Raw genomic sequence first — 52,542 nt, 5'->3', positions numbered from 1 at the left:
CATATGGTTATTGTGGCACTATTCACAATAGCAAAGACTTGGAACCAACTCCAAATGTCCAACAATGATAGACTGGATTAAGAAAATGTGACACATATACACCATGGAATACTATGCAGCCATAAAAAATGATGAGTTCATGTCCTTTGTAGGGACATGGATGAAGCTGGAAACCATCATTCTCAGCAAACTATCCCAAGGACAAAAAACCAAACACCGCATGTTCTCACTCATAGGTGGGAATTGAACAATGAGAACACATGGACACAGGACAGGGAACATCACACACCGGGGCCTGTTGTGGGGTGGGGGGAGTGGGGAGGTATAGCATTTGGAGATATACCTAATGTTAAATGACAAGTTTCTGGGTGCAGCACACCAACATGGCACATGTATACATATGTAACTAACCTGCACGTTGTGCACATGTACTCTAAAATTTAAAGTATAATAAAAAAAATTAAATAAATAAATAATAAATAAAATAAAATAGGTCATTTGTGTTTTCTTCATAGCATTTACCATATTCATAATGGCTACTCTTTCCTCCTGTTTGACCCACTAGGAATGGAAGCTACATGAGGGCAGGAAGCATGACTGATTTTTTTTTTTTTTTTTTTTGGACAGAGGGTACAGAGTTTCACTCTTGTTGCCCAGGCTGGAGTGCAATGGCAGAATCTCAGCTCACTGCAACCTCCACCTCCCGGGTGCAAGCAATTCTCCTGCCTCAGCCTCCCAAGTAGCTGGGATTATAGGAGCATACCACCACGCCCAGCTAATTTCTGTATTTTTAGTAGAGATGGGGTTTCTCCATGTTGGTCAGGCTGGTCTCAAACTCCTGACCTCACGTGATCTGTCCTCCTGGGCTTCCCAAAGTGCTGGGATTTTACAGGCATGAGCCACCGCACCCAGCCCTGATTTAACTACTGTTTCCCTAGAACTCAGCACAACACAGAGACTTGTTGAGTAAGTGACTTTTCATTTAATCCTCATCTCTAGTTAATACTCCCCTTTACAGATAAAAAACTAAGGCTTGGAGAAGTTAGAAACTTATTCCAGATGACAGAATCACAGATTCAGATCCAGGTCTGACTATTTCAAAGCTGTGTCCCTTGCACCTTGATCACTTTTTATCTGTTAAACTGGTATTGAAACACCAGACTAAGTACAAAGAGCGGCATGACTGTTGACTCTCTGGGTAACTCTGGAGAAGTTTCAGGATTAGTAATTCAAGATTACATTGATCTTTTCCTTGCTGATTCTCCCTAGGGTATATCAAAGAGAAAAGTGAACCTGAAGGCTGGTTGAACAGACCTTTGGTCATCTACCAAAATTTGGGTGACTATTAAATAGACCATGGAAGGTAGCTTTCTTGTGAAATCACTCCGGAATGAGCTAGTATTACTGATGGTTGTTTTCATTTTTTTCCAGTTTTGTCAAAATTGTTAGATCTAGCCCTCAAAATTACTTTATTTCATAAAGTAAAATTTAAAGTTGAATAAAACCACTCGCTAATGCTAGGCTCTTTGGAGAATATGGTAGTTACCATACACTACCAATATTTGCTGGGGCTGCAAAAGATCATTCCATTTCATTGATTCAACTAAACACTGTACTGGGGGATATAACAGCTTATACATTTGTGGATGGATTCTACCTAACAACATTGAATACTTGGGCTGTTTTAAATGCATACATAAATTTCAAATGTATACATAAAAGATGAGCATATCTACTTATGAATCTAGAAGCTATATCACCATTTTCACTTAATAGATGAGCAAACTGGGACACAGGCTCAATAATTTGTCCTGGTCACACTCTTAATGGCTATACTAAACTGGTCTGAAAACTGAACTCAAATACAAATATTTTAAATTTCAGTAGCATCAGGTGGCAGTGAGATGTGATAGGTTAATAAACATATAATGGAAGAAGCATGAGACTCAATTTATGGAATTCGTTAGAAGGGGCCTTAGAGAGTGCATGTTCTTACGGCATTCATTATATAGGGAAGTGACTGAACCTGTACTCTTAGTAAGGGGCTGAGCCATGACCAGAATGTAGGTCATGACTTCAGTGTTCTTTAGATTTACAGCATGCAATATACTTATTCATGGAAGCATATTATAAACACCTTTGGGAAACAGCCAATATAAACTCTGATTGCAATACAGGGGTAAAGAGCTATCACTGAATCAGATTCCCAACTGTTTTTTCTATGTGCAAAAGTCCTGCAGGTAATTCTGATACTCCCATGCCATGCTATCTGCTTTAATGCAAGAAGTTATTTTCAGTTTGATTTTAGAAACACTTAAGCAGGGTCTGTCTGCCTTTTGCCATTGCATTTTTGTTTCATTGTTTATTTATTTATTGAGACGAGGTCTTGCTCTGTCACCCAGGCTGGAGTACAGGGGCATGATCTCAGCTCACTGCAAGCATTGGCCCCCCAGGCTCTAGCAATCCTCCTACCTTAGCCTCCTGAGTAGCTGGAACCACAGGTGCGTACCACGCCTGGCTAATTTTTTGTATTTTTAGTAGAGACTGAGTCCTGCCATGTTGCCCAGGCTGGTCTTGAACTCCTGAGCTCAAGCGATCTGCCCGCCTTGGCCTCCCAAAATGCTGGGATTACAGATGTGAGCCACTGCACCTGGCCTCATTATTTTTATGCTTTTTTGAGATAGGTTCTTGCTCTGTTGACCAGCCTGGAGTGCAGTGGCGCAATCACAGCTCACTGCAGCCTCAACCTCCCCAGGCTCAGGTGATCCTCCCACCTCAGCCTCCTGTGTGGCTGGGACTACAGGCGCATCACCATGTCTGGCTAATTTTTTGTAGAGACTGGGGTCTCCCTATGTTGCCCAGGCTGGTCTCAAACTCCTAGGCTCAAGCGATCCACTCGCCTTGGCCTCCCAAAGTGCTGGGATTACAGGTGTGAGCCTCCGTGCCTGGCCTGCTTCATTGTTTATGATGATGAAAAGGAGGAGTGGTGGTGGAGGATAAGGATGGGCATTCCCAGGACAAAAAGGTTTTCTAACATGTGACCTTGCCTTCCAGCCACACCTGACTGAACTAGAGACTGCTGTTCACACTGGATGGCCAGAATGAATCAGATCATGCTTAGTGTGTATCATAGCTCAGGTGCTTATATAAGCAAACCAATTAGGTGTCCATAGGATCTGGAATTAAGGGTAAGAATCAGGATCAAATTTATCACAATGGCAGGTCTAAATCCTGAAGACGAATGATAAGGCAGAGCCAGAGATGTGGAGTGGGTAGCTGGACTGTACAGAGAGATGCTGGCTCCTAATGTCGCAGTGCTGCTCAGATTCAGTCACCACGAGACCCAGCTCCACTGCTTCCTGTCTCGGGTTCCGAAACTTGCACACTTGTACCTTTTACTGATGTTTTAAATGGGAGAAAATAATTTTCAGAGGTCTCCGTATTTTCTGAAGGGCAGACAAAATTTTCCCTGAAATATCTTATCTTTAGACTTAAATAATTTTTGAAAATATTCAATCTAAATAGCCACTATGACAAGGACTTTAGAATTTATATATCACAAAAGACAGGCAGACGGAGAGAAAGAAACAAGAAGAAAACAAAAAACCATGGTAGGTGCTCAATAAATATTTGTTGACTCAATAAAGATAGTTTTGACCATAGAATTAAAAAGGCTTTGCATTTCATATTTATTATCAGTGCTTCAATATAGAATGTTTTGTAATGATTAGCAACGTTGTAAACACCACCAGGTTTTTCCAACACTAACTGCTAGTCTTTTCCAGTAAATATTTTTTCCCCAGACAAAATAACCAAACCTAACACAATTTCAAGAGATGGTGATACCATCAGCATAATAACCCAAATTACAAAAATGGCAATACTTAAAATCATGCATATTATTTCACCATTTCATAAAACTTATTTTAAAATTTCTACAAACTTTCCCAGTGTAAAAGACTCCTCAAAAACTGCGTAACATTAAACTACAAAATTCACTTTGGAAAAGTAGGGAGTTATTTTTCTAATTTTGGCCTTAAGATTTTTTTTTTTTTTTAAATGGGTTAAAAGATACGGTGAGGAGTGTGTTGAGAGAGGTGGAGAAAAGGAGCTTCCAGTCGATGCATTCACCATGTCTGAAAATACTTCAGTTATACAAAGGGAACACTTCAAGAGTAAGGATATATTATAAATAAGTCTCTCAGCAAGATGAACAGATGAACAGTTCAATTGCACCCACAGGAGAGAAGTCTTCTTGGAGAATGCTTGTTTATAGAATCTTCTGTAAAATAGAGTTGGCTACTTCTAATGATTCATCTTGTACTAAAACAATATCATAAGAGTCCATGTACTTTTCTAAAAGCTCATCCACCTAATCAAGAGAAGAACAAAAGAAAATTAACATGCAGGGCAAAGAAACAAATAATTTCAGTATGAATCTCGTTGTTAGATCTCTTGGGCAAAATGCAATAAATTAAATTCACTTTCAAAAAATCTTTGAAATGAAGAAATATTTTCAAATTCTTAAGACCCACTGACAGACATTTTTCCACATGGCAGCTTTTCTCCCCAAAATGCTCTCTCTCCAGTGGTTTTCAAATGGGGTGACTTTGTCCAGGGAGCATTTAGTAATGTCTAGGGACATTTTTGAGTCTCATGGCAGGGGACTGCTATCCAGCATCTAGTGGGTAGAAGACACAGAGGCCTCCTACAGAATACACATCCTCCCTTTTCCCAGTACCTATAGCATGCATCTAAATTCCTTTAAACACCAACTCTTTTAAACATCACCAGTATACAGAACAATCAAAATGCATGATCACAATATGTTTTGGCTGGGCATAGTGGCTCACGCTTGTTATCCCAAGCACTTTGAGAGGCCTGGAGAATCACTTGAGCCCAGGAGTTTGAGACCAGCTTGGGCAACACAGGGAGACCTCATCTCTACAAAAAATTAAAAAATCAGCCAGTTGTAGTGCTGTACGCCTGTAGTTCCAGCTACCAGAGGGGCTGAGGTGGGAGCATTGCTTGAGCCGGGAAGGTTGAGGCTGCAGTGAGATGTGATTGCATCACTACACTCTAGCCTCAGTAACAGAGGCTTGTCTCAAAAAAAAAAGTCTCTAAAATAACTACTTTCTCAGGTGACTATGGCAACAATTGCCTATAAAGTTTCATCCTAATTTTCTTCGAAGAAAATTACAGATTTGTATACTTACTCTATCATTTAGATATCCAATTTTCAGAATGTGTTCAACATTGGCCACTCCATCTGCCATTCTTAAGTCTCCTTGGGAGTCTCCCAGAAGAATTATGTTACTATTGTCTTTTAGTTGATTGAAATATTCTGTATTCCTCAAGGCACCATCATGTTTGTTAAATACATGAATTAGTTCTCCTTTAAATCCTTTGAGCACCCCCTATGAAAAATATAAATCTTTTGAAATAACAGGCTTTAAAAATTCTATTTGTTGGATTTTCATATTTTGGAGCTCTTAATTGATGTCACTATTATTTCATCATATTTGTAAATGCATCTTTGATACTAGAGATCTCAAAGCACTTAAGTCCATCACATTCACCATAGCTAAGAAGGGCTCGGAGAAGTAAATGATTTTTTAGAGACTATTTTAAATGGTAAAACAAAGGCCAGGCGCAGTGGCTCACGCCTGTAATCCCAGCACTTTAGGAGGCCAAGGAGGACAGATCACTCGAGGTCAGAGTTCGAGACCAGACTGGCCAATATGGTGCAACCCCGCCTCACTAAAATATAAAAATTAGCCAGGTTTGGTGGCACACACCTGTAGTCCCAGATACTCGGGAGGCTGAGGAAGGAGAATCACCTGAACCCAGGAGGTGGAGGTTGCAGTGAGCCAAGATGGCACCACTGCACTCCAGCCTGGGTGACAGAGTAAGACTCCGTCTCAAAAAAAAAAAAAAGAAGGCCGGGCACAGTAGTTCACGCCTGTAATTCCAGCACTTTGGGAGGCCGAGGTGGGCAGACCATGAGGTCAAGAGATCAGACCATCCTGACCAACATGGTGAAACCCCATCTCTATTAAGAAAACAAAAATTAGCTGGGTGTGGTGGCACGCACCTGTAATCCCAGCTACTCAGGAGGCTGAGGTAGGGAGAATTGCTTGAACCTGGGAGGTGGAGGTTGCAGTGAGCTAAGATCACCCACTGAACTCTAGCCTGGGCTACAGAGCAAGACTCCCTCTCAAAAAAAAAAAGGTAAAACAAAATGAGTTCAAAATTCAATTTTCAGTTTTTATTTTGTTTCTAACCAAAATATCCTATTTTATGTATTTCATAATATACTGCCTTAATTAGAAAACCTTATTCAAATCATGTCAGTTCTAACTCACTTCTTTTTCCAACTATGAATGTTAAGGCTTCAAAGTTGCTGCATTAAAATATTTTAAAGGAAGTTTTAGGCTATGTGTGGTGGCTCATGCCTGTAATCCCAGCACTTTGGGAGGCCAAGGTGGGAGGATCACTTGTGGTCAGGAGTTCGAGACCAACCTGGCCAACATGGTGAAACCCTATCTCTACCAAAAATACAAAAATTAGCCGGGTGTGGTGGCACACGCTTGTAATCCCAGCTACTCGAGAGGCTGAGGCAGAAGAATTGCTTGAACCCAAGAGACAGAGGTTACAATGAGCTGAGATTGTGCTACTGCACTCCAGCCTGGGCAACAGAGTGTGACTCCATCTCAAAAAAAAAAAAAAAAGAAGCTGTTTTACTACTTTTATTATTAGTCTATAGCTTGGGGAATGAAAGTTTAAGAAGGGCACATTGTTTTTAAAATATGGATATATTAACACTGAGAAGGATGGAGTCCCACAGTGGGCCTATCAGCTTGGCCTAATTTACTGGATATAGGATATATATTAAGTAATAACAAATAAATTTACATGATTAAAATATTTTCAGATTTTAAAATTATGAAAAACGATTTGATATTCTTACAGTTTCATCAAAATCCATAAAATTGGACACAACTTTGACATTTGGATGATAAACACCAGCTTGACGAATAACCTCCTCTAGTACATCGCCGATTCCAGCCGAAAATATGAACACGGGGATACTATGTTGTTGGAGCTTATCAAAGAAATTCTCATATCCTTCTCTGTAAGATGGAGATAACAAACTGATTATTAAAGAGCAAGATATAGTTCCTTTTCACTTAGAAGCTAAAAAAGTGAAATATTCCTAGTAATTCTATGGCTCATTCATATTCTCATTTCAATATACTGCCCAAGAGGGCTGTTATTGATATCTACAATACTATGAGCTTTTCAAACAACAGTTAACTCTTTACTTTCGCTTTAATCAATTCTAATACTACAAACTAGATGTCTTTAAGCTTTCACTGAATATGAATATAAACCTACAGTTCACAATTTATACCATTTAAAAAGAAATAGGCAGGCATAGCAGTGCATGCCTATAGTGCCAGCTATTTGGGAAGTTGAGGCTTGAGGATTGCTTGAGCCCAGGAGTTCTAGCCCAGTCTGGGCAACATAGCGAGACCCTGTCTCTAAAATGAAATTTAAAAAGAGAAAACAATAGTTAAGCTACACCCCACTTAGGGGTTAAAATTTGGATATATTAACACTGAGAAGGATGGAGTCCCATAGTGGGCCTATCAACTTGGCCTAACTTAATGGATATATATTGACCAACAACAAATACATTTACATGATTAAAATATTTTCAGATTTTAAAATTATGAAGAATGACTTGATATTCTTACAGTTTCATCAAAATCCATAAAATTGAAAAGAAAAGCAGAGTGGCAGGAACTTAGCTGTATTCTCAACATCTGGCACGTCTTTTTACTAAGATCTTAAGCCCTCTTCCCTTTTTTACCCTTCCTGGGCTATAGGTTAAAGAATGCTAGTGTTGCCTACTAAGGAATGAAACACTTACTAGCTGTCCTCACACTTTTTCTGACAATTTATTGCTTTCCTTTTTAGAAGTAATCACCTTAAAATATAACATCATCATAAAAAAAGTAACATCATATTTGCCTAATGAGTTGAAAATTTTAGGAGGTAATAAACAGTATTAAAAAGGCTCTTGGGCCAGGCACAGTGGCTCACGCCTGTAATCCCAGCACTTTGGGAGGCCAAGACGGGCAGATCACAAGGTCAGGAGATCGAGACCATCCTGGCTAACACGGTGAAACCCCGTCTCTACTAAAAATACAAAAAATTAGCCGGGTGTGGTGGCAGGCGCCTGAAGTCCTGGCTACTCGGGAGGCTGAGGCAGAAGAATGGCATGAACCTGGGAGGCGGAGCTTGCACCACTGCACTCCAGCCTGGGCGACAGAGTGAGACTCTGTCTCAAAAAAAAAAAAAAAAAAAAAGCCTCTTGTGTCTTATAACTCATGCATTCATACATAATTATGTACTAAAACATACTAATCTTTCCTAGGAATAGTTTTCAAAGAATTTGAGAATTTAAAAAGTAGGCTTATGTAAATTTAGACATAGTATACTGCCAGGCATGGTGGCTTACACATATAATCCCAGTACTTTGGGATCGCTTGAGCTCAAGAGTTCAAGACCAGTCTGGGCAACATGGTGAAATCCCATCTTTACAAAAATACACAAAAATTAGCCAGGCATGGTGGTGCATGACTGTAGTCCCAGCTACTTGAGAGGCTGAGGCAAGGGGATTGCTTGAGCCCAGGAGGCAGAGGTTGGACTGAGGAAGAGATTATGTCACTACACTCTAACCTGGGCAACAGAGAGAGACCCTGTCTTTAAAAAAAAAAAAAAAAAAAAATAGTATACTTAAATCCCTTTTAACTTGATTTATACATTCCTTTCATATGTCTTTCCTAAGTATTTTGCTAAAAAATTTTTAAATGGCCTTGGTTCAAAAATTTGTAAGTCTTGGACATTTTTAATCTGGAGAAACAAAACACAAATTAGAATTTAAATCTCATAAGGCTCTTACTACCTACACCAAGATCTAATATGTCATTCTAAATTCCTTATCTTACCACTATATATTTTGTGATAGGCGTCATATTTTGGATATGGTTATATAAGGAATATTCAATCTTATTTTTAAAAAGTACAACTGACTACATAAATAGCAATAATTCAAGTCTGTGAACAATAACAGCAAAAAACACCCAAGAAACTTACTTGAGCATAACGTCAGATTCTGCCACAATTTCTTTAAGTTTAGCTTTTGGTAAAGCTTGTTGAACAAGCAAACCATGTGATTTAGTATACCTGGAGTTTATGACCAAAGGAAAAAAGACTATCAATTAAGACAAACTAAAATTATTACCTTTATTACAAAGCATTCTTCCATGTGAGAAAATCTGTTCCTCATATTTGGATTTAAATTTTAGAGATTGAAGTTCATCACTAATGAATGTATACCTCATGTCTCAAAATGTGATATGCATGTTCTTACTGAGTTTCCCAGTCCTCCCAAACCTAGACTTAGCTTAAATATGTTAGTAAGGTAATGAAAGGAAACTAGCTATAAACCTTTCCTAATTCTACAGATAAAAACTCGACCCAACCTATGGAAGCATAATCCTTTCTCTGATTGCAGTAAAATGAATTAGAGCAAACCCATCTTTTAAATTTGTTTGTAGTTTGAATTTTCTACATACCGAAGATGCTATTTAGTGAGCAAGAGAGAAAATCTTTGTTATGGCAAATGTCATATATAGATTAGCCTGCTTTATGTAAAAAACACCTATGATCATAGCATCCCAGTATAAAGGGCCCTTAGACTCTCTAACCCATTACAATTATGCAAACAGCCACTAAAAACAGAAAGAAAGAAATGAAAAGAAAAAAAAGCCTAACTCTTCATCTGATACCTAAAAATACACCTATAATATTCCTAAATCACCTTCTTCCCTTCCTGGGTCAGCTTCTATCATGTCAGTAAGCTCATTCTCCCAGGGAAGCTTATTCCATTGCCAGGAAACTCTTAATTGCTAGACAGGCTTTTCACTTCTCATGCTGAAATCAATCTTCTTACATCTTCCAAGTCTAGTTCCAGTTCTGCTGCTACCAGTTTGTAGAATTAAGTCTAATATCTTTTCAACATTTAATACCATAAATACAGATGAAGTATGTAACTGTTAGGTAATGGGACAATAAAGACAAATCATTCCTGGTCTCCTAAGACTTTAAAACAAGTTGTTCCTTCTCAAATCAAAGCATTTTCTATTCCTTGAAATGTTCCTCAAGTAGGAAGGCTCAAATTCCTCTGATCATTCTGGTGGACTACTCTGACTCCTTTTAAGTTTGTCATGATCTCGATTTTTTTTTTTTTTGGTCACTATTGTCATGGTTTCTCTTAACAGCATTCTTCCAGAACCCAACACAGTGCTTTCAGTGTGATCTGCCTGGAGCACTGCATTTTGATTAATGCAACCAAAGGTCGATTTTTGGGTAACCATATCACCTGCTGGCTCTGAGTTCAGAGTCAGTTTAAATCCTCATACCTTTTCTTTACACATTAAGCCACATCTTGTTCATATACTTAAAAAAAATTCTTGTTTTTAATTTGAAACTTAAATGCAGGACTTTTAATTTATTCCTACTGGACTTCACCTTAAATAAACAAAAGGATTCCTAAACTGTTAGAGAGATTAGATAATTAGAGCTCATTTTGTTATTCAATGCTCTAACTTGCATAATTTATTAATCTGTTTGTTTGCAATACAGGTAAAAAATAAGCCATCAGTTGTAACTGCAGTGTTGTTTTATTATTTATTTTAAATCTTCCTACTGCCTAATATACACTTACCATTCCACCATATAAGGGTACTTCTCTTCTACAGTAAGAACAGGATCAACTTCAATAGCATAATATTTTTCCTTTAGTTGCAATAACTAGGAAGATATGAATAACTTAATCATGAAGATTACATGAAGATAAATCTGCTTGGTTTTATAGAAAGCAAAACAATGTAAACAAGTATTTTCAACAAATTGCTTTAAAAGTTGAGCTAATGCATCAATTGAAAAAATATTTGTTGATCTTAGTTGACATATAATCAAATATACCTGCAAAAAGCTACCTTTCTTTTGTAAAGTATTTTCAGGTGAGTAAAAACCAACAATAAAATTATCAGTACAAAAAACACTTTAGTTTTCACATAAAGGTATTAAATTTGATTCACATTTCAAATTGCATTTTGTTAAGATATACACAGACACATACTCAAGCGAGGTACTGAAGCAACTTCCTCATCAACTTAAAGGAGCAAAACCTACAGAAAACCGAAGTACTTTTGTTTTAAATCTCCAGTAAACATTACAACACCAGAATACTTTGGTAATCATTTAAGAGTTTTAAATATAAATTTTGTTATTAAAAGTTACTGTGAATTTTTATCTTTAAAATATGTTTTGAATGTGTAATTCATACAGCAAACCTACTATTTACTGAGTGCTTACTATGTGCCAGGTATGGCTGTAAGCACTTTACATCCATTCTTACTTGTGTGAATGCACCTGAAGAAATTCTCAGGTAAAAAGGGTAATGAAGTCTTTGAGTGACTATGGATTATTGTTAGTGTTTACCTTTTTTCTACATTCATCTGTAACCAGCTTACAGTTGTCAATGATATCTAAAGATAGAAAGCAACATAAGCATTAAAAAAAATACTCTGATTTATGCTACCACTATTATGAATAATTTGCTATAAAGTAATGGCAAAAAACTCAATTACTTTTGCACCAACCCAATACTTTTAAGTAATGCCAAGTCAACTAGCATGGTTATTATAACTTTTGGTCTCAGTGGTATAATTCACATGACATTGTTAGAGAAGCTAATGGCTTAAAATCTGAGATTCAGTGACTGCTCGCTTACATCACTGAGAGAGACAATTCAATATCTTCAAATATTATGAACTGTGTATTGATCACTTCCATTTTCTCCTTTGTAATTAAATATAAAACACATATGGGAAATACATTCTTTTTGTAATAAAAAGATAATAAATGCTTAATGTAAACATCTGGAAAATCCAGATCACTGTAAAGAAGAAAACAAAAATTGAATGGTAAAAAGTTTTAGCATTCAATAATAAGTAATGAACAATATTTTACTATATTTCCTTTCAGTCTTAAGATTTCATGTATATCAATTAGATAAGAGATCATGCCAAATCTGTAATTTTGAATTTTCTTTTTTATTTCACACTGTAGTCCGCATTTTCCCATGTAATTAAAATTTCTGGTGTGTGAGCAGAAAATAATTTATATCATTTCTGCAGCATTAAACTTTTTAGGTTGCTTCCAAGCATCTGCTATTAGTAATGATTTTATGTTGAGCTTAGTCACCACTATTTTTGTGAATAAAGCTTTTTTAAAAACTGCATTTGGGATTATTAGAAATTCTCCAAAGAGGACTTAATAGGCAAAGGATATGAAGATTTTTAGTGTTTTTTTTTTTTTTTTCTTTTTGAGACAGGGTCTTGTTTTGTCATCCAGGCTGGAGTGCAGTGGTTTGATTACGGCTCACTATAGACTCACCCTCCCAGGCTCAAGGATCCTCTCATGCTCCCAAGTGAGTAGCTGGGACCACAGGCATGCCACAATGCCCAGCTAATTTTTTATTTTTTGTAAGAAAAGGTCTTATTATGTTGCTCAGGCTGGTCTCAAACTCCTCGGCTCAAGTGATTATTCCACCTCCACCTCCCAAAGTGCTGGGATTACAGGCGTGAGCCACTGTGCCTGGCGATTTTTAGCATTTTTTTAATACAAGTCATCAAAATAATTTTTCTTTTCCTTTTTTATTTTTTTTTAAGATGAAGCTTCACTCTGTTGCACAGTGGTGCAATCTTGGCTCACTGCAAACTCCGCCTCCCGGGTTCAAGTGATTCTCCTGCCTCAGCCTCCTGAGTAGCTGGGATTACAGGTGCCCACCACCATGCCCAGCTAATTTTTGTATTTTTAGTAGAGACAGGGTTTCATCATTTTGGCCAGGCTGGTCTTGAACTCCTGACTGCAAATGATCTGCCCGCCTCAGCTTCCCAAAATGCTGAGATTACAGGCATGAGCGACCGCACCCGGCCCCAAAATAATTTTTCAATTTACACATGTACTAAAAGCAAATGAGAAAGTTCATTTCACCGTTTCCCTGTCAGGTTGAAAAGTGTTATTTAAAAACTCACGGCCAAGTTGGAAAACAAAAAAGACATTAAAATTTGGTAAAATTCCTAGAAAACAAAGTATTTGATAAATGCTGTTTCTTCAGGTTAACCCAAAGTTTACAACCTATCTAAATATTTCTTGAATAATGAATAGACCAAATTTGGCAAGAAATATTTCAGGAGTCTCTGATTCCCTTTGCTATCAAAACCATACATGAAAATAACCATTTATATAATATGGGAAAAAAACAAAACCTCAAAAATATAATAAGAAAAAGCAGGTCTCCTCACTGTCAATGTCCAAAAAGAATTTTAAAAACCCAGTTATCTCACAGGTAATATAAAGAGGATCTTAAAATAATGATGACATGCTTTTGTGAATTTGTTTACAAATATCACACTTACTATGACATGTTGGGCATCTTTTCCCTTTGTATGAAAATCTACTGAGTGTCATATCAAAGTCCGTTATTATCTGTAAGAAAAGAGTGAAATGCATCATTGTAAACATAGCCCACGTGGCCAGAATTTCTCTGTGATACCCAAACACATACTTCATGCTTTCCTAGATGCATAGGACTGTGCTCAGTCTCTGGTCCACACTGTTAACTTATTCTCTTTACATTGAATTTTCTCATGCGGTTCCTTTATAAAGTCCTGGGAATAATCTTAACTACAAGGTGATACCTTGAGTGCCCTAGCATTGTCACCAAATAAATCTGATTCGTAATTCAGCCATAAAAAACAAAGAGATGCTGTCATCTGCAGCAATATGGGCGAGCCTGGAGGTCATTATCTTAAGTGAAATAAGACAGGCACAGAAAGACAAATATTATATGTTCTTACTCATATGTGAAAACTTAAAAAGTTGATCTCATGGAGACAGAGTAGAAAGATGGTTACCAGAGGCTGGGAAGGGTGGGAGGGTTGGGGAGATAAAGAACAGCTGGTTAATGGTTATGAAAACACTGTTGGAAGGAATAAGTTCTAGTGTTTACACAGCGGAATGACTATAGTAAACAGTATTTTATTGTATATTTCAAAACAGCTAGAAGAAAAGATTTAGAATGTTCCCAAAACAAAGAATAAATATTAGAAGTGGCAGATATCCTAATTACCCTGATTTGATTATTGCACATTTCATATACATTTGAAAATATCACATATACCCCATATATATGTACAGCTATTATGTATCAACTTTAAAAATTGAAAAAATCCAGCCAGGCATGGTGGCTCATGCCTGTAATCCCAGCACTTTGGGAGGCCGAGGTGGGGAGATCACTTGAGGTAAGGAGTTCGAGACCAGCCTGGCCAGCATGGTAAAACCTTGTCTCTACTAAAAATACAAAAATAGCCAGGTGTGATGGCGTGTGCCTGTAATCCCAGCTACTCAGGAAGCTGAGGCAGGAGAATCACTTGAACCTCGGAGGCACAGGTTGCAGTGAGCTAAGATCATGCCACTGCACTCCAACCTGGGCGACAGAATAAGACTCCGTCTCGAAAAAATAAAATAAAATAAAATAAATAAATAAAAATAAAAATGTGAAAAAATCTGATTAATTGGTATGGGAATTTGCAATTGCAGGTGATATGGCTACTCTTCTCACTAAAGATTTTCGACCAACTTGGTCAATGCACAAAAATGCAGTGGAAGCAATTCAACTATATGAAGCTCTTAGTTACTGATACCATTACATGCTGGATTTAACTTGCTTATTTAAAGTATACCAATGAATGAACGCACATTGAAATAGCTGGCCAGCTCTTGAAACTTAAGAGACTGGGTTAAATATTATTTTTCAGAAATGTTTTAAAAAAGGAGTAATTTTTTTTACAGAATATCCAGATTGTTGATTTAATTTACATGTAACACATTCCTTTAAAACAGAGACAACTTTTTAAATACTTATCCCCTTAATAAGGTTATATCTTAATTTGAACTACTATGATTAAAACATGAAAGAGCAGCATAAAACTATACACTTTTAAATATTATCCTTAAAATGGTTTAATGCTTCTACACAGCATGAGTTAGCTTAGTACTTAAGACTAATAAAAACTTAAGAGTATTTCAGGGTTATTAACTTTTGTTTTTCCAATAGGGTATTCTGTCTATTTTAGAACAACTCAAGATATATATTTTCTGGATTTTATATTCCTAAAGGATAGGCAAAAACTGTCTACCTAAACTTGCTGTACTCAGATTTTATCAAACAGGAGATGAATGAGTTGGCTTTAACATTAAAAATAAAATAAGGCTGGGCCATGATGGCTCACGCCTGTAATCCCAGCACTTTGGGAGGCGGAGGCGGATGGATCACTTGAGGCCAGGAGTTTGAGACCAGCCTGGCCAACATGGCAAAACCCTGTCTCTACTAAAAATATAAAAATTAGCTAGGTGTGGTGGCAGGCACCTGTAATCCCAGCTGCTCTGGAAGCTGAGGCGGGAAAACTGCTTGAACCGGGAGGCAGAGGTTGCAGTAAGCTGAGATCATGCCACTGCACTCCAGCCTGAACAACAGAGCAATACTCAGTCTCAAAAAACAAAAAAATTAGCTGGTTGTGGTGGCTGGCACCTGTAATCCCAGCTGCTCGGGGAGGCGGAGGTACGAGAATCGCCTGAACCCAGGAGGAGCAGGTTGCAGAGAGCCAGGATCGTGCCACCGCACTCCAGCCTGGGCAACAGAGCGAGACTCCATCTCAAAAGAAAAAAAAAAGAAGCCTTTATTATTAAGCTTTTATTTTATTTTTGGAGTGCAGTGGCATGATCTCAGCTCACTGCAACCTCCGCCTCCCGGGGTTAAGTGATTCGCCTGCCTCAGCCTCCCAAGTAGCTGGGATTACAGGCATGCACCACCAGGCCTGGCTAATTTTTGTATTTTTAGTAGAGACAGAGTTTCACCATGTTGCCCAGGCTGGTTTCGAACTCCTGACCTCAGCCTTGTCCACCCACCTCGGCCTCCCAAAGTGCTAGGATTACAGGCGTGAGCCACTGTGCCCGGCCTTTTTTTTTTTTTTTAAATAGAGATGGGGTCTCACTATGTTGCCCAGGCTGGTCTTGAACCCCTGGGCTCAAGTGATCCTCCTGCTTCAGTCTCCCAAAGTGCTGGGATTACAGATATGAGCCACCACACACAGCCAAGGCTTCCTGATAATTATTCACCTGAAGTTTGGCAGCTCCTCCTTTGATAAGACCACAGATAATTTCTTCTACTCTTGTAGGGTTCTTGATTCGAACTGAACTTCTCTGGAATTCTGGCATCTAAAAGTAAAAGAAAATTAATTCATTAGTTTTCATTCTTCTTTCCCCAGGTTCCTTTGATACCAAGCAGAAACCTGTCTTATTTAAAGACGTAAAAATGTTAAGGGATTATTTTTAAAAAGCAAGCCACCACATCAAATTACCATTTATTTATTTTATTATTACTTTTTTAGAGATGTGGTCTTGTTTTGTCACCCAGGCTGGAGTGCAGTGGTACAATCCTAGCTCACAGTAGCCTCAAACTCCTGGGCTCAAATGATCCTCCCATCTCAGCCTCCTAAGTAGGTAGAAGGCATGCACCATCATACCCAGCTAATTTTTAAAATTTTCTGTAGAGGTGAGTGAGGTCTTGCTATGTTGCTCAGGCTGATCTTGAACTCCTGGCCTCAAGCAATCCTCCCATCTTGGCCTTCCAAAGTCCTGGGATTAAAAGTGTGGGACACCAAGCTCAGCTCCCACATTACCATTTATACACACAAAAATACTTAAAACTTACCAGTATTTTCCAGCTACACAGTAAGATAAAACTACATTTGTGATTCAATTGCTTTATCAGAAAGTATATATCTTTTTCTAGGTATAAAAGCAATGCACGCTGACCACAGAAATAACAGTAAAAATATAAAAAAGACAATAAAAACTGCCTGGAGTTCAACTACGTGAAGATAAACAAGTAACATTTAAATTTATTTTCTATTAGTTTCATTTCTGTGATTTTCTATTAGTTTCATTTCTGGGTTGTGATGCAATCCAGAGAGAGCCCAGAAATCATATTTTAACCATGAATACCCCAGCAGCTACCCCTCAATTGATGTAATTTTTCTAAAAATCTTAAGATGACTCCCATTAAGCCTCCATTTTATATAATACAGTAACTAAACTTCCACCCTAATACTAATATAATACCTTGAGCATATCCCTCTGAAACATGCATATATATGCACATAGTTTTAGCTCATCCTCATTATATACTTTTGCATCTGGCTTTTATGAATTAATACATACATTTATTTAGCTTGCCTACATATTTATATTTTAAAATGTTCCTGAGCAGAAAGGAAGCAATTATCACAATTATTCCCCCAAAAGTTTGCCTTTGTATAATTAAAATACATTTAAAATATTTTAAATTTGAAAAGCTGCTTCAAGATCTTTGCTCTTTTTATTGTACTATTTCCCAAATAATATACTGTTCTTGGCACACATTTTACAATAGATTTATTTCAAATTGAGGTAACTGCCAAAAAGTATTGTGCCAGGCACAGTGGCACATGCCTGTAATCCCAGCTACTTGGAAGCTGAGGATCACTGGAGCCCAGGAGTTTGAGACCAGCCTGGGCAACATAGCAAGACCCATCTAAAAAAATGGGTGTAGGCTGCTATTACAGAGTTATGAAGACTTTAGGGTTGCTCAACAATTTAATCTTAAGTATTATTTCTTGTTACTAGCTACTTTATCACAAATAGAATGAAACTGATTAGAGGAAAAATCAGTACAAGCTCTCATAGCACATGTACAATACAACTAGGAGGAGAAAATTATGCCTCATTTTATAGTCAGTTATACAGTACAGGCAATAATAGTACCTCAAATCCAAGTTCTATACTGGTTTGTATTGGATAATCTTTATTTATATGTTTTTATTCTGGGTATGTTATTAGTAATATTAACATAGTTCATGTGTGTCATGGACATGGTTACAAAAATTCCCTGGACCTTCTATCTTTGCTATGAGAGAATCTCACCATGTAAGTCTATCAGATGCCGTGTTGTTCCTACATAATGGGCAAGAGTAGAAAAATCAGAAAAAGGATAGACTGTCTTCCAAAGACTGGAAGATGATAACGAAAGTGTAGAGGCAAGAGGCCGGGCATGGCGGCTCACGCCTGTAATCCCAGCACTTCGGGAGGTCGAGGCGGGCGGATCACAAGGTCAGGAGATTGAGACCATCCTGGCTAACATGGTGAAACCCTGTCTCTACTAAAAACACAAAAAATTGGCCGGGCGTGGTGGCAGGTGCCTAGTTCCAGCTACTTGGGAGGCCGACGCAGGAGAATGGTGTAAACCCGGGAGGCGGAGCTTGAAAAAAAAAAAGAAAGTGTAGAGAAAAGAGAAGTGCTAACATTAAAATTTTCTCCATGGATGAAAGATCTACCACCTACAATACACTTTATTTTAAAAAGCCATACTTACGTAGGATGACCCGCAATGCAACTAACCTTGATGTAGTAATCCTTTTAACTCAAGTGGATGAGTTTCAATGGATTAAAGGTTATCTACGTATTTTACAGTGATTTTTCAATAGATGGAAAGGCAGATAGGCACTGGTTCCTATTTTTTTTTTCATACATTAACCCATTCACTCGCCTAACCAATATTTACCATGTGTCTACTTTGTGCCACACACTCTTGCTAAACGCTAGGGATATGACGATGAGTAGTATTTACTCCGCTTTTCTGCTGAGTTCTAGGAACCACTGCTGTTTTGGAATATCACTTCCGTAACTCCCTTACAAATACCTCAGCTAGTAAGTCTATCTCTTGACAACTAATTTCTGTTCTTACCTCAGCCTTAACTGGCAGATGCACAGCAATCGGCATATGTTTGACTCAATAACTAATCCATTATGGTGAAAGCAACACAGGATATATATCATAGACTATTTTTTCACTAAAAAAATTAAATATTCAATTTCAGTGTACCCATACTAAGATGTCTTGCCTCAGACAAATCACAGCTTCAAGTTTTTGATAACGGATAGGAGAATCACACCAAGGCCACTTCGAAGAAGGCTGGTTTCTGCTACACTAACAAATGTAAGATTAGTTTATTTTATTTTTATAGAGATAAGGTCTTGCTGGGTTGCCCAGGCTGGTCTCAAACTCCTGGGCTCAAGAGGTCTCCCCGCTTCAGCCTCCCAAAGTGCTGGGATTACAGGTGTGAGCCACCATGCCCGGCCAATACTGGTTTACTTTAAATCACAATGGATGAAAGAGAACTGGTAGCTAAAGGCATTGGTGGCTCCTGTACAACATACAACCATTCATTTTCAGATAAATAAGTAGTGAATACACAAATGGCACGGGAGTAAAATAATGATGAAATAGGTATAAGAAATATAAAAATGACCATTCTGTCTTGGGTTATATAGTATACTATACTCCTCTCCTGCAATACACAATCAATGTCACTGATCTATATGAGAAATACTTTATAATATAGCCTAAGAAAGAGAATCAAAGACTCCTGTATGGCATATGTCAAAGAGTATCATAATATAAGCACACTGTAGAAGTATGATGAAATACATCACATACTTTTTGTTGTGGTGGTTGTTGTTGAACATGCCCCAACTGTTGCATGAGATCACATACTTTTGTTACCTCCACAAAGTCCTTCTGTCTATATCCCTCTTAGAAAAACACAGACATGGTTTGGTGGCACATAAATAATGATACTTCAAATTTGAAGGGCAAGGTATTTTGAATTGTCTGAAAAATCTTCAATTTGATTATGATACAATTTTATGAAAAATAAATAAGAAGCTAAAAATTTCCATCATTTGTGATAAAAATAGAACAAACTCATTTTACAGTAAAGCCACAGTGTAAAATGTTGGGGAGGGAGCAATGCCTTCCTGAAAAGAATCAGGGTATGTTGGTTGATTGATGCCAAATCTGAATCAACACCAAAAATGATTAAGAAAGACCTAAAATTCATTTATTTTGACCAATCCTTAATATATTTATAGAGATGAAATGGATTTCAAAGTTATGCCATTTTATCCACAACTCAATTGTAATATTAGATTATTTGATATGATCTTGTGGATACACCGGGATAAGATAAAAATGAGAAGCTCCATAGTACAGTTACCAAATTTCTGGGTGTGGCTTGGTATCATCAATCCAGTGATAATATTCCAGACTAGGGATAATCCTAATTTCCAGGATGAGATTATGACAACTTCAAAGTTTAATTCTGTTTGAACTAGATTTCAAATTATATTAAATTTTGATTAAAAAAGAAAACGGCCGGGCATGGTGGCTCATGCCTGTAATCCCAGCACTTTAGGAGGCCGAGGCGGGAGGATCACTTGAGCTCTGCAGTTTAAGACCAGGCTGGGCAACATGGTGAAACCCCGTCTCTACAAACAATACAAAAATTAGCTGGGCATGGTGGTGCACATCTGTAGTCCCAGATACTCGGAGGCTAAGGTGGGAGGATTGCCTGAGCCCAGGAAGCAGAGGTTGCAGTGAACCGACATCATGCCACTGCACTCCAGCCTGGGTGACACAGTGAGACCCTGTCTCAAAAAATAAATAAATAAATAAAAAGAGTTTGTATTAAAAAACACACACAAGTACATTCTATTTATAATAATGAATTATTCTTCTTAAACTAAAAATAAAAAACAAAATAAAGTAAGGGTTAGTACAATCCACAATGTACAGAGAAAACAATTCATATTTTAACCAAGACTAAAAAAATTACTTGTACTTTTAATTTATAAATATGTATGTTCATCTATATGAGTTTCATTTATTTATTATTTTTAAAATTTATTTTTGGCCAGGCACGGTGGCTGACACCGGCAATCCCAGCACTTTGGGAGGCCAAGGCCAGCGGATCACCTAAGGTCAGGAGTTCAAGACCAGCCTGGCCAACAGTGAAACCTTGTCTCTATTAAAAATACAAAAATTAGCCAGGCGTGGTAGCACATGCCTATAATCCCAGCTACTCTGGAGGGTGAGACAGGAGAATCACTTGAACCCGGGAGGCGGAGGTTGCAGTGAGCCGAGATGGCACCACTGCACTCTAGCCCAGGTGACAGAGCGAGACTCTGTCTCAAAAACAAACAAAAAAAGGCCAGGCACGGTGGCTCATGCCTGTAATACCAGCAACTTGGGAGGCCAAGGCAGGCGGATCACCAGAGGTTGGGAGTTTGAGATCAGCCTGGGTAACATGGTGAAACGCCATCTCTACTAAATATACAAAATTAGCTGGGTGTGGTGGCACACACCTGTAATCCCTGTCACTTGGGAGGCTGAGGCAAGAGAATTGCTTGAACCCAGCAGGTGGAGGTTGCAGTGAGCCAGTATTTTGCCACTGCACTCCAAGCCTGGGTGACAAGAGTGAGACTCGGTCTCCACAAAAAAAAAAAAAAAAAAAAAATTTACTTTTATGTTTTTTTATTTTTATTTTTTGAGGCAGGGTCTTGCTCTGTCACCCAGGCTGGAGGGCAGTGGTGTGATCTTGGCTTACTGCAAATTTCACCTCCTGGGGTCAGGTGATCCCTCCACCTCAGCCCCTCAAGTAACTGGGACTACAGGGGCTCACCACCACCCTCGGCTAATTTTTGCATTTTTTTATAGAAACAGGGTTTTGTAATGTTGCCCAGGCTGGTCTTGAACTCCTGGGCTCAAGCAATCTGCCTGCCTCAGCATCCCAAAGTGTTGGGATTACAGGCATCAGCCACTGCACCTGACCTATTTTAAAATTTTTGAGACAAGGTCTCACTCTGTCACCCAGGCTGGAGTCCAGTGGCGTGATCACAGCTCACTGCAGACTTGACCTCCTGGGCTCAATAGATCCTCCCACCTTAGCCTCCAGAGTAGCTGGGACTACAGGCATCTGCCACTATGCCCAGTTAATTTTTTAATTTTTGTAGACAGGTCTCACTATGTTGCCCAGGCTGGTCTCAAACTCCTGAGCTCAAGTGATCCTCTCGCCTCGGCCTCCCAAAATGCTGGGATTACAGGCATGAGCCACAGCACCCAGCCTCAGTGAATTTTAAATCACCTTAGTATTATCCTACATTTTTCTGGAAATAGCCCACATAAAAATTAGTTTGAATCACTTAAGAAATTTCAGTCAGATGTTCTCAGAGAAATATTCTTTCTTGGTTTTCCATTGTTTATACTTGGTAGTAACAAGACTTCATTACTGCAGTGGTACAAAGAAGTAGGCACTAGAGTTTTTATCCAACTACACAGAAAGTATAGATTTAAAGCCACCTATTCAAACTGGTACATTTACCCCTACAAATAGATGATTCTCAGATTTATTTGGAAGATTATGCACTACTAAATTTTAGTAATAGCGATTTCCCTTGCCTACTACATACATATTTGGTCTGTTTCCACATTAAGATAGTGTAGGCCAAACTCTTTCATTCCTTCACCACATATTAAGTGTAAGACAGCATGTGAAGCCGCTCTGTAAGAGATACATAAAATATAAATCTTACACTCAAGGTGCATATTCTCTAATGTGGATTAAAAAATAGAAACCCAAATAATTAATACATTGCCAAGATGTCCAGATAAAATGTAAGAGGAATAGAAGAGACAAAGATTTCTTCTTCCGGGGTCAAAGGAGGAAGAGCCAACAGAGGTAGGCTCTGGAAGAGAAACAGGATTTAGATATGCTGAGATTAGGGAGGAATCAAAGTGCAGGGTCTAATATGAGAAAAAGGGAAATAGCTCTGTTTGTATAGAACTTAAGTGTACACAGAGAAGTATGCGTGTAAAAAGTCTGGACAGAGAGATCTGAATCCTGCTCATGAGAAGTGAAGAATAACATGCTATAAAGTTGTCAATATAAAAGATCTATCTATCTATCTATCATCTAATCTATCTCTATCTATCTATCTATCTAATCTATCTCTATCTATCTATCTATCTATCTAATCTCTATCTATCTATCTATCTATCTATCTATCTATCTATCTATCTATCTATTTTTTTTTTTTGGGAGGGAGTCACACACTGTCGCCCAGACTGGAGTGCAGTGGCGCGATCTCGGCTCACTGCGAGCTCTGCCTCCCGGGTTCACGCCATTCTCCTCCCGGGTAGCTGGGACTACAGGTGCCCGCCACCATGCCTGGCTAATTTTTTTGTATTTTTAGTAGAGACAGGGTTTCACCGTGTTAGCCAGGATGGTCTCGATCTCCTGACCTCGTGATCTGCCCGCCTTGGCCTCCCAAAGTGCTGGGATTACAGGCGTGAGCCACTGCGCCCAGCCAGACCTATCAATATTTTTAGGAAAGCAAACCCAAGGTAAAAATTGTGTAAATTAATGCAATAATAGTTAAAAAAAAATCTTTTGGCTTGTTTTTCTTCAACAGTCTGAACAACTGTGGGGTGAATACACTGCTACTTGCCTCCACAGACACCTTCTAGAGGGCTCTAGGACCCAAGTAACAACATTATACAAAGAGGATTAACACTGTTTATATGTCAGGGAATTCCTAGACTGCTTGTGTTAAGTTAAAAAAAGTCAACCCAAACAAGAAAATAAGTTTTAGACTGGTTTAATTCTATGTATCAAAGAGATATGCTCAATTCCAATGAATCAAGTGCCAATCATTCAATGGATGCAAAGAACTGTTATTAGGTTGAACCATATAAAACTGGCAATATTGGACTATATTTGACATATAAAAACTATTTCATACGCTTCAACCTAAGAGCAATAACTAAACTGACAATGACTTAATCACCATTTTGAGTCAACTTTCACCTTTGATCCTACACTGGTTGAGGGAAAGATGAACAAGAGATTTATTAAGTGTGACAAAATGCTGCTTGCTTGCTGTGTCATGCTCTAGTTTATAGGCCAGAAAAAAGCTAAAGAGAAAGAGAAAGCTGAAAAAATAAATGGAACAGAAGAGGAGGCACAACAATAAAAAGAACACAAAGAGAAAACAAGAGATCAAGGGGCAGCTGTTCCCTTTAAAAGAAAGGATTTTTTAAAATTGTTTTTAAGATTTTATCACCGTGAATATGGAGAACAGATGTAATTTCTTTCCACATATGCAAATAAATATGCCAGTTACACAGTTAAAACACTCACTAACATAATAGAGTAGATTAATATTTAATGAATGCTTAATCTGTGGTTATTAGGAAATTTACGTTTTCATTAAGTATGAATAATAACACATAGTTGGTGGTTTCACACCCATTTCTTAAAGGTAAGATTACTTCTCTCATTCAGGGCTACAGAAGCTAATAAGGAATGAGTTAAGGTTGTTTTTTTTTTTTGAGACGGAATCTCGCTCTGTCGCCCAGGCTGGAGTGCAGTGGCACAATCTTGGCTCACCGCAACCTTCGCCTCCCGGGTTCAAGCCATTCTCCTGCCTCAGCCTCCAGAGTTGCTGGGACTACAGGTGCATGTTACCATGCCCGGCTAATTTTTTGTATTTTTACTAGAGATGGGGTTTCACTGTATTAGCCAGGATGGTCTTGATCTCCTGATCTGGTGATCTGCCCGCCTCGGCCTCCCAAAGTGCTGGGATTACAGGTGCCTGGCTGGAATGAGTTAAGATATGAAGCCAGTTCTGACTCCAAAGCCTGTACATTTCCTATCTCATCCTAGTATATATAATGCAACTCTATGGTCATGCAAGTAAGTATTTTAAAAATTTCTGAATGCTTGTCATTTAAATTCGGAAGCCTACAATAATGTATTTCACACTGTACGATTTAAGCGTGTTATTGCTGAGCAAAGAAAATTTAGCATAAAAAGGAATAGGGGAAACATTTTATATTCTGAGAAGCACAATAATGTGCATTAGATTTCAAGCAAAAACATTTTAAAGATAATTTGAAATTCAATTCAATAAGTATTTGAGGTTTATTTTGTGATGCACTGCAAAGAAAGAGTTGTGTAAAATTTCAGTCCCATAATTATCTGGTTAGAGACAGAGGTAAAAGTGGTGAAGATTTACCATTAATAAATGGAACTGGAAATAGGCAAATACCCACCATTTTCACATGTACGGCAGACTCCTGATTAGTCATTTCTTGGTTATCCAATCTTCTGGATTTTCCCAGGTGATGTCACAGCAAAAGAGAAAAAAAAAGTACACGTGACATACATAAATTTCAGGTTCTTCCTGTTATGCCAATAATATATTAAGGTCGTATTTTGGTATGACTTGTTTTGTTTTTAAAAATGTTTATTTTATGTAAAAAGAACTAACATGGTTTCTTTCATTGGGTGGATGCCTTGGATAATCCATTCAAGGAAGATCACTTAGTCCAACTCAATGAAACTTATGTCCTTCGAGTACTGATGGAAACACTGGTGGCACATATTGAGGCCGTGTTTCTAGATCAGACTATGCTGGTTTGGGCAGATGTGACAAGAGCGAGAACCCTGGCCCAACTTCCCTGGGTGGCTCCAGTAGGGCTGCTGGTGACCCATCTTGCTTTCGAGAGTGCAATGAGGCAAAAGCCTTTGTTATGATTTAACATAGCCTATATTTGACACATAAAGCATCTTTTTTTTTTCTAAGAAGCTCAGCAAGGGTTTTACTCTATCCAGCATAGTTTTGGATTAAACATTTTGTATGGAGAATCTGAAGCTCTCCTATAAGAACTTACATGGTATTAAGAAAATTGAATAAACAGTGAAAATGAAGTACATATTTGCAAAAAGCACTTTACTGCAAGAATATTTTATCAACACTTTCTCTACATGTAAGGATGAAGTCTGTGGGAAAATTATGCATTGCTACTACCGAATCAATATAGGAATATACAGACAGAACAAAGTAGGAGAAGACATAACACAAAAGTCCAATTTTTCCTTCAATTTTCTTATATTAAAATCTTTAATTTTTTTTTTTTTTTTGAGATGGAGTCTTGCTCTGTTGCCAGGCTGGAGTGCAGTGGCGTGATCTCGGCTCACTGCAACCTCCGACTCCCGAGTTCAAGTGATTCTCCTGCCTCAGCCTCCCAAGTAGCTGGGATCACAGGTGCATGCCACCATGCCTGGCTAATTTTTGTATTTTTAGTAGAGATGGGGTTTCACCATGTTGGCCAGGATGGTCTCGATCTCCTGACCTCATGATCCGCCCGCCTCTGCCTCCCAAAGTGCTGGGATTACAGGCATGAGTCACTGCGCCCAGCCTAAAATCTTTAATTTTTTAATATGATATGACCAAGACATGAGCTATATTTGAATCGAGCATTGTGTCTAGCACAAAATAGGTATGTGACAGTGTTTATCAACTGAATGAACCTTTTAGGGTCTGGGTGAAGTTTAAACATATCTGTTCATCAAACAAAAGGAACCAGTTTTTAAAACATCTCTCATCATTATTCTAAGGTTTTTTGTTGTTGCTGTGTTGGTAGTATAAATCTTAGGGAAAATTACTAAGCTATGTTTGTTCCATAATGACTTTACTTTTACTTTATTTCAGATAAGTAAAATTTTATAATTAAAGCACTATTTAAAAATGGCAACTCAGTTGAAAGGGAGAAAATATCTGACTTTTTCTTAAACTCTAGTAATATAAGTTGGACATTAGATCTGTGTTCTCTATAATTAAAAGGTGTTATAGCAGATATATCAAATTTTCTCAAATTCTAAAATTCAGTCCCTACTCCCTTCCACTTTAAGTCCATGAAATTACAAAATGTCTTTTTCTCCCTCTCTCAGAAAGCCTGCTAGTAAGTTGATAATCTCATAATTGATGGCATCTTAGAATTGAGTAAATATGATTTCCAAATAGTAAGATGATAACTTGCAATTTTTCACATCTGAAAAAGAATGTATCTGCAGTATGAGTGTGTGTATATATATCGATATAAAGATGTGTATGTGTATATATCTTTGTACAGCTATACATACACACACATACACTATATAACTCATAAAACATTTGATCACCACCCTCAAAATATAATGGTAGTTTGGGGATTAGTAGTCTTTAGCTTAGGTGATTATAGTCAAGTTTAAGTAGACTTTCCTTGGTCTAACTTTTTTCTGTCACAGTCATCCAGATTTTTAACAAACAAGATATTATAGAAGCCGCATGCAAGTCTATTTCTTCATTCATAGCAATCGAAGCCTAATTATTAAATGCTTACAGCTTTTCTTTGATGTTTAATATGTGAAAAGTGGTCTAGATTTCTCAAAGAGCACTATTTAAATAAAACTATCTCATTAGCTTGAAAAAAAGGAATAGTGTGGAGAGGGTGGAAAAGTACTGTAGAGTTTATAAAAATACCGCATAATCTGTGAAACATTTGAAAAGCCCAAGGGCAAACAATTCATGCAGTGAAGAATTAAACACATTTTAATATCTAGGAATCTAAGATCTTTTTGTTACACATTCAGGTAGTAGAAATCCTCTTTAGTCTCTACCTCTGAAGTATGGCTCTTTTTGGAACATACATTTTGAGTTTAAAGGGGAAAATAGTATAAGTTGGTAAAAGAATGATCATCTTTCTCATGGTCTCATCAAATAAAAACAAAGAGTGATAAGAAATTTGATGGCCAACTTTAGGACCTTTTTTTTTTTTTTTTTTTTTTTGGTAAGTATACCAACAATTCATGAATACTATGCAAATTTCAACTGAAGATCTTTCATTCTTGCCAGTTCTCACTAGCAATCTGACCAGAATTTATCTTTGTTCAAAGATAATCGCACATAAAGTGATACCGCAGTCCTTAGACAAAAATTACTCTAAGGTCTTGTCATTTAAAAAGTGTAAAGACTCAGGTGTAAAATGTCAGCATTCTGGCACTATTCTAAGGAAGACACTGAAAATTAGGCCAGAGTATTTTTAAACCAATAGGCTTGTAAACCTATACCTGGTATATAAAGTTCTGGCTTACTTTGCCAATGGTCATCTGTTGCAGATGCTTCAAGAGAAGAGTTGCTGAAAAAAACACATCAAGTGTAGAAGACGTGTTCAAAAATAGAAAATACTGCCCTTGAACTATGAACTCTCTTCAAAGGAAGTTTTAACATTTTAAGTCTTCAGAGTCTTTAAATGTGAACTGGAAAATGTGGAAACTGGAAAATAATTACTTTGTGTGCTTTTTGTATGAGATTAAGGTCTCTACTATAGCAGAGTTCTTTACAAGGAATATGTAGGACAAGGCTAAAGACTGAAGCAAGAGGTAAGAACTTCACTTAACACAAACTTGGTAACTGAAAACTTTAGTTATCACAGTATTTCATTCTGATGATAGTTTACAAGTCAATTAACGAAAACTGATTGGTATGTCTACATAAAAAAAATTACCTGATTTAAAGCAAGTCTTAAAGTACCTGAATGTAAACTGATTACTTTTAAAGGTCTACTTGACTCTGTCTTACAGGAAAGTGAAAAAGATTAAATTCATGAATATAGCTTTAAAAATTGTGACTGCTTTAATTGTGATACTCGCAGAAACATGTAAACTACATTGATAAGGTAATAAAATTGTGAATGCTAAACTGTGTATTACTCACATAAGAAAAGGCATATATTACTATAACATGGACACAGTATCAGCAACAGTACCAAACATCCATGGTGAATCAATTTTTCCTATACTTTTTCAGTAACCTGTACTATTTGACTTTCTTAAGCTTGAGGTTTTTTTTTTCATTTTTTTTTAAATGTTACTTTCTTAGGGTGATTAACACATGCAAAATCAAACTGTAAGTTCATCTTTTCTGTATGGTTGTAATAATTTGGGGGGGCATTTAAATAATTCTCCCTAATTAGATTTTCAACTCAGTGGTGGGGAAAAAGAAACACACACGCTGCAAAGTGAAACTTTCTTGATACAGGCATAAAACAAAAATGAAACTAAATAGCAAAGAGTGGGAGGGGTAGAAGAGATCTAGGAGGAAAGAGGAAAAAACAGATTTCAAAAGCTAGTTATTTAAAAATGGGCAATTTTAACCAATTTTCCCCAATGGTAAAGCAGCTACTGAGTCAGAATTTTGTGGATATTTATGCAAATAAACAGTTTCAATGTTTAGAATTGATTCCTCTATCCTTCCCACACTCACTGCTTCTAATATCTAATAGCATTTTTTCAAGATAAGTAAACCACACACATAGCACATGGAAACTAAGTAATTTATACTGACAACCCTTAAGACACTCTGAGTTCTTCTGTCCTTGAATTTGTCCTAGAACAGCATAGGTGACAAGCAATACCCAGAGATGCCGGGCTTGGATGCAGGCTGCCAATAAAAACTAAGCAAACTGCTTTAAGAAATGATCTGCAGCATGATCTAACTTCTCTGAGTTAAAGGAAAAAAAAAAACTATAAAATGTACAGAATTCAATTATTTAAATATAACTCAGCCATAATATTCTAGGCTTTTACTGTAATATAAATTTTTGTATCTTAATTTTCAATATATAATTTGTTATAAATCAGTAATCTAGCTTTTATCAATTCATAAAACATACCAGTGATAATCCCATTCTATAAAATCCTGGGTAAAGCTCACATGCACAAAATAAAAATTGATAATCTTTATTACTACCCATAATAAACTGTTCCTAATCCTAGTAACACAAAGCTTGTGGCTGTCAGTAAAACTGAGTCACATAGCAACTGAATGAACAACAAAATTGAATCTTAGAGTGTTTCCCCTCAACCTGGAAAGAGCTTCTGAAGGTACTTTGTTTTTTCTCAACATCTACAAGTAAAACAAGAAGCTCTTAAAATTAGAACATACAAAATGTAATTTCTGAGACCTAAGACTCTTCAAAGTTTTGCACATTCATTTCTTCACAAATTATAAAGAAGTTTTGCATTATACTGGAACATTCTTTTATTTCCTAACTTTGTATTTCAAAATGCCCAAAATTTCAGTAAGTTATAGAATCAAATAAGAATCACATAAAGTTAGACAAGAGAAACTCATTTACATGAACCATACACACTTACCCTGAAGGTAATCAGACGAGCTACAACAGCAAAAGAAAATTCTTCCTGTCTGAGAAGTACTAATATAGCACAAGGTGCAACTGAGGGCGGTTCCAAAAGCCTTGACTAAGCCCTATGCAAAAACCTTGTGACGCACTGCTGCACAGTACTTTATATATGCTCTTGGTTACAGCCTCGCTAGCTCTGAGCTAGTCACAAGTCAATCTACATAACATTATCAATTGAAGTTATGTGATGATTAAAGAGAAGGTAAATCTGTACTATTAGAACTGGCAACTGGCTCTGGAAAGAAAAGAGGAACCTCTACACTAACACTTAAAAACATTCCCTTCCTCGTGGTTTGTCAGTGGTTTGTCAGTGTACTTCTGATATGTGAACTTTTTTGTATATTCTATTTTAATACAAAGTTAAAAAGATTAGGTTGCTGTTGCCAGGGCTGGAGGAGGAGGATGGGGAATTATTGCTCAACGGATAGAGTTTCAGTTTTAGAAGATGAAAAGAGTTCTGGAGTGGACAGTGGTTATGGTACTACAGCAGTGTAGATGTACTTAATGCCACCAAATGAAATGCTTAAAAATGGTTTAAATGGTACGATTTATATTATGTATATTTTACCACAATTAAAACAAAGATTAGCTCACTTAAAGTCCATAAGCAAAAAGACATGATATATGCAAATGTGGTCAAAAGACTGTTAATAGTCTTTATCAAAGGGCAGTGGGATTAAAGTAATTTTTATATTTTCCTGCACTTTTAATAAGACCAGCCATAAAATCTGAAAATAAAAATTAATTTCTATTTTTAAAAATTTTGGGAAAAAGTTCCTTCCTGTTAAAAATAAGAGCAGTCCAACTGTCATGAAGAAAATTTTTTTTTTTTTTTTTAAAGAGAACTAGTCTTGCTTTTAACCTGAGTAGTAGGGTGGCAATGTGTCAGGACCTGATAGATAAGTTATGCCATGGGCTCTGGGAAACTTTATCATTAGGAACATGGCTACACTACACTTAAGTAAATAAATTTTTATTATTGGCTTTCTCTCTACTGTCCTCAGAGAAATCTAGTCGAGGTAATATTTCAGTAATCAAATTTTGTGAAGTATCGTTCTCTATTAAAAACAACATGAAAAAAATTTTAAATTGCTGTTAAAATTGGTGTTAAAAAACTATCCAGGCTGGGTGCGGTGGCTCATGCCTGTAATCCCTGCACTTTGGGAGGCCTAGGCGGGCGGGTCACCTGAGGTCAGGAGTTCGAGACCAACCTGGCCAACATGATGAAACCCCATCTCTACTAAAAATACAAAAAATTAGCTGGGCCTGGTGGCAGGCACGTGTAATCCCAGCTACTCGGGGCAGGAGAATCACTTGAACCCGGGAGGCGGAGGTTGCAGTGAGCCGAGATCGCGCCACTGCACTCCAGCCCAGGCAACAAGAGCAAAACTCTGTCTCAAAAAAAAAAAAAAAAAAAGAAAAACACACCAAAAACCAAAAAACAAAACTATCCAAATTTGTATCTACCAAATGTGAAACCTTTGACACTGCTATCTTATTTTAATAAAATAATAAAATTCATAATGAAACACTCCTCTAAGAGGACAGCCTATTATCTCTAATCAGTAAGGAAGACTCAAGGGCCACAAAGGGCTCCATTTCTAAAATATTTCTGTATTATGTATGAAAATGATGACTTAAATGTCCTTTAATATTGCTATGGTTGACAATGGTAAGAATTTAAAACACATCACTTTGAAAGATGATTCACAGATCACTTTCAACAACCAAGAATATTGAAATGATAGTTCTACAATCTTTTTGGAGTGCAATTTAGAAATACTATTAAAAGCATTAGAAATATACATTCCCGTTGACACATCAATTTTGTGTCTAGAAATTTTTCCTAAAGAAATTAGGCAGTACACAAAACTTTAGCTGCCAGGATGTATACTGCAAATTTGTTTTATAATTCTGGGAAACTGGAAACAACCTAAATGGCCAGTATTTAAATGTTCACTAATACAGAAGGGGTGAATAAGCTGTGATATATACATAAAATATAAAATTATACTGCTCTTAAAAATGATTATTATGAATAGCTAAAATGTATTGTGTTTACTATGTGCCAGATGCCTCTAAGCACTTGACATTCCTTGTCTCATATAATACTTATAAACAACCCTAGAAGGTATGTGCTAGTATTATTCTCAATTTACTGGTGAGCAAATTAAGCCTTAAGTGGCAGAAATGGATTCAAACTCAGTTCTCTCTAACTTCAGAATCCATGTTTCAGATCACTGCGCAGTACTGCTCCATGAGCTGAGTATTTACAGACATATGGTCTACTATTGATTGAAAAGTTATAATATCTACAGCAAGAGTCCAATTTGAAGAGGAAAAATCTTTATACAAGTATAGGAAAGTTTAAAATAGAATACATAAGACAGTATTTGTAATGACATTAAGGGGCCATTTTTACAACCTGAGTTTTAGAAAATAAATGTGCTCCTTGGGAAATTTAAATAGCGTGTTAAAAACGTCATAGGAGTAGCACCCATCATGTCCATAATCAGAAAAGAAAGTTAAAAAGCCAGTCAACATCATATAGTTGGATTGTTTGAAACAATGTTTCTAATGGAGACACAGAGGCAAGGAATCCAGCCAGCTTTCTCGGCTCCAAAACAAAACACTTACTGCATGAAAAGAAAGCTGGCTGATATCCTATCAAGAGGAGTGTTGGTCTCTAAGGGTAGGTGGTTTGGGCTCTGCTGGTGTGTGTGCCTGTCCTGCTAGTCTGATTCTAAGGAGAACAGAGAAGAGAGGGAATATGGATGTCGCTTCCTGTCCATAAGGAACTTCATCTTTTTAATTCTACCCAGTGTGTATGTGGTAGGAGTGGGGTGGGAGTGAGATAGTGGGACTGGTGGGGTGTCCCTGGAAGAGGGACTAACATGTATCAAGCACTTTCTCGCTTTTTCAAAGTCCCAGAAGCATGCGATGGCCCTTTATATACATTGTAATTGGTGTAATTTTAAGAGAAAAATAATACTTCCTCCCTTTTTATAGATAAAGAATCTGAAGTCAGGAGAAGTTAAGTCACTTACTACTTATGTGACTTAATGTACAAGAGTTGGGACACTTTTTTTTTTCTTTTTTTTTGAGACAGAGGTTCACTCCCGTTGCCCAGTCTGGAGTACAATGGCGCTATCTGGGCTCACCGCAACATCTGCCTTCCCAGGTTCAAGTGATTCTCCTGCCTCAGCCTTCCAGAGTAGCTGGGATTACAGGCATGCACCACCATGCCTGGCTAATTTTGTATGGGACACATTTTGAACCAAACTATATCAGGCTGTCTCTGGGCAACACATAACATGAGAGGGCTTGAGAAGTCTATGAATGAGTAAGAATGTTTAAAAAATACGCCACAAGAAAGGAGTAAGGACACAAGCAAAGCACTGAATCAAAGACACTGAATTTTGTTTCTAATAGCTCTAGGGCACTTAAAAAAAATTTTTTTTTTTTTTTGAGAAGGGACAGAAAGGATATGGAAGTACGAAGTTGTAAAGACAGGTTCTTTAACTGCACAATGGACTTTCACCTCTGTACACAATAACTGGGCCCTGTTGCCTTGGAGTTTTATTTACTCACTGACATAGAAACAGAAATCACTCCTATCACTCCTAGAGGCAAACTCTGGATCTGAAATTCATATGCCAAAGAGCACAGCACTTGTGCAGAATTCACAAATGGAAGATTTTTTTCTTCCCCTTTTAACGCTGAAACTGGATGTCTTTCTCAATGGAAAAAGGGATATCCATTTGTATTTCTGAGTACCTAGTTAAGAGCTTTTTAGATAGTCAATTATTCAATCAACTTGAAAAACTAAAAATTATCACCTCGTATTTTGCCATCAAAAGATTTCTTAGAAATTCCAAATAATGAAAAAACAAAAAGCCCACAGAAAACCAAATATATGAATTTAAGCTTTAATGACTTATTATTTGTCTTTAACGTTGAGACAGGGAAGTAAACAAAGGCATTGCATTAATTAAAAGTTGCATGTAAAAGAAATCACATCATAATCCCGCATAAAACTTGTAGCAAGTATTGTTATTTCTCAACAATACAATCTAGACTTACCTACTAACTTATAGTTGGGCTACTATAATCCAATTACCTTTCCAACAAGGAATGTATTTTTAAACTTAAATTGGATGACACCCTAGGAAGTTATTCCAAACAAAACAATGAAGCCACCATATAAGGAAGACAATTTAGTAGAAGCTGAGATGCAATAGTCTCTATACTGACTCTTGCGAAACTTGTTCTTGCTAATTGCTGCATGATGTAAATAGAAAGATGATTTTTTTAAACATGCAAAACATCAGTCTAGGTATGTGACTTCTCTTCAAATTTCCCTGAAGACAACAGTGAACTGACTTCAATATGACTATTCAAAATAGAACTGAAACAAGGTACTATAAATGTTTATATGAATATGGTTTAAAATGTTTAAGGAGCAGAAAACAGAGATGAAACAATCATTTATTATAGTTTTTGAAAATGAATGGCCAATGAAAATTTTCTTTTTTTTTTTTTGAGACGGAGTCTCACTCTGTCACCCAGACTGGAGTGCAGTGGCACGATCTCGGCTCACTGCAACCTCCGCCTCCCGAGTTCAAGCGATTCTTCTGCCTCAGCCTCCTGAGTAGCTGGGACTACAGGCATGCGCCACCACACCTGGCTAATTTTTGTATATTTAGTAGAGATGGGGTTTCGCCATGTTGTCAGGCTGGTCTTGATCTCCTGACCTCATGATCCGCCTGCCTTGGCCTCCCAAAGTGCTGGGATTACAGGCGTGAGCCACTGCACCCGGCCCTCATTTGTTTTTTAATTAAAATTTTTTTTAAAAAAGAGACAGGGTCTCATTATGTTGCCCAGGCTGTAGCACGGTGGCTATTCACAGGCGTGACCCCACCACTGATCAGCTTAGGAGTTTGGACCTGCTCTGTTTCCAACCAGGGCTAGTTCACCCCTCCTCAGGCAACCTGGTGGTCCCCTGCTCCCAGGAGGTTCCTATATTGATGCCGAACTTAGTGCAGACACTTGATTGGCACAGCACACTAAAGCCTGGAACTCCTGGGCTCAAGTGATCCTTTCACCTCAACCTCCCAGGGACCACAGGCGCTAGGCCAGTATGCCCAGACTCATGTTTTTTATCATTTAAGACCACTGCAAAAACTTATCCTAGTAGATGACTGTGAGTGAGACTGATTGCAGCCTTATGAATTTACAGACATATGTATATGCAAACTGATGAGAACCTATGGTTCCCATCTCAATGTATTTCTTAAACTTTGCAAAAATCTAGGCCTGGGGCTGAGGCTCACATCTGTAATCCCAGCACCTTGGGAAGTCGAGGCAGAAGGATTGCTTGAGCCCAGGAGTTTGAGACCAGCCTGGGCAACATAGAGAGACCCTATGTTATCCACAAAAAATGTTAAAAAAGTAGCCAAGTGTGGTGAGGTAGCATGTGCCTGTAGCCCCAACTTCTCAGGAGGCTGAGGTGGAAGGATCACTTCAGCCCAGGAGGTAGAGGCTGCAGTGCAATCAAGCCACTGCACTTCAGCCTGTGTGACAGGGTGGAGGCTGTCTCAAAAAAAAAAATTGCAAAAATCTAGATCAAGTAATTTAATTTTCAAAAACTCAAGTAAAATTGTTGAACATGAACTATATCTTTTTTACTTTCTTACTTAAAAAGCATTAAATTCTGTTTTAAACTTTTAGCAGAAATGACATTGATGTTACAATAGGTAGGTCAGGTTCAAGAAAATAGGATGTAAGACAATAACATAAATGAAGGGGGTCTTTCCTCGCTCTCCTTTCAAATACCATATGTTTGAATATTTCAAGATGCTTAGCACCGACTTTTTTTTTTTTTTGGAGATGGAGTCTCGTTCTGTCGCTCAGGCTGGAGTGCAGTGGTGCAATCTTGGCTCACTGCAACCTCTGCTTTGCGGGTTCAAACAATTCTACTGCCTCAGCCTCTGGAGTAGCTGGGACCACAGGCACACCCTGCCACACCTGGCTTCTTTTTTTTTTTAAAGAGTCGGAATCTTGCTACGGGGTGTAGTAGGCTGGTCTTGAACTCCTATGCTCAAGCGATCCTCTCACCTCAGCCTCCCGAATGTTTTTATTTTATTATAGCTGAATCTCTATGATTGAGATGAAACAAGATGAAAAACTTTCTGTTTTAATTTTGGACTCCTACATCTCACAACTGGTATTCCTGCCCTTAAAAAGAAACAAACAATATTGTTTAAGATCACTATTTTGTTATAAGTTATATTAAAAATGGCAAAAAGGTAATGCAATTTAAGCTTTTATTATTGGTGCACTATATCGAGTACATCTAAATGAGGAGTAAAAAGTTAAGATTTAACTTACTATCCTCCCTTCTTACTGTGCCACATAAACACATTAAGTAAATACTAAGGCAAGAGAACAATAAACAAAATTATTTTGAGATTTAAATACATGAATTAATAGTAACTAGTAGCAAAATTATCTGAAATCATATGAAGGATTGGCGGGTGATAACTTGAGTTGAATACTATGCATCAATTAAATAAATTTTTAAATAGTTATGATATCCATGTGCTATAATAGCATAAATACAATATAGTCATGAAAATATAAATTTATAAACAAATTAAGTAAATAATCTTGATTTAAAACATTACAGAATGACTTCATTTGGGTAAAAAAACCATACTTAATTATATACATAGAAAAATAAAGGAAGTACACTTACTAAAATAGGGGTCTTTTAAGGTGGTGAAAATTATAGATTTCTTTTGCTCATCTAGAGTCACTTTTATATCAATGTGTATTATATGATATGAAAAGAATCAATACAAAATAAAATAGATAAATTATTTATTTATTTGAGACAGGGTCTCACTCTATCACCCAGACTAGAGTGCAGTGGTATGATCTTAGCTTACCAGCCTCAACCTTCTGGGGTCAAGTGTTCCTCCTGCCTCAGCCTCTTGAATAGCTGGAACTACAGGCATGCACCACCACACCTGGCTTGTGTGTGTGTGTGTGTGTGTGTGTGTGTGTCTTTTACTTTCTTACTTAAATAGGATTAAATTCTGTATGTAAATAAACTTCTAGAGGAAATGACATTTATGTTGCAATAGGTAGGTCAGGTTCAAGAAAACAGGATGTAAGATAGTACCATAAATGGAGTCTTCATTTATAGTATTGATATATTTGATTTGTGTGTGTGTATTTTCTTTTCCTTTTTCTTTTTTTTTGATGTATTTGATTTTTAGTAGAGATGAGGTCCCCTTATTTTGCCCAGGCTGGTCTCTAACTCTTAGGCTCAAGTGATCCTCCTGCCTCCACCTCCCAAAGTGCTGGGATTACAGGTATGAGCCACCTTGCCCGGCCTGGTAAATAGTTTAAAATGAACAAATTCCTTATAAAAAGCTGGATCATAATTCAGGTACTCATGAGTCCAATTATTAAGACTTCTTTAAAGCTAGGTCACATGATTGGAAACCCATGAATGTAGACCTCATAAGTTAGTTTTCTGAAATCTATAGTGAATCACATGATCTATGCTTGCTATAAGTGTACTAGAGGGGATTAAAAAGTGAGTAAAACATATATGAAAGCTTTACTATCTATAATAACTTATGTTTCTTGTATAGTTTTAGCCAAATTAAATTTCAGTAGCTCAAAATTAAATAATTATATATGCAATGCCTCCAAGACCCCCTGGGTCACTTTAATCATCTCCAACGATTATGGCAGGCATTCAGGGGATCAGGACCTGTTTTCTACAGTGCTAAGTGCTCAGGTTACAAATTGTTGCTCAAAATTTGGCATAATGCTGGATATCTCCCCATATCCCATCCTTTTAAACTTTAAGAAAGATGTACGACATCACTAAACGTTCTGCTATCTCCAAATCTGAGGGCTCAAATGGAATATTGTTTAGAGATAATTTTTTAATGCATTACATAATTAAACCTACTTTAAGAGAGTATCATGTCTAAAAGTAAGTTGAACAAAATTAGCTTTATTAACAGAAGGGAGAACATAGGACAATATTTATTGAATAACTACTATGTGGTAAGCACTGTTTACAACTTTATGTATATCATCTCTTTTTCAATCTTAATCCAGGAAGGCACTTAGAATAGTATACTGTTAGAATTCTCCAAAATATAATTATTTTAAAACATCAAGTGAAATAAAATACAAACACTAAGAACATATTCTTTATTACTTATTATTATTAGGCCTTACAGCAACATTGCCTGACAAAGTCAAAATACATTCTTAATATAATACCCTGAAGTAAACAAGGCATAAGAGTATTTAGGTGAATCATCCCCATTGTAGATAACTGGAAATTGAAGCTTAGAAAAGTTTAGTATCTTGTTCAAAGATAAACCATTAAAATGTGGCAGACCTGAGATTTGAACCAAGGACTTACCAACTACTAAACTTTCAAAGACCACCCCATTCCCTTATAAGATTGTCTTCTATTCAAGCCATAGATTCTATAACTTGTTAAAGGAAAAAGATACCGTATATCATTACTAAATAAGCCACCCACAAAGAATTACGGAACAAAAATTATGGAACACTAGAGTTTCCTATCTTACCAAAATTAGGAACATGTGACAAAATCTCTTTTATGTACATATTGTACACAAAATAGAATTTTTATTCTATTTATCTAGCTTAGAAAGACATCAAAATTTTAAAAATTGACGACAGACCGGGCGCAGTGGCTCTCGGCTGTAATCCCAGCACTTTGGGAGGCCGAGACAGGCGGATCACAAGGTCAGGAGATCGAGACCATCCTGGCTAACACGGTGAAACCCCGTCTCTACTAAAAATACAAAAAAATTAGCCAGGCATGGTGGCGGGCGCCTGTAGTCCCAGCTATTCGGGAGGCTGAGGTGGGAGAATAGCGTGAACCCAGGAGACGGAGCTTGCAGTGAGCCAAGATCGCACCACTGCACTCCAGCCTGGGCGACAGAGGGAGACTCTGTCTCAAAAAAAAAAAAAAAAAATTACATAAAAATTGGCAACAAATGTACACCTGTTTAAATTACCCAAACAGGGAAACTTTATCCAAAAGCTTCAGAGTACAAGAATCAAACTGAATGCTGACTGTGCTACTTAACTAGCTAGTTCCTAAGTGAGTTAACAGAAAATCAGGAAAGTAACTACAGCTAGGCTGTGTTTTAAGGATTAAATAAATGTGTAGAGTATACTCGGTCAAGGTAGACACCTCTAAATTTTAGTTTTTCCCTAGTTACAGAACGATAGCACAGTGCCAAATTAACCCAAATGGGAGTCAATTTTTAACTGCTTTCTAGTTCTAGTCCCAGTGAAGTCTCCTTTTTTCTTAAGCTGACTATAGTGAGTTTCTATTTTGCAACATTTTGCTATGCTGTATATAATGCTTGGGTTCTCAACTTTCTCCTGTCTCATCAAATTTTATCTAGCAACTTGTTCCCTTAGAACCCTAACCATTTGACACAGAAATCCAGATAGACTGAAAAACTGATCTTTTTCACTGGGGAAAGTCTGCGTAACTAATGATATCGGAGATAAGGCAAAGGAGAAGGCTGTGCCTTCTGACAAGGCAGTAGAGAAGACAGAATGGGGACAGGAAGGATCTTGCAGGCACTGGCTATCTACTTCCACCTAATTACAAGAAGGAACTTGGCAAACAAATGAAGCAACTCTTTAATGAACTGCTAAACTACTTTGTAATCTATTAGCACCTTGAAAATGAGGAAGATAAACAACATATATGAAAAAAATGACAAAATGGCATTTAAGTCTATAATGGCAGAAGGTTGTCATACTTGGTTTAAATTGTATAGATTAATGGTTTAAGCAACTCTGAGAGTTAACATAAAAGTGCGTAACACAAGAAAGATAATTTGATATAGAATAGCAGTGTGTCACAATGGCCAGAGAAGTCTGCCACCTGCTGATGGAAAAACTGAATTGTATAGATTTCCCTACTGCTGTTTTTAAGGAGAGAAAAAAAACCTATCAGGTATGGTTTAATGACATTATATGTCAAGTTGTTAGGCTGAAGATATAAACTACAACCTCTAATTTAAAAGAGAATAAAGATTAAAATAGGATTTAAGATTCTTTATATATCTCTCTCTTTAATAACTCTAAATATGTGATGCCTGAACTATTTTTATTTTTATTTCTTATTTATTTATTTTTTTGAGACAGAGTCTCACTCTGTTGCCCAGGCTGGAGTGCAATGGTGCAATCTTGGCTCACTGCAATCTCTGCTTCCCGGGTTCAAGTGATTCTCCTGCCTCAGCCTCCTGAGTAGCAGGGATTAGAGGCGTCTGCCACCACGCCCAGATACTTTTTGTATTTTTAGTAGAGATGGGGTTTCACCATGTTGGTCAGGGTGGTCTTGAACTCCTGACTTTGTGATCCGCCCGCCTCGGCCTCCCAAAGTGCTGGGATTATAGGCGTGAGCCACCACGCCTGGCCAACTGAACTATTTTTAAAGCAAACAAAAGAGGTAAATACAGAAACTATTTAACATAAAATACACAGGAACATTCAAACTACTATGAACATTAAGGATAATCCAAAACACTGTGCAAAAAATATAAAGTCCTATAGATTTCACCTCTGCAATCCATCTCTTTTCTGTCTTCCTCTTTCTACTGCTCCCATAACAGTTTAATACTTCATTATCTTTAATACAGCTTATTTTAATTCCTGCTCCCCACCTCCAGATTCTAATAATATTAATTTAGTGTGTGCTCAGTTATCAGTTTAATTGTATCAAAACACATTACAGATGGTATCACTTATTTTAAAAACCATTCCCAAAGCCTCTCTAGCAAATAAATTGCATATATCTTATACTAATAGAGATGTTCTACAATGTGGTCCCAACACACTCTAAAAAATCTTGTTGCTTTTAAAAAACTGATTTAAAAAATATATAAAAGCAATACATGCTCATGATATGTCAAACAATATAAAAAGTTAAAGGATGAAAAAGTTGAAGTCTCCCTTCCTGGTCTCATCCTCCCAAGTCCACTGTCATTAGTAAAACTAGAAACAGCTTCTAAAGTTGTTTGGTTTTTTTTTGGTTTTTTTTAAAATTTCCAATGACATAAGGATATACGTGTGTATTTCTTTTGGGAACACAACTGTTCTGCAACTTGCCTTTTCCCCTTGTCACCACTTCTTGAGCTTTTTAAAATGTTAACATAGCCCGGCACAGTGGCTCACACCTGTAATCCAAGCACTTTGGGAGGCTGAGGCAGGTGGATCACCCGAGGTCAGGAGTTCGAGACCAGCTTGGCCAACATGGTGAAACCTCGTCTCTACTAAAAATACAAAATTAGCCAGGCGTGGTAGCAGGTGCCTGTAATCCCAACTACTCAGGTGGCTGAGGCACGAGTATCACTTGAAGCTGGGAGACAGAGGTTGCAGTGAGCCGAGATCGCATCACTACACTCCAGCCTGGGCAAGAGAGACAGACTCGGTCTCAAAAAAAAAAAAAAAGTTAACTCATACTGATTTTTTTTTTCACAGCTGCCCAATATTTTATTACACAATTGCACCGTCATTCATTTAACCAATGTATACGCCTTTAATAAAGTAAATGAAAGTACCTATTTTTCTATATCCTCATCACTCTCTCTTTATACAGTAATTGTCTGGCAGCACCAATTCTATTACTTGTGAGCAAGTAACCAGGAAGTTTTGTTACACATAAAATTTGCATTTTGCTGTGGTAAGAATCTGAATTGTTTACTTAAATGATTCTCAAGCTTTAGCACACATCACAATCACCTGCAGGGCTTGTTAAAACAGACTGCTGGGTCCAACCTCAAAGTTTCTGATTGTTTGTCTGGAGTAGGACTAGATAACTCGCATATATAACAAGTTCCTGCTCAATGTTGATGCCACGGTCTGGGACCACTCTTTGAGTACCATTGGTGTAAAATACTAGTATATGGGATCCTCTATTTCATGTTGTCATGGTTTATATAACCAGCTCTTATGAGCCTTAGCCAGGTTGTAAAAAATTGCTGTATTGTAGGAAAAAATGCCCACCTCTTGCCCGCTAATCAACGGCTAGTATTGGTAACCGAGGTGAAGAAAGTAAAAGGATCTAAAGATGTAATGAGCCTGGGCAACATAACAAGACACTGTCTGTTTTTGTTTTTGTTTTTTTTTTGAGACAGAGTCTTGCTCTGTTGCCCAGAGCTGGAGTGCAATGGTGTAATCTTGGCTCACGGCAACCTCTGCCTCCTGGGTTCAATTAATTCCCCCGCCTCAGCCTCCTGAGTAGCTGGGATTACAGGCTTGTGCCACCACGCCTGGCTAATTTTTGTATTTTTAGTAGAGACAGGGTTTCACCATGTTGGCCAGGCTGCTCCAGAACTCCTGACCTCAAGATCCGCCCACCTTGGCCTCCCAAAGTTCTGGGATTACAGGCGAGAGCCACCGTGCCCAGCCACAAGACCCTGTCTCTAAAAATAAAATTAGCCAGGCATGGTGGCACATGTCTGTAATCCCAGCTACTTGGGAGGCTGAGGCGGGAAGATGGTTTGAGCCCAGGAGGTTGAGGTTGTAGTGAGCTATGATTGCACCACTGCACTCCAGCCTGGCTCACAGAGTGTGATCCCATTTCTTAAAATAAATAAATGAATGAATGAAAGAAAGAAGTAATGGCTTTTAGTCAGAAAAAAGTTTGTGAATAAATTTAAAATTAAGTATCCAGTTCAAAGGGGAGTCCATCTGTTAGGTAAATGAATTCACAACAAAAAGAAAGAGAAAAAAATTGTAAAGCTAAAACTGTTTCAGGAAGGAGCTGTTTCTAGCTAATATACAAGTAGCTCACTAGACAAGAGAACAACTTTTCATTAAAGTTGAAAATGTGGTTAACTTGTGGCATGTGGATAATCTACAGGAAACGTGACAAACATGATTTGAAAGGACAAAGTCATATATGCCTGGTACAAACATTTCCATGTTTACAAATTTGGGAATTCAAGATCATCTTGAATATAGCCTTTGATAATGTTAAGAGTTTAATGGGCTGGGCATGGTGGCTCATACCTATAATTCCAGCACTTTGGGAGGTAGAGGATCACTTAAGCCCAGGATCGCTTAAGGTAGAGGATCGCTTAAGGTAGGAGGATCGCTTAAGCCCAGGAGTTTGAGACCAGCTGGGCAACATGGCAAAACCCCATCTCTACAAAAAATACAAAAATAAGCCAGGCATGGTGGCATGCACCTGTAGTCCCAGCTACCTGGGAGGTTGAAGTAGGAGGATCACTTGAGTCAAGCAGGTCAAGGCTGCAGTGAGCCATGATGGTGCCACTGCACTCCAGCCTGGGTGGCAGAGCGAGACCCTGCCTTAAAAAAAAAAAAAAAAGAATTTAATGTATTTCTCTGTTTTTCAAACTGGAACAATCATGATTTTTTATCCTTCAAACATCACCACAGCCATGAATCATTACCCATGAATCTACTCCTGTTTCTTTATCACATAGCCTTTTGTTGCTATGTTTCACAACCCTACACAGGTTGAGTATCCTTTACCCAAACTGCTTGGGACCAGATTTCGGGTATTTTGGGATTTTGGAATATTTGCACATACATTATATCTTGGGGATGGTGCCCAAGTCTAAATATGAAATTCATTTATGTTTCACATCTACCTTATATACATGGCCTAAAAGTAAATTTATAAAATATTTTACACAATTTTGTGACTAAAGCAAATTTGTGTACTCTGAACCATCAGAAAGCAAAGGTGTCAATATCTCAGCCAATTGTGTGGCATCATGTCAGCATTCAAAAAGCTTCAGATTTTGAAGAGTTTTGGATTTCAGATTTTCAGATTAGGGATGCTCAATCTGCATTCATTTTGGAGTACTGTTAGGTCTATAGTTTTGAAGCTAGTTGTGACACATAATTGGGAGATTAGCTTCCACATCTCACTAGGACATATGAAGGAGGTGGCTATGTGTTGAGTGCTACTTGAAATCTAGATATTTCAAGTGTGAATGAATATCTCTTTACTCGGGGTAAACAAAAGATACAAGCTGTCGGGCATGGTGGCTCACACCTGTAATCCCAGCATTTTGGGAGGCCGAGGTGGGTGGATCACCTGAGGTCAGGAGTTCAAGATTCAACACCAGCCTGGCAAATATGGAGAAACCTCACCTCTCCTAAAAATACAAAAATTAGCTGGGCGTGGTGGTGCATGTCTATAGTCCCAGCTACTCAGCAGACTGAGGCATGAGAATTGCTTGAACCTGGGAGGCGGAGGTTGCAGTGAGCTGAGATCATGCTACTGCGCTCCAGCACAGAGCGAGACTTGGTGTCGGAAAAAAAAAAAAGAAGACAGAAGCTATTCTGAGTTTGTGTTCTCTACTGCTGTATTATGAGCACCCAATTAATAGGCTCTCTCCCTTTCTTTCTTACTAATAATATCTCTTTTTTGTTGGAAGGTGGCAAATGTGCTCAATCAGAAAACAATTCTTCAACTTCACTTACATAAGGGTGGCCATATAACCTTGTTCTCTCCAATTATCTGTAAGCAGAAAATTCAGCTTGACTGAAATAGGTATTTTCTTCTCTGATTCCGCCTTTCTGCTGCCTGAAACATGGACGCATTGGCCATGACTGCAACGACCATCTTATGACCATGAAGAAAAGACAAGGGAAATGTCAAAGACCTATGCCTTGGTATCCTTATGGCCCTAATTAACACAAGCAACTGCCTGTTTTTTGGAATTCTCATTCCATTAGAAAAATAAAATTTATTGTTTATTGAAGCCACTGTTTTGGGGTCTCTCTTTCTCTTAGTCGAGTGCAACTAATTTTTAAAGAGACCAGCTAGTCAGGTGGCTCATGCCTGCAATCCCAGCACTTTGGAAGGCTGAGGTGGGAAGACTGCTTGAGCCAGGATTTTGAGACCAGCCTGGGCAACACAGCAAAGTCTTGTCTCTACAGAAAACAAAAAATTAGCCAGGCATAATGGCTCATGCCTATATTCCTAGCTACCTGGGAGGCTGAGGCAGGAGGAATACTTGAGCTCAGGAGTTTGAGGCTACAGTGAGCTATCATCATGTCATTGCACTGTAGCCCAGGCAACAGAATGAGACCTTGTCTCAAAAACAAATAAGACCAAAAGAAAAGCACCCATTCTGACCCTCAAGGAACACAAATAATAATAAACAATACAAGATACTGTATAAATTGCTAAATTATGAAAAATCATCAGGAAATGCCAAAGGAATTCAGAGAAAATGTTTTACAAAACAAGAATTTAAAACAGGTCGTAAAAAGTCACAAATCTAAGCACTGATATAAATTAGATAAAAATTGAGAAATGGAGATATTTTAAAAGTCTGTCCAGGTATGGTGGTTCACAACTATAATCCCAGCACTTTGGGCAGCCAAGGCAGGAGGACTGCTTGAGCCCAGGAGTTTAAGACCAGCCTGGGCAAATAGTGAGACCCCATCTCTACAAAAAAAAAAAAAAAAAAATTTCAACTTAGCCAGGTGTGGCGGCACATGCCTGTAGTCCCAGCTACTCGGGAGGCCGAAGTGGGAGGATTGCTTGAGCCCAGGAGTTTGAGGCTGCAGTGAGCCATGATCGCTTCATTGCACTCCAGCCTGGCGGCAGAGTGAGACCTAGTCTCAAAAATAAAATAAAATAAAAAGTCTATTTGATTCACTAAAGCAGTTGTTTAAAACTTGGGTTGCTTCTCCCTTCCTTTTGAAAATACAGACTCAGTAGTGGGCTTTCGATTCACTCAGTATAATACCCAGAAAACATCTGATATTTTCTTTTTTTTTTTTTGAGATGGAGTTTCGCTCTTGTTCCCCTGGCTGGAGTGCAATGGTGTGATCTCGGCTCACTGCAACCTCTGCCTCCTGGGTTCAAGTGATTCTCCTGCCTCAGCCTCCCAAGTAGCTGGGATTACAGGCATGTGCCACCACGCCCAGCTAATTTTTTGTATTTGTAGTAGAGACGGGGTTTCTCCATGTTGGTCAGGCTGGTCTCAAACTCCCAACCTCAGGTGATCCGCCCGCCTTGGCCTCCCAAAGTGCTGGGATTACAGGTGTGAGCCACCACGCCTGGCCCTTTTTCCTTTTTTTTAACTGCTCCTTGAGGAGCGGGGCTAACTCATAGGCAATGCACCCAGAGTTGGCCTATATTGTCTTAAAGTGGAAGAAGGGAAGAAGTTTTTGTTAACAGTTTATCTACTAGGACCAGGCACAGTTGGCACACACCCGTAATCCCAGCATCTTGGGAGGCCAAGATGGGTGGATCTCTTGAGCCCAGGAATTTGAGAACAGCCTGGGCAATGTGGCAAAACCCCCATCTCTACAAAAAATACAAAAATTAGTTGGGCGTGGTGGGGCATGCTTTAGTCCTGGCTACTCTGAAGGCCGAGGTGGGAGGATGGCTCAAGCCCAGGAGGTGGAGGTTGCAGTGAGCTGAGATTCAACCACTGCACTCCAGCCTGGGTGACGGAGCGAGACCCTGCCTCAAAAATAAAATAAAATAAAAAAAGAAGTTTATGTCCTAGAAAGAAACACAGTATACTAAAGTTTAAAAAAAACCCACATCAGCTACTTAAGTAATAGTTGACGTTAACAACAAAGCAATAAATCATTGAGATATGTTTAAATTGGAAATGACCATTTTTAACTGGTTGTGGAGGTTCTAGTGACCGTTTCATCTCCCCTATCCCACATCAGCTACTTAAGTAATAGTTGACGTTAACAATAAAGCAATAAATTGTTGAGATATGTTTAAATTGGAAATGACCATTTTTAACTGGTTGTGGAGGTTCTAGTGACCGTTCCATCTCCCCTATCCTGCTGTCTAAATAATTTCCTCCCTTCCTTGTTGTCTTTAGGGACTAAGCTTAAGACTATACATTCATTCTAGTGTTGTGCTTGCATTTTACTTCACTGGATAAATACTCTAGAGAATTTAATAAAGGATATTAGAAAAACTGAATAAGATTAAGCAATCTCTTTTTTTTTTCCTTTTGGCTCTTTCTTTGAATTCTAGTCTCATCCTCTTTTTGGTAGCTTTATTAGAGAAAAACTGAAAATTTGCTGATAAAAATAGAATACATTCTGGTTATTGCAGGAGAAATCAGAAAAGAAGTTGGTATGTAACATTTGAAAGAGGTGTCATTTAGTAGGAAAAATCAGATTAACTGGATAGAAGAATGAAGTAGGTGGAGGCAATTAATCTAAGGCTGCAAATAATAAGATGTAATATAGTAAGAATATGGAGAATAAGTAACTATAACTCAGTATGAGTAGTACACTTTTATTATTATTTTATTTTATTTTTTTTTTTTTGAGATGACATCCTGCTCTGTCGCCCAGGCTGGAGTGCAATGGTGCAATCTTGGCTCACTGCAACTTCTGCCTCCTGGTTTCAAGCGATTCTCCTGCCTCAGCCTCCCAAGTAGCTAGGATTACAGGCACCCGCCACCACGCCCAACTAATTTTTTTTTTTTATTTTTAGTAGAGACGGGGTTTCACCATGTTGGTCAGACTGGTCTCAAACTCCTGACCTCAGGTGATCCGCCCGCCTCGGCCTCCCAAAAGGCTGGGATTACAGGTGTAAGCCACCGCACCTGGCCCTTTTTTCTTTTTTTTAACTGCTCCTTGAGGAGCAGGGCTAACTCATAGGCAATGCACCCAGAGTTGGCCTATATTGTCTTAAAGTGGAAGAAGGGAAGAAGTTTTTGTTAACAGTTTATCTACTAGGACCAGGCACAGCTGGCACACACCCGATTACAGGCGTGAGCTGCCGCGCCTGGCCAAGAGTAGTACACTCTTTCACAAAGACAGAGATGTTCCGTATTCCCTTCAAAAGGCATCTGTCCACATCTCCCCTGGAACTTTTCTAGACTGATTATTCTTTCTCCTCCTCTTATCTTTAACCATTTGCTTTTCACTACTCCTCTGCCCACCAACATATTCATGTGCCACCCATTTGAAAAACAAAAGAAAATACCCATCCTCAGCACAACTATTTCCTCTGCCCAATAGTCATTTTCAGTTTTCTTCACGTCATTGTTTTACCAATGGCGGCTCAACCCACCACTACCATAGCCTTTCAGACCAACTTCTGATCTTGCCATCAACTTCTGACCTTAGAGAAGACAGACACAGCTAATTCTGCCCCTTCTTTTGGAAACATTTCCTGTTATTCCACCTCTGACAGCTTTCAGCATCTTTACTGAACTTGGCATTGCCAAGTTTTCTGTTTTCTTCTCGCTGTAAAACTATGGATGAGAAATAATATCCAGCTCCACACTTGCCATTGAGAGGCTAGACATTTGGGAAAATATTATTTCTAGCCCCAATTTATCTTTAGAGCACCAGCCTTCCATTTTCAGTTGCTATTGCTAATAATAACAATAAGTAATGTATATATTGATTACTCTGGGCCAGGCACTTTTCTAAGCACTTTAAATATATTAACTATTTCATGAACATTTCTAGTCGGTCATTCCTTGATCATCTCAAATTTCATATGACTTAAAGTGAACTTGTTATTCCACATTTCCCTTACCTCCTGGCTACTTTCCAAACCTGCCCCTTTTTCCTTCTCTTCATCTTGGCTAATAATATAACCAGAATCAGCAGTTACCTGATAACCTTAAAGTTATTTCTCCTTACAATTAATCCCTTTATTTAATAATCACAAATAATAAGCTCTGAAAGAAAGCAATTATGTTCTAGGCACTGTGTTATCTCATTTAATCTTCACAACCTATGAAGTAGGTACTATCATTATCTCCCAATTAATAGATGAAAAATGGGAGATTCAAAGAGGTTAAGTAATTTGCCCAAGGTCACACGGCTTGATAAATGAGAAAAACTAGATTCAAAACTAGGTTTGTATGACTCTAAGTCTGTGCTGCCACAAAGTTCCGTTGATTTTATCTCTGAAATGTTTGTCTCCTGATCCCTTATTTCCATACCTGTTGCTAGTGGCATAGTTTAAGGTCCCTAATCATCTTTCGCAAGCAATACTACCAACCTCCTAAATTTATTTCTTTCCAGGATCTTCCCTTCCAGTCCACCTTATCTCATCTTCATAAAACATACTGTTGGGTTTTTTGTTTCTTTGTTTTGAGACTCTGGGTGACTCTGTCAACCAAGCTCGAGTGCAATGGTGTGATCATGACTCACTGCAGCCTCGACCACCTTGACTCAAGAGATTTCACCTTCAGCCCCTAAGTAGCTGGGACTACACTACAAGTGTGTGCCACTGCACTGGCTAATATCTTTATTTTTTGTAGAGAAAGGGTCTCCCTATGCCGCCCAGGCTGGTCTCGAACTCCTGGACTCAAGGGATCCTCCCTCCTCAGCCTCCAAAAGTGCTGGGATTGCAGGCATGAGCCACCGTACCCTGCCAAAGCAAACCTTTGATGATCCTTTGTTGCAAAATAAAGAGCAAACTCTTTATAATGGCTTTACAAAATTACTTTACAATTCGGTTTCTTGATCCCATTCCCTATCTTGCTTTCCTTCTTTCTTTTTTTTTTTTTGAGACAGGGTGCTCCCACCTCACCCTCCCAAAGTGCTGGGATTACATGTGTGAGCCACCATGCCTGGCCATGACTGGCTTCTTCTGTACATTAATCTTGCTGCCCTATGGGATATTTCAGCTGTAGCATACACAACCCACTAGCAACTTCCTCATGTCTCTCAATTAAAAACTCTTGCAAGACAATGCATCATTTTGAGCCAAGTCCCAGAAGTTATTGGTTTTCTTAGCTAGTTAGATAGGCCCAACTTGGTTAGGTAGTTAACTCCGTTAGCTGTGACCAATATGAGCTATGTCTGTTGGACATCATGGGTTTGCAGAGATTTTTCTGAGGGAGGAGGGTAGAGGATGGGCAGAGCAGACCTACATTATTACAGAAAGATAGAACTAGGATTCCAACCCAGGTCTTCTGACCCCCAGTCAAATACTTCTTCCACTTGAAGAAGCAACCTATTAAAATTAAAAAAGTTAACATGAAGCTCTTTTCACTTTTTCCATTGAAAAGCTACTAGCAGGCTACACATATATTACAATCTGAATTAATATACTACGCGTACATGTAAATATTGACTGATTTCTTTAGTATCAATAAGTTGGTATTCTTGATAGGTCTTCATTATTGTCACAAAGATAGCAAACTGTTCCTATGATGGTATCATTGAAGGATTTTGTGAACACACTGATTTTTAACCTTACTTGGCTTAGATAAGTGGTATACAGACCAATCCACAGTTTAAGCACAGACAGGGAGATACGGCAACTCGGTTTTTTCCCCTACATAGGCATTATTAACCTTGGGTTGTGGGCAAAAGAAAGCCAAGTTTTCTAAGCAGGAAAGCAACAAAAGCAAAATGAAACTTCTGAGATTAAACCATTTGCTGCTGTGGGCATAAAGAGGTGAGAGAAATGAATTTTAATTAGCCTTTAGAATTATTAAGACCCTTCAAGAATAAATTGATTCAAAATTAAGGAATATTATTGGAATATGAGACAAGTGGGAATTAACTTTTTTTTTAAGAGACAGGGTCTCGCTATGTTTCCTAGGCTGGAGTGCGGTAGCTATTCACAGGTGTGATTATAACCTTGAACTCCCAGACTCAAGTGATCCTCTCAGCCTCCCAAATAGCTGGGACACTGGCTAATTTTAATTATGCAAATACGTCTGTATTCAACCTGGGGTCAATACAACCAACAGGACAAATCGTGTCTTTCATCAGTTTGAACATATTGCAAGTGCTGAGAAATTCCAATTATTACACCCTAAAATGATATTATTTAGTGTAGGTTTTAAATTTTTTTCTATCATAATCATCTGACCCTAGATGTTCACATGTACAGCACACGGTCAGGCGTATACTCAGGATTATGCATTTCAGGAAATACATAAGCGTGCAAGTTTGTGCAAGAATTGTCTTCCTGAGTGGGTTCTAATTAAAATACAAAACGAAACTAAATATCCTCATTTTTGAAACAATTACTTATAATATATCTCAAAGGGAATTCTTGAGACACCCTCTTCGATAAAAAATTAAATTCGAAAATGTATACAAGAGCTTTGGGAGTTAAGACGAAAACAAAGACATTTCGTGGGAGTTTTGAGACAAGAAGGAATACATTCAAATACAAAATAAACTATCCTGAATTTCTCCTGGATTGTCATTCTTGTAAAATTTTAGATATTGCACATTTTCATAATCTAACTCATGGCAGCCCCAACATAAAACAACTAGTCCTCTGCGGGAATTGCAACTAGATTAGCGGCAACGGTTTGACGCGGATCCGGAGGGAGGGCGGGCGCAAGGCAGGGAGAGAAGGAGCGACCTGCTCAAGACATGCAGCTTATCTCCAGAGAAACGGGTTTTGCAGCACAAAGTAGCCTGTGTCCGATTCATCTATTTTCTGCCTTGCTCCTTCAAATGGAAACCTAACAAAAGACCACGGGCAGCCGAGGGCCGCAGCTGGGGACCCAACCCTGGTCACCAAGCCCGCGGAGTGGCCGCACGCGGGGCGGCCAGGTCCCCCAAGCTGCGCGTCCCGAGCTAGCGAGATCCCAGCCTGACAGGCGACGCCGGCAGCTCCCAGTCGCGACCGAGCAGCGGCCCAGCACAGGCTGCCGAGGCCAGCGGACGGCCCAGCCGGCCCCTCGCGTGCTCTGGGCGCGCCGAGCCTCCACACTCACCATCTCGATGATCTTGGTCTTCCGCCCCGTCTTCCTCTTCAAGGTGAATATGTACTGAGCCAGCACCACCCCCGCCACCAGGGCGCACACGCTGGCGCTCGCTACCGCGCCCACCCTCGCCACGGCCGCGCGGTCCATGGACGGGGCCCTCATGCGCGTCCAGGAAGGAAAAAAACAGGCAGCTCGCGGAGACTGCAAGTCTCGGAAGCGCGGGATCCCGGAGCACCATGGACGAGCCCGCGACGCCCCGCCCCGCGCAGCTCCGCCCTCACGAAGCCCCACCCACACGCCATCGATGGGAGAGGCGGGGACGCGGCGGGAGGGGCGTGGCCTGTGCCCGGAGCCCAGCTTGGAGGCGGGCCTTCCGCAGACTCAGGGTCTCAGGAGCTGCTGTCAGGGCAGGGCAGAGTATTGCAGTAATTATCCTTCTCTGCTAATGAGGATTAGGCCGTGGTTCGCTCGAGCCCCGCCCCAATAGAAATCTAATTCCAATTGCGGCCCGCTAAGAAGTCGGTCTCCGCCTACACGACTCAGCCCCTCTGGACTCCGGCCCCCAGAAGGCGGCGCGGCACGGTGTGACCTGCGCAGTGGCGTCCGTTCTAAGTGCTA

General features: G+C 38.5%; 1 protein-coding gene and 1 pseudogene across 3 annotated transcripts; both read right to left on the bottom strand.

The window, feature by feature from the left end:
• Positions 1-3,665: 3,665 nt before the first annotated feature.
• NT5C3A (5'-nucleotidase, cytosolic IIIA) lies at positions 3,666-52,180 on the bottom strand. Of its 3 annotated transcripts, none has more exons than XM_003777057.5 (10): positions 51,934-52,073; positions 25,193-25,247; positions 16,321-16,419; positions 13,560-13,629; positions 11,578-11,624; positions 10,799-10,884; positions 9,166-9,255; positions 6,971-7,133; positions 5,217-5,417; positions 3,666-4,372 (listed from the first exon to the last, which is right to left on the bottom strand). In XM_003777057.5, exons 2-10 carry the CDS (start codon positions 25,226-25,228, stop codon positions 4,271-4,273), a joined length of 894 nt encoding a protein of 297 aa, XP_003777105.1. In that variant the 5' UTR covers positions 25,229-25,247; positions 51,934-52,073; the 3' UTR covers positions 3,666-4,270. The 3 variants fall into 3 exon arrangements, with proteins under 3 accessions (XP_003777105.1, XP_054415312.1, XP_002818117.1); XM_054559337.1 differs by lacking the exon at positions 51,934-52,073 and adding an exon at positions 30,120-30,469; XM_002818071.6 differs by lacking the exon at positions 25,193-25,247 and having other exon boundaries at positions 51,934-52,180.
• On the bottom strand, positions 25,264-30,111 carry LOC129060344 (small ribosomal subunit protein uS14-like; annotated as a pseudogene).
• Positions 52,181-52,542: the final 362 nt, after the last annotated feature.

Source organism: Pongo abelii, chromosome 6 (assembly GCF_028885655.2).
Source record: "Pongo abelii isolate AG06213 chromosome 6, NHGRI_mPonAbe1-v2.0_pri, whole genome shotgun sequence".
In the NCBI taxonomy this organism is placed as follows: domain Eukaryota; kingdom Metazoa; phylum Chordata; class Mammalia; order Primates; family Hominidae; genus Pongo; species Pongo abelii.
Note: the sequence above shows the minus strand (reverse complement) of the source record. Positions and strands in the feature narration are given on the sequence as shown.

Excerpts from the sequence above, each read along its gene's own strand:
- NT5C3A (XM_002818071.6), bottom strand. The coding sequence starts at position 52,086 with ATGAGGGCCCCGTCCATGGACCGCGCGGCCGTGGCGAGGGTGGGCGCG. Across the intron at positions 16,420-51,933 it reads AGACCAAGATCATCGAGATG|ATGCCAGAATTCCAGAGAAG; the intron begins GTGAGTGTGGAG and ends TTTTACTTTTAG. Across the intron at positions 13,630-16,320 it reads GAGGAGCTGCCAAACTTCAG|ATAATAACGGACTTTGATAT; the intron begins GTGAATAATTAT and ends CTTTTCTTACAG.